Source organism: Eulemur rufifrons, chromosome 6 (genome assembly GCF_041146395.1).
Source record: "Eulemur rufifrons isolate Redbay chromosome 6, OSU_ERuf_1, whole genome shotgun sequence".
In the NCBI taxonomy this organism is placed as follows: Eukaryota; Metazoa; Chordata; class Mammalia; order Primates; family Lemuridae; genus Eulemur; species Eulemur rufifrons.
In genome coordinates, this window is record NC_090988.1 from 92,522,882 (window position 1) to 92,583,829 (window position 60,948).

Genomic DNA, 60,948 nt, shown 5'->3' on the forward strand with positions numbered 1-60,948 from the left:
GAGAAGACTTTCTATAACCATATAGGGAAAAGAATCACATTAGAGAAGACATTGTCAATGATTTTGAGAACTTTTTAAATGCCCGCAATCTGTTTAACTTCACGCTTTTTGTTTTCTACCATTCCGTTTTGGTTCCTCCAAAGATCTAAGATACTGTTTAAATGCAAGAGGTCCACTAAGTGAAAATACAGGGCCAACATCAGCTCCATGAGGGAACAGCCTACATCTATCTTCCTGGAGGCTGTAAGCCCACCATTAGGCCAAGTACCCAACACATGGTGAATGCTCAATAAGTATTTATTAAAACAAAGAAATAATCCAGCTCTTTGACCAAACCATCTGATAAAGCCAGTTTTAAAAATGCAGGGCAGCTAGAGACTTGTTCGATGGACCAGCAAGAAAAAGAGGTGTTGCAAAAAGTTCACCCTTATCTGAAGTCATTCTAAGAGTGTGGAGGGAACAGGAGGGTTGGACAGATGGGGACAGGACAACAGACAGAGTCCCAAGATCCTGGAAAAAGAAGAAAGGAACACAGGCTTCCACTCCCCTAGATCCAGATCCAAGTGTCTGGAGAGCCTGAGGCACTCCCACCTGGCAAGGCAGTTGGCCCTTTGGATCCCAAAGGCTCTCAGATTCCAAGCCAAGGGAAAATTGATCCACTCCAGCCAAGCTTCCTAGTCCCAAGAGCTCATGTGGTGAGGACTTAAGGACAATCAAGGAACAGAAAAAAGGAGACACCTCCTATAATTGTCCCTAACAAGCCCTGAGCCAGTCACCTGGTACCTGGAGCACAAAATACATTCAGACCCAAGGAAACAGATGTCATACAGCAACTGAATGGATTTATCACATCAAATGAGCAAACTTGGATGTGGAATCAACCTAAGTGCCCATCAGTTGATGAGAAGAACATGTACTCAGCAGACACACACACACACACACACACACACACACACCATGGAGTACTACTCAGCCATGAAAAGGAACGAAATAATGTTATTTGTAGCAACTTGGATGGAACTGGAGAACACTATCCTAAGTGAAGTATCCCAGGAATGGAAAAACAAACACCACATGTTCTCACTAATAAGTAGGAGCTAAACACTGGGTACACAAAGTCATGTAGTGGTATAAAGGACTCTGGGGGCTGGGCACGGTGGCTCACGCCTGTAATCCTAGCACTCTGGGAGGCCAGGTGAGGCAGGAGGATCGCTCAAGGTCAGGAGTTCAAGACCAGCCTGAGCAAGAGTGAGACCCCCATCTCTACTAAAACTAGAAAGAAATTAGCTGGACAACTAAAAATGTATAGAAAAAATTAGCCAGGCATGGTGGGCACTCTAGCCCAGGCAATAGAATGAGACTCTGTCTCCAAAAAAAAAAAAAAGCACTTTGGAAACTAAGAAGGGGGGAGGGAGGGGAGAGATAAAAACTTACCTATCGGGTATAATGTACACTATTCTGGTGACAGGCACACTAAAAGCCCTGGCTGCATCGTTATACAATTCATCCTTTTAACAAAAACACTTGTACCCCCTAAATTATTTTTTAAAAAATAATAAAAATAAAGTGTCTCTAATAAAAAAAAAAGTGAGCAAACTTGTCACATGTACTCCCTTTTTTCTTTCCATCCTTATTCATGCCTTCAATGCCCCCCATTTTGCCCCCAGATCCCCACCCCGCAACTAAGTCCCCTTCCCATTCCAAGCCCTCTCATTTCCCCTTTCTGAGTCTGATGCCCTTAACCTCTCCCTCCTCCATCTACAATTCCAGATCCACACCTCTCGACCCTACTCCAAGCTCCCTGCTGGGCCCTTTTTCTCTGTCTGCCCGTCTGCTCCTCTGCCCCTGGCCCTGTCCAGGCTGGCCTACCCTCCTCTCCCTCTCCTCCCTCTGCCCTATCCCCAGGATCCTGCTGGTGGCCATGAATACTGCCGAGTGCATCCTTCCCTCCGCTCCCGTGGTGGTGGGGTCCATAGCCAGTTCTCCTGTTGCTCAGAGATGTGGAGGCAGTTGCTAAGAGACAGTGAAACGTCAGTACCTGGCCCTCGAGGAAAAAAAGGGGAGCGAAAAAGGCAGAGAGGAGGGAGAGGGATGAAGGGAGGGGGAGAGAGGGAGGGAAGGGGGGAGGGAGGGGAAGACCTGGCTCTGGCGGAAGCCACATATCTCTGCAGCCTCAGCACCGGCTGAGTTTCAGAAAGAAGCATTCATTCGGATCCTGTGAACTTTCTTCCAAGCATCTTCTCTCTCTGATTCCCCTTTTGGGTAAAAGAAAGAGCGCAGGGACCACAGGACGGGAAAGCACAGAAGATGCTGGCCTGGGATCCAGGAGACATGGAGGAGAGGCCGGGGGAGGGGAAGAGCAGGGGAGGCAATCTGTTCTGAAGCCAGCAAGGAGCGAGCAGGGATTCCAGGACGAGGGAGGGAGACCCGCGTCTGCCGCAGATTGATGGCTGTGTCCTTGGAACCAAGTGAGTAGGCTCCTGAGGGCCTGTGGGAGTGCAGGGGGCACCTGGGGGCTCAAGAAAATGAGTCTGAATGAAGGGGAGCTGGGGTGATTTCCCAGTGGGCGGGATTGAGGCTGGAAGTGGTGGGAAGAGAGGCAGTGGCAGACTGAGGGTGAGGGGAGGACAAGTGAGGACAGCAGGTGGGCAGGAGACAGGAGAGGGACCACGGAGGGCGAGGGTGCACGGTGGGATGGAGGCTCTGGGCGTGGCATTGCTCCTGTTCCTCTGCCTGACCAAGTCTGGGCGTGGGCTCAAGCTGGGGCAGCACAGGAGAGTGCAGTGTTTGTGGAAAGGGATGATGGGATTAGGATGTGGGCTGGGGGTGAGAGAGGGTGGGGCAGCCTGGGGAGGGGGCTCTGCAGGAGTGCGTGTGCAGAGGGAGCTGCAGAGAGAACTGGGGAGGTAGCCAGGGCAGGACAAAATATGGGGGAGTCACAGAAGAAGGGAGATGTGTGTGTGTGTGTGTGTGTGTGTGTGTGTGAGAGAGAGAGAGAGAGAGAGGAGTGCTGAGAGTGTTTGAAAGGGGTGTGCAAACGGCCAGAGTGTGGATGCAGGTTTTTCTTGGGGAGTTGTTCAAGGGGGTTCAGCTTTTTGGTGCTGATGGTGGGGCGGGGCTTTGTGGAGAAGAAGAAAATGCATCTAGCTTAGGACAGAAACCCGGAAGGAGGATGGCTGTAGCCCGGGCAGGGGAGGATTAGTGGGTGACAATATTGTGAGGCTGAGTTCTGAGCCCACCCTGGCTGGCCCACACCTGAGAGACAGCAAGCAGAGAGCTTTGTGGTTGGGGGCAAAGAAGAGAGGAGGGAGGGAGAGAGAAAGAGAGAGAGAAAGGTTGGACGGGGACCTGGGTGAGGGGGACCAGGGTGTAGCACCCGATTTCTCTGCCTGAGTGTTTTCCTTGTTGACAGAGTGAGCGGCCTCCACCTGCTGAATGCAGAGCTGTGCTGAAGGGGATGCTGGCTGGGAGAAGTAGCCAAAGCTCCTCCAGCTGCCCCCCAGCCTGCACCTCAGGACTCATGGCTGTTTCCAGCCTCGGAGGCCCAGACAGCAGGTGTCACTTGGGATCTTCCTCTCCCTGGAGAACCAAGAGTCCCCCTGGAGATTCCAGCAGCCACTGAAGCTGAAGATTCCCGGGCTTTTGGGAGGCCCATGGAAAACCACTTCCTCCTGGGCTGCCTTCCCAAAACACCCACTCCTGGACCCCCTTGGACTCAGGCCCACTGGGCCACCAGGAGAAATGGCCTCTGAGACCTTGAACACTGGAGACCCAGGTGCAGCCCTGGCTTCCTAATCAGTCACAGACTTGGGGCAGGGCTTATGTTTTCTCAGAAGAAGTGCCAGGACCTTTAAAGGGCACCTTTCATCTCCTTCAGCACCTCCCTCCCACCTCTCAGACACAGCACCAAGAGGAAGCACCCAGCAGGCATGGATGAGAGGGACACAAAAGATCTGCAGGAACCCTTCCAGGGCCTGCCGGCAGTTGGTCCAGCCCCATCCTTGTCCCCTTCCTTTCTCAAGTTTTGATCATCATTTCAGACCCTGGGGGACCTCAACTGGGTTTCTAGCCCCCTAGACTCCAGAGGGGGACTTCCTGTGGATCTCAGGAAGCCCTTTGGTGCTTAGAGACTCCAGGAAAGGTTTGAGCCATGACACCACGTGCTTGGAAGCCCCACCTTCAAGGGCTCTGGCCCCTGATGTAGCTGCCTTCCTGTGTCACTGGCTCTTGATTCCATAAACACAGGCCCCATGGGCTCCCTTCAGCACTGCTGCTGCCAGCTGCCTAAGATGGGTGACACCTGGGCACAGCTTCCCTGGCCCGGGCCTCCCCACCCAGCCATGCTGCTGATCTCCCTCCTCTTGGCGGCTGGGGTGATGCCATCGGATGCCGGCACCAGCTGCCCCGTCCTTTGCACGTGCCGTAACCAGGTGGTGGACTGCAGCAGCCAGCGGCTGTTCTCTGTGCCCCCAGACCTACCGATGGACACCCGTAACCTCAGCCTGGCCCACAACCGCATCGCGGCCGTGCCACCCGGCTACCTCACATGCTACATGGAGCTCCGGGTGCTGGATTTGCGCAACAACTCCCTGATGGAGCTGCCCCCGGGCCTCTTCCTCCATGCCAAGCGCTTGGCACACCTGGATCTGAGCTACAACAACCTCAGCCACGTGCCGGCCGACATGTTCCAGGAGGCCCACGGGCTCGTGCACATCGACCTGAGCCACAACCCGTGGCTGCGGAGGGTGCACCCCCAGGCCTTTCAGGGCCTCGTGCAGCTCCGAGACCTGGACCTCAGCTTCGGGGGCCTGGCCTTCCTCAGCCTCGAGGCCCTTGAGGGCCTGCCAGGGCTGGTGACCCTGCAGATCGGCGGCAACCCCTGGGTATGTGGCTGCACCATGGAGCCCCTGCTGAAGTGGCTGCGGAACCGGATCCAGCGCTGCACAGCGGGTAAGGGAGGGGCAGGAGGGGGCAGCGGTGGGGGTCTCCAAAGAACTTGGGGGGACTTAGCAGCTTGCCTCTTTGTACACCAGCTTTTTCGGCCAGCAAGTATTTGTCGAATCCTTGCGATGCTTGCTGGGCTCTGGGGGCCCATTCGTTCATGAAACAGAAGTCCCTTGCCTCTGCGGTGCTTGTAACTGAATGAGGCAGACAGATAGTTAACAAGTGAGAATACGAATCGTACATGGAGTTCATGGCACTTTCACCACGACCTAAGAACTTGCCACACATTATTTAAGATCCCCCGTTTTTATTATCCCCATTTTACAGGTGAGGAAACTGAGATTAGAGCAATGCAAAGACTTGCCCGGAGTTACTCAGAAAGTGGCAGGGTCATGGATAAAACTCAGATTTATTTGACTTCTAAGCCCTGTGCTACTCTGCCAGATGGCTTTGTAGGTGTTCTAAGTGTTGGAAAACTCTCGTATACATAGTAATAGCTAACACTACATTAGTACTTACACTATGCCAGGCACTGTTCTACATTCCATATTTTATCTTACCCTCACGAGAATCCTAATGAGGTCTCCACTCTACAGAAGGGGAAACTGAGGCACAAAGAGGTTCAGTAGCTTGCCCAAAGTCACACAGCTGCTAAGCGATGAAGTCAGGGTTCGAGGCCCAGCCGTCTGCCTGTCCTCCGGCTGTATCCTGGACAGTCAGCTACTGGCTGAGTTCTGGGCCGGCCAAAGGGGTTCAGCAGAGTCCTGCGAAGTTTGGGTACATGGTGAGGAGCTGAGAGGAGGATGAAGATGCAGCAACTTGACCCGCCAATCCCTACTGGAGGATGGGTCGGGGCCTGAGGGAGCCCACATCACACAGGTCTGAGGGGCTCTGGCCCCGCCCAGTGGTGTCCCAGCCTGGCTCAGAGGCAGGCGATGCTCAGCCGTGGCCCTGGTTCCTGGGTCTCCTGGGTGAGAGCCCTGGACCTGGGCACTAGTGCCCAGGAGCGGCACAGCCGGGGCTGCCGCCCAAGGGCTTTCCCAGAGCCGGGACTCAGCCAACGCTGAGAAGGAGCAGTGCTGAGTGAGGCAGGAGGGAGCAGAGGGCTGAGTGGGGAGCCCAAGACCAGAATAGTTTGGGGGGGCTGTGGGTCACGATTCCCGTGTTTCCACAGTGCTGTGGGAGGAAGCTCTCTGGGACCAAAATAGCTGGGGACTGAGATGGGGCGCTGGGGGAGCCTGAGGGGGAGGCTGCCTGGAGCGATCTCTCTGCCTGCCCAACCTCTACGGGCCGCACCTTCCCTCTGTCTCCCGTGCACTCATGACGGAAAGGGCACTCCGGGCGCTGAGCTGCCATCGCACCGGGGACCTTTGAGGTCCCTGCTGCCCTGCAGAAGGAGCCCAGACTCCCAGTGAGCAGGAGAGGGGTCCAAGATCCTGTGAGTGCAACCTCCCACATCGGTACAGGTGGGACACCTGTCCAAAGAGGGACAGTGGCTGTCCACAGACCCACAGTGAGAGAGCGGGCAGGCCACAGCTGGATTCCAGGTCCCCTCTCCTCCACAGACACACCTGACACCATGCCTCACTCGCCAGGGTGTTTCCTGCTGCAGAGGAACCTGGCCAGAGCAGGCAGGACTAGGTCACGCTCTTCCCTTTAGGCCTTTTCCCTCTGCTTCCTCCCTTTTCCTTAGTGGGATTCTCACTATTACCCATGCTTTTTGGAAAAATTCAAACAAAGAGGGCCCTAAGCAAGCCCTTGGGATACAATATGGGTTCAAGACTGGTGCCAGGACTTCCCAGAGAGTTTTTTCAGCCCCGGTTCCGCTCTGGATCCTGTGCAGCCCCGCCGATTGCCCCCTGGGGCTGCTCCTGGGGGGTCCGTGTGAGTGTCCCCACACCCCCAGTTCCCCATGTCTCACTGCCGCACCACTATCCCTTCCACATGCACAATAGACTTTGGAGCTCAGCGTCTTCCAGTTCCCGGACGGGAGCTCAGGAGCGTCGGCCAGAGACCCCATCCCGGCCTGAGCAGGGTCTGGGGTCTTGTGCTCACAGCCTGCAGGGACCTCTCAGCCTGGCACTGGGGGAAGGTTGCACCCTCCCTCCCACACCGACTCCCCATTCCTAAGGATAATGGTGCTCAGCTGTTTCTCAAAAGGGTCAATCCAAACCCATCATTGGATTCTTTGCCCTCGAAAACCACAGAATGAATACGTGACATTTAAACACACCATAATTTAGAAAACTTCTTCACATTGACTCTCTTAGACAATTGGATTATCCCCTTCTTATAGAGGCAGAACGTGAAAGCCAGAAAGGCAGGGGAAAAAAAAAAAAAAAGACTTGCCCAACGTAAGAGCTTGATTAATATTTATCCACTGAGTGAAGGAAACACTCGGTGCTCAAAAGCCAGTGCCCAGCCCTGCATGGCAGAACTGCCACCTGCTGCTCTTCCTTCCAAGGCAGAGTGAGACGAGACCATTGGCAACCACCATGCATTTATGAAAGTGCCCCTGGAGAGATGCTGGGGAGGGCAGGAACCCCAGCAGGGGGTCAGCCCCCTCCTACAGAAGCCTGAGTACAGAACTGACCCCCAATGACCTGTCTAGGAAGCCAACGAACGATAATAATAAAAGCTCACACTTGCAGACTGCTTAATACGTACCAGGAACGTATAATTTGCATATGTTAACTCACTGAATTCTCACTACAGCCCTATGAGGTCGATACTATTACTATCCTCATTTGACAGATGAAGAAACCAAGACACGAAGGGGTTAGATAACGTCTCCATAATCACACAACTAGTGACAGGTGAAGAGGGGATGTGAGCGCAGGCCGATAGCTCCAGAACCCATACTCTGAGCCCTGTATTCCGTGTACCTGGAAAAGCCACACAGGTGGTAGAGAGACCCAACACTTCGGAGCTGGACAGCGTACCGCACTCATTTAACAAAGATTCACTGGGCGCTTACTATGGACAGGACGCTGTTCTGTTGCTAAGGATACCGCAGGAGGAGCTTATATTCAGGGGGGAGAAGACAGATAAAAAACAAACAGTCAAGCAATGATCAATACTGCATAGGTAAGATGGGAGCCAGAGGGGGAGGTGCGTGGGGTGCTATTCTATACAGAGTCAGGGAAGGCCTCACTCATAAGGTGGTGTCGAGCAGGGTCCCAAAGGAAGAGGGGGGCTGAGCTGTGCAGAGATTTGGGAGAGAAGGTCCCTCACAAGGGAACAAGTGCAAATGCACCCGTTGCCCAACTTGACACGGGACATGCTTGGGGTCGTGGAGGAATGACCGGGTGCACGTGTGGCTGGAGCAGGGTGGAGGAAATTGGAAAGCGTCTTTGGAGCTCACAGCAAGGACTTGGCTTTTGCTCTGTGCAAAGGTGTGAAGCCAGGGGAGGGTTTCAGGCACGGTGACATGATGTGACAGGACTTGAGGTTTGAAAGAATCGCTCAGCTGACTGTGTTGAAATGGTTTAAGGCAGAAGCTGGAGACCAGTAGGGAGACGACTGTAACGGCTTTCAGTGGTGTCCCATGAAAGCCCCAGATCTACCATTGGTAGTAGCTGTAGGACTTCTGGCAAATTGCTAAGCTCTTTAAGCAGTGATTTTCACATCTGCAAAAATAATTATAAAAATCCTTGCCTTCAGGGCTGCTAAGAGAACTAAAGAAGATAAGTAAAATTTTTGGCACATGGAAGAAGCTCGGAGAATGTCTTTCTTCCTTTTCCCAGGGAGGGGTGGGGAGCTCCCTGACCCCTTCCCTCTCCCCTGGGCGCCTCACCCTCCCTGGCTTCTGTGTTGCAGACTCTCAGCTGGCTGAGTGCCGGGGCCCCCCCGAAGTCGAGGGCGCCCCGCTCTTCTCGCTCACTGAGGAGAGCTTCAAGGCCTGCCACCTGACCCTGAGCCTGGATGATTACCTCTTCATCGCGTTCGTGGGCTTCGTGGTCTCCATCGCCTCCGTGGCCACCAACTTCCTCCTGGGCATCACAGCCAACTGCTGCCACCGTTGGAGCAAGGCCAGCGAAGAGGAAGAGATCTGACGTGGCTGCCTCCCGTCCCTCCGTGCTGCCCACCGCCGGACCCCTACCTGACCGCCCGCTCTGGTGCCCCGGCTGCCTCAGTCCCGGCCCAAGCAAGGTCCAGAAACTAACTTTGCGTGAACGTCTACTTTGACCCAGGCACCGTGAATGTCAGACAGCACTGGGAGTGTCAGAGGAGTCCACTTGTCCTGGCCTTCCAGGCACTCATCCCTGGTAGAGGAGAGAGATCCAGAAACTTTTCGCTTTAAGACGGTACGTCAGGACTCTGAGCACATAGCTGTGTAAGCCCACAGCTGTGTCTAGCAAAGTCCAAGAGAATTGCAGGAGAGGAGTGATTTGTGAGCTGGGTCATCAAAAAATGTCTACTTTGACAAGTAGACAAAGAAGGGTGTCCGCAAATGACAGAGGCAGAATATGCACTCTGTGTCAAGAACAGCGAACAATTCCTTGTCACTGAAGTACACAGAGGGAGTATGGCACGAACCAAAACTTGCCCTCTGACACCCAAACTGTCATCCGTCAACGCTGCCAGCCACTGCCTCCAGGGAGTGAAGTCGCCCCCATGCCAGCCCCCGGGGCTCCTTCCACCAGCAGCTACTGGGTGACACCACCTCCCCGTGGCTGCCCCCCCCCCGTGGCTTCCCCCCAACTGTGGCTGCCCCCCATACAGCATCACCAGCTGTGGCCTGCTGGTGAGGTCCCAGACAGCAGGCTGAGGACGGACACCTTCAGTGCCCTTTCTCCTGTCTCTCACCCAAGGCTTGGCTGCGGCAGAGAGAGGCAGGACCTAGCAACTGGCACAGCAAGAGTCCCGCCACCCTGGGACCCCCACCATGTGACTGTTCCTGCCACGGTGCTCACGCCAAAGGATCTCACCAGGAAAGTACACTGTGAGCCCCAGACCCACAGCCTGGCGGTGCCCAGGGCTGCGGGAGGACAAAGCCACCACAGTCATGACTGTAGGAGGGTTTGCATTTTCTTCTAAGCAACTCACCCATTTAAGCATAAGAATGAGAGAGCTGTTCATTCCTGAACACTCGCCGGCGTCAGGCACGGTGAGAAGCTCTCTGCACAGACAATTCCCTTTAACACACACAACAATCTTTCTAGGCGAACATGGTTCCCATTTTACAGATAAGGCAATTAAGGCTCGGAGAAGTTGAAGTCATGTGCCACTTAATGAGCAAGATAAAGTCTGTGCTCTTTCTACTGCCCCACGCAAGTTGGGGAGCATCACAGTTCCCTCTCAAGTTCCATAAATTCTGATTCGAGTAGTGCTGTAGGAGTTCCTCACAAGGGCCAGGCACTCCTCTGGGCGCTTTTATATCTATTGACTCATTTATTTCAATTCTCACAGCAACACTGCCTGGAGGTTTTTATTGTGCCCATTTTACAGGTGAAGTCATTGTAGAGAGCTGAGTGACGTACCCAAGGTTGTCTGGATAAACCCCAGAAGGAAGGGGATAGGTGGCTCCATTCAGGGAAACTGTGTCTGATCAGTCAGTCAAAACTCAAGTAACTTTATGTGCAAAGCACAATTACCACCACCGTTGTCATCATCTTCATCTTCATCGTCGGTGTCATTGGCGTTACGGTTATCTTCCCTGTATTTGTTCCCCATTGGATAGTTTGTGAAGCTCTTTTGCATCATTCGCCTTGACTTTTTACAACCCTATGTGGGAGGCAAACCCAACATCAGTAATCCCATCTTACAGATGGGAAAATGGAAGTTCAAGATCGGGTATTACCTGCCTGCGTGGCAAGGCTGGGACTCAACTCCAATATGGTTTTCTTTCCAGTGCTTTCCCAGGTGCCTGGGGAAGAAAAAGTCTTGGAGGGCTGGGTAGCAGGGCCCTAGAATTCAGCAGCCATGAACGTGCTGGGAGACCAGCTAAATACAGGGCAGTCAAACCCGGCTGCTGTACAGAGTTAGCTATGCTCGTGGCACGTAGGGCAAACCACAGCCTCTGAAGCAGAGGCCACACAGGTAACATCTGAATGGAAGACACCTGCTTTACAGTATGTAGATAAAGCATTACAACTGGTGGTCATCAGGCAATCATGCAAAAAAAAAAAAAAAGATTTTGGGGAAGTAGCAGAGGAAGCAGTGTTGACCACTCCTACTCTGTCCCTGCTGTGTTGTGTTGCAAGAGATACCAAGGGAGCAAGAAAGCTACAGGTGAGAACCCCTGCAGCCTAGCGGAGAACATCAAGGTGCAGTCCAGCACATTGCCAAGGCTGGCCAGAAGGAGGACTAAAGCAGGGGCTTTCTGCCATGGCCCAGCGCCAGCCGTATCCCAGCAGGCCTGAAAGGCATGGAGGAGGATAAAACGTCTGTCAGCTTCCAAGAAGTCCCCCCTCGCTCCTGCTTCCCTGAGCTAGTCAACCAAAAATGTCTTCAGAAGCGTGGCTAGAGCTGAGGTCTAGACTTGAACCTTGTGTCCCCTGAACCTTGCTTACAACATCTGGGCCAGAGCCCTGCCCCGTGACACCCAAAGCAGAGCTGTGCCCTGCTCTCTTCTGCCACAGCCCAGGATGGTGGACTCGAGCCGTTCTCCACCAGCCAAGCTGACAGCTGAGCTACTTGGAGAGGAACTTTTAGAATTAATAGTCCTGACAAAATAGGAAATAGGAATGCTTTCCATAGAGGGACACCATAGTCATCTATAATAATCTCCTAGAGACTACTGTTTACTGAAATATAGTTAATATATTTTAAGATACTTACTTTTTATTGCATAGGACTAGAACCAGATGAGACACCAAATGCCCCTTGAGATCAAATGTCCTTTCTAGTGGGACAGTTGGGTCTCCATTAATGGCAAATCTTTCTGAGCAGGATACATGGCTTTTAACAGATGGATGCTTCTCCAGCTCCTAGAAGGTCCTCGGTGAACTAGAGCACAATGAGGAAAATATTCAACCTCCCTACTGCCAAGGAATTCCCTGCTTCTCCCACCACCCCCACCGCCTTGTTCAGGCTATCAGAACCAAACATCTAGAAGTAGTCTAGCAATCCTGGTTGGAATTGCTCTCCATCCCTGGTGACCGCAAAGCCATTATGGTGTTCTCACAAGGCTGCATTTGGTTTGTGCTAGACTGGTTAACACATAGGTGATGCGGTATCTCTGCATCTATATATCTATGTGTGAGGGTCCTTTTATGTCAGTTGTCTGCCAACATGGGGAAGACCTCCCTGGAATGAGGGTTCAGTTCTCCGACACAGTGCACTCAGCCATTTGGCTCTTATACCGTTTGATAGACTAAGATGGGAACGCACCTTAGTTTGGGGTAGGGTTGGCCTCTCGGAGAATATAAAAAGAGAAAACTTAGTGGCAAAGGCATTCTGATGAGAACCTGACTTCTGCCTGCCCCCCTCTGTTCTCCCCTGCCCCTCAGAGACTTGTCCTGGCTGCAGAAGCTTCCTTTGCACTGGGCCTGAGGATATCAAAGTTTAGCTCACCAACAGGACTATAACGGTCAAGATTTGGGCCAAGAAAATCCTTCTATAGAAAAGCCCCATATCTGAACCACACCACTCTGGGCCAGTTGCCCCTAGTCACCCTCAGACAAACCCTAGTCTCTATTTCTCCACTCCTACGGGGATTCCCAGGGAAAGGTGCAGAAACAGGTACCCAGAGATGCTATGGAGGTTCATGGCTCCTTTCAAGGAGCTAGATGTATGGAACTTGAACAGATCAAGACAGGTGTTCCTCTTCAACTATCCGGAAAGACCCGTAGTCCCCATGTTTCCCCCACAGATGTCTTTGCTGACATCTTTTCCAGCGATAGAAGAATATAAGGGGATACCTTCATCCATTCCTCAAAAGGACATCTTTCCAAAGCTAGAGAAACTTGTCTGCTCCTCCCCACCCCAGGAGGAGGGAAAAGGGACATGAAGGAGGCACGTCGCAAGGTCCTTTGTAAGTCACTCTCGTGTTTGCCACAGCACCGGGTAGAGAGCTGGGTCCACAGAGATCTCAGCTGTCCCGAGAGCTGTCCTGCAGCGTGCTCATGTCTGGGGACAGGAGGGCTAGGGAGGGGCCGGGGTGAAAGGGAAGATGCCAACCTTTGTATGGAGATGATTTTATACCCATGCACTTTTATAACCATGAAAAATTTTTCATAAATGTACATGAATAATAAAGAGTGTATAGTTTAACAAATTCTCTAAAGAGTTGTGAAGAGGAGGTGGGGGGGGCAGAAAAATAAAGAGAGACAGAAAGGAACTAGACGGAACCAAAAGAATGTGTGCCAAAATAAACACACAAAAGGTCTATGGGGAGGGAGTGGATGGGAATAATTAGGAAATGTGCCAGCCATGGAGGGGCATGTGTGGGAGTAGAAGGAATGTCGCAGAAGCATATTTCTACCAGGCAAAAAAAGAATACGCGTGCGTCTGTATGCACATACCCCTGTGTGTAGGCATATTTTGGTGCCTGAAATTACACAAAGAAGAGAGCATATGTCTTATGTATGTTGATGTTTGCAGCTTGGGCCATCCATAAAACATGCCAAGGCAAGTGGGTGTGCCTGCCTCGTTAGCATCACTGAAGAGCGTGTGCCAGGGAGATGGCCAAAGCCCACAGCATGGGCAAAAGGACACTGACTCAGGCATGCAGATAACCAAGCACCAAAATGCTTGGTGTGGCGGACGGGTGACGCCATCGCAGGTATAAGTTCAGTCTCTGTTCTCACAGGTTAGTAAAGAAGGGCAAGCATTCTAAACCTCCTGGGTCTTGCGAGTGTTGCCTACACGCCATCGGAAGTGAGACGCTTGGGCCGTGTACCTGGGGCACAGGGACAAAAAGAGGAGGAAAGCGCACTTCTGTAAGCAAAATGGCAGCTGCTTTCATGCCAGCACTCTGAACAGGCAGTGGCTGTAAGCAGGAAGTTGTTCCTTCCACCAACAGGGATTTTAACCTCCCTCCACTCCTCCCACTGCAATTGCCACAGAACACAGACAGATACAGCACTCACTGAGCAAAGCCACCAAGGGAACACAGACACTGACTCAGAACACTCAGACAGAACATCCCCAGCTGTAGTCAGTGTTTCCTGGAGTAGATTGAAGGGAGGCAAAACCCTTCTCTTCAAATTAAGTATTTAATAAAGACCATACTGAACAAGGACAAAATCAAAAATAAGGCCCTTAAAATAAGCAGACATCTCACAGAAGACCAGACATTGCATATCTCATTCAATGCTGTCCCTGGTGCCAAGCATATACCTAGCGACTAATGATGATGATGATGGTGATGATTATATAACATTTATTGAGCACTTACTATGTGCCAGCTGCTGTGCTAAGCACTATATCTGGATTAATTTACTTAATTTTCACAAAAACTATTATTGTCCCCACGTTATAGATGAGGGAACTGAGGCACAGACAGTTTAATATGTGCCTAACGTCACATAGCTAGTAAGTATCAGATACTCAGTAATACTTGGTGACTGACAAACTTCAGGGAATAAGAACAACATGGAACATAAAAAAAAATCCACTCTCAATTGGAAGTAAGCTTTTAAACACAGAGGTTCTCTACAATTACTTGGTACAAGAAAATTGGAGGGTAATAGGTAAAACCAACACATGCCTTGTATATTTTAATGCACATAGCTTTGATGACTGCATTGGTCAAGGTTGGCTAATTGTGAGAATAGGTGATCCCAAAATCTAAACAGAGCAAAGATTTGTCTACTGGGTTATTTGACACAATAAAGACTCACTTCCTACTCATGTCACATCTCAATGCGTGTCAGAAGCTCTGCTCCACACAGTTACTCAGGGACCCAGGATCCTTCCATGGAGTGGCTCTCCCATCCCAAAGACCACAGAGCCCTCCACTGAGTTTTCTGCAGTATGGAGGATCTCAAGGGAGATTTGGAAGGGCCAAAGCGAGAAGTATTGTGCATCAAGTTCAGTCATATTTCATTTGCCAAAACTCAGTCCCATGAGTCCATTTAACACCAAGGGAGTCAACTAGCTCTGGACCTAGAAGGCAAAGGAAATAGTCTCTAACACAGTCTTCTCTACTAGTCACCAAATACCTGTTTCACTCTTCCTCCACCCTTATCTTACCCTGTCACCACATCCAGCTCAAAGCTCAAGATCACCAATGAATGATCCAGGACTCTCCATCAGGTCTCCTGGTGGTCCAGTGGCCGGTGAACTAACAAAGAAAGTTATCTGCCTCCCACCCACCCCCTACTCTACACACACGCAATATACAATGGTGGCACAGGGACAGAGTAACAGCAAATGAAAACCCTTGTTTGGAAAGCACGAAAACACACACAGCTGTCATGGTCCGTAGCAATTCTGAAATCCTGCTGAGAGAGCATTATGAGGGCCTCGCAAGTTCTTATATCAGACTCTGATGCTGCTTTCTGGGGAAAGCTCCTCTGGCACTGTTCTCTGTGGCCTCTGACCTTTCCCTGTGGAGGGTCTCCCTTTTCCATTATCCACCATGGCCATATCGACAGTAGGTTTTGGGAGTATGCGCTCTTTGGGGGTTACCCAGCTTCTACAGCCAACCTCCTATGGCTACAAGGATGCTAGCCTGAAATTAGTTTTAGTTCTTGATACTCAAAAGCTTTTCGATTCAAGTTCATAGTTTCTGAGCAATTTACCTCCCTTAAAAACTTACTAGAGTTCGGTTCTATTTGCTTCCACGAAGTTCCACGTTTCAGCACACATACAAAGTGCTTCCCAAAAAGCGTTTTGAAGCCTGCCTTGATGCTTTGTTTTCTCTTCCTCCAGGCCTCTTTCCCTTCACTGAGTGGCAACCTTGCAATTATCCAAACAACAGATGAGAAGGCCACATTCTTGTTCTTGTGTGTTTCCACTCGGCTAAGTTTCTTTAACTGAACATTTTTAGGGGGCCTTGTTGCTCAAAGCCTTTTCCAGTTTTCTCTCTTCTCATTTAGGTCTAGAAGCAGTCCGCTTTTCCAGTTTTCTAATGCCCCCAACTCTTTACTTTCTCTCTCTTCCTTTTCATTTCTACCTTCAAACTGCTTTAAAACTCATTAGGGCATTTTGAAACCCGATTTGGATCAATTGGGGCTGAGACCAAAAATGTCTGAAACACATAAACTAGTTAGGCAACATGAACTTTGTAACGGGAATGAACCTCCTTATGTGATGAGGGGTCAGGAAACTGAGAAAAAAAATACTACCAAGCTAAAGAGTTAGCCTACAGCACTCAGATTTCAGAAAATCAACCAGAAATTGCCACTGCAAGGATAGGTCTGCCAGACGGGTGGGAAAGAGCTACTGCTCACACGTGGTAGGTAAGAGGCTACCTGAGGAGACGATGCTGGCTGTGTTTACTGCTGGTCACTACCCCTAACCCCCTCGACGTGGAAGGCAGAGTTCATAGAGAAATAAAGACACCACTATGACAGGGTTGCAAGAAAAAGAACATTATCACGTGTCTCTCCCCACCCTCTGTCTCCAACTTTACATTTAGTTCATGGAATCATTCCGGAGTACACTGCATAAAGTTCTAGAAAATATATACTAATGTGGCTGATTTTTATAAAACTGAAGATTCCATTCCTGTAGCCAAGCCAGTATTCAAAAGAAGTCCCCATATATGTAAATTAAAAGCCAAAGCTATGGAAATGGTTGCTATAGGAAGACTACCTGGCAAAGAGTTAGAGTCCCACATAAAGAAGCAGTTTAGGCCTCCACTCATTCAAAAATATTGATCACACAGCTCCACGTGCTAGACACATACTTCAGGTGCTGGGTATATGGCAAAGAACAAGCTAAGCTTCCTTCCCCCAGGGCCTTTCTGTACAGGAGTGGCCGTGAGAGGGTGAGGCATGGCAGATCAGACGATAAATAAGGAAAATAAATAATTCCAGGTAGTGACAAGTGCTGCAAGGAAAATACAGCAGGAAGAGGGTTGGGCGGGGGGTGAGGTTAAAGAAGTGGCCCCAGACCAAGTAGGTCACTGTGAGTCCTGCTCAGACTTCACATTTGGTGTCAAAGCAACAGGAAACCGATGGAGGGGTTTCAGCAGGAGAATGACATGATCTGATGATATTTTTCCAAGAACGTTCTAGATGCTGCATGGAAAATGCTCAAAAGGTAGGAAAGAATATAAGCTGGGACAGCAGGGAGGGGCCTTCTGCATGAGCTCAAGAGCAAGACGTTCTAAAGGGATACCAGTGTTGATGGTGGGGGACAATCTGAGGATAAATTTTGAAGGCAGAGACATGGGACTTGCCGATGCGTTAGATATGGGAAGAGAAGACACAAGAAAAACCAAGGATAACTTCTATCTTTTTTTTTTTTTTTTTTTTTATTCTTCAGCTGTAGCTATGCTCAGCCAGACCCAAGCACCGGAAAGACTGTCTTAATTCTATAAAAAAAAAAAAAAAAAAAAAAGAATATGCACAGACAGTCAACAATCAGTAAGTCAGAAAACCCTGGTGAGTAAGTAGAGAGGGAGAGAGAGGAAGCAGATATACAAACAGATTCATAATGTCAGGAAACAGCCCAAACCCAAGGGCCCAGAGACAGGGGTAGAAAAATCTGAACATGCAGCGTTGGTTTATAGTCGGCAACGTCATTCTGAGTGTCCTGGTGGATCTCAAACAGAGCAATGGGGCCTTAGGAACTGGAGCCCAAGCGAAATAATCAGCAGCATTCTCAGTGGAGATAGATCTGTAGCCACAGTGATGTGCTGGAGCCGAGCTGCAGCCTGAAGTCGTCTCCCTGGAAGGCTAGTATTAGACTCCCTTGACTGTGCACAGGAAGCAAACCCAGGAAACAAATTATATTTGAGATGGGCCCAAATGTATTTGAAATGGGAGTATTTCATAGAATCGCATAAAGAAAAATGGGAACAAACAGCTTGTACTCATCTTAGCCAAGGAATGAAAAGGGATGGTGACGAGCGGGGCCTCTCAGGATGACGCTAAGACTGTGCGTATCCAAAACCACTGTAATCATTGTGCATTGACAACGCACCACACACTGCACCAAGTGCTTTACTTTCTTTTTTTTTTTTTTTTTTTTTTTTTTTTTTGAGACAGAGTCTCACTCTGTTGCCTGGGCTAGAGTGCCATGGCATCAGTCTAGCTCACAGCAACCTCAAACTCCTGGACTCAAGTGATCCTCCTGCCTCAGCCTCCCAAATGGCTGGGACCACAGGTATGTGCCACCATGCCTGGCTAATTTTTCTATTTTTAGTGGAGATGGCATCTCGCTCTTGCTCACCTGGTCTCAAACTCCTGAGCTCAAGCGATCCTTCCGCCTCAGCCTCCCAGATTGCTAGGATTACAGGCGTGAGCCACTGCACCCAGCCCCAGGCGTCTTACTTACAATATCACACTGATGTCTCACCACCTTCCTGGGAGGTAGCCCCCACTGAGAAACACAGAGTTTGATTAAAAGCATGGACTAGGGAGCCACACTGCCTGGCTTCAAATCCCAGCACTGCCATCTTGGGCAGCTGACATCATAGCTTTGTGTCTGAGTTTTCTCTGCCAAGGCCAAGTAAATCTCCGAGGATACTGGCAGCTACTTCACAGGGCCTTTGAGAAGATTAAATGAGTTCATGGGTATGAAGTGCTTAGAACAGTGCCTGGCACAGAGTGATATTCAGTTAGTGATAGCAACAGTTATACTACCATCCCTCCTTTACAGGGAAAGAACTAGAAGCTGGGAGATGTTTAAGTAACTTATCTAAAGTTCGAGTGGAAATATGACATAGCCAGGGTTTTAATCCACATCTTTCCTCTAGACCCAGTGTGCTAAACCACAATCAGATACCAGATAGATTACACTGGCAAGCGCCGAAGGCTGTCTCCAAACCTGGGAGTGAGTAAACCATGCCTCCAGTATTCATGTCCTTGAGCCGTCCACTCCCACGTTGAATCTGGGCTGGCTCTGGGACTTGATTTAACCAAAAAAGGATAGCAGAAGTGATGCAGTGCCAGTTCCAGACCTGATCCTTAAAAGGGCCTGGTAGCTTCTGCTTTCTAGCCCTGAGCTACCGTGGATTAAGTCCGATCATAGAGAGTGACAGAGAGCCCACACAGAGAGACCACGTGGAGAGAAAGAGGCCCAGCCCTTCCAGGACACCAGCTGAGCCATCTTTCCAGCCATCCCCTGAAGGCACCTGACATATTAATGGATACATCTTGGACATTCCAGCCCCAGCCACCTTCTGATTGCATCCCCCATGGGAGACCCCAAGCAAGACCAGCAAAACAACTGTCCGACTAGGCCACAGTGGTGACAATTCATTGTTTTCTGCCTATGGGTTTGGGGCTATTTGTTATGCAGCAATTGGTAACTGAAACACTAAACTATAAGAAAAGACTTACTGGGGACAAAAATGTGTCAGCAACATAATGCCAAAACCCAGAGTGACTATCCCATCCCAGAAGCAAGCTGCAGAGAAAGTAACCACCCATGCTCTGGAGTTTAACCAGCCAAGTTCAAGTTCAGCCATTACCACTTAACAGCTAAATAAGTCACTCAGTATCTCAGTATCCACAGGGATACTACCTACCTCATAGCATTGTATGAGTAATTCAGTGATACAATCCCTATTAATGAGCTTATGATAGTGCCTAGCACATTGTAAGAAATCAACCAAAAATTAGCTACTTTTTGTGTTAGTAAGAAGAATATACTTATTCTAGATGCAATTGAATTGGCCAATGAGAAAAATAGGTAAAATCCCTAGTTCTTCCTTCTAATTTTCCAAGAATAATGCCCCTGGAAATTAGTATCACTTTCCTTTGCTTTAGGAAATTCCAGTGCACAATATTGTAAAGATGTGATTATTAAAAGATTTGACAAGGACCATAAAAATTAACAAAGAGGAGAAGATCACAACCCATCTCTTACCGGTCTTACTAGTGACATCCCAAGTTACTGCTGCAAAATAGCATTGCTATAGAGAAACGTATCACAGTGGGCATTTTTTCCCCCAAAAGGAAAAGTCGTTCTCAATTCAGACACAAAGTAGTGGTGACTTCTTCCATGCAAAGAGGTTTAAAACTCCCACCATAGTGGAAGAATATTGAGCTCCCAGAAATAACATGGCAGCCAAGGGAAGCCCAGACACAGACACGGAGCGTGAATGACAGAGAGGAACACAGCAGCGCTGCCCTCACCATTCTGATGAGTAGATAAGGGAGAAGATAAGCTTTCCTTAGAAATAAAAGCAGTTTCTAAAGATTACTTAAAGCTAATGTTGAATCAAGCATAAATCTCTTCAAGGAAAAAAGAGACAATCTAACAGAGATCTCAGGGGACAAGAGCAACATGGAACACCCAGGAGGCAGTGCAGCAGAACAGAACACTCGTCCACAGAGACGAGAACTATCACTAGACCTTCGGCAAGGGGAGCAGAGCACTGGTCTTTAGACCTGTTACATACCCTGTATCGCGTCCTCAAAGATGTATGGTCCATTGGAAAGTATTCCTCGTTTCGGTAGAGACCCTCCCCTTCTATCATTCGTGCGTAACATAGGGGTTCCTGGATTGCATAAGCTCCACCTCATTGTTAGAGTCTTGGGATTCTGCTGCCCAGAGCTGGCAAAACCAAGGATACAGCCCACTCTCTAAATTCCTCCTCAAAGAACTTATTTATTTCTGTCTGAAAGTGCTACGAGTTACCCAAGGAGGCTGGTGATTATAGAAGGCAGCTGGAGTAACGTGGAAGAAGCCCTAGGCTGGAATTCAAGAGATGTACTCCCTCAACGAACACATGCTGACGCCCTGGCGTGAGGCAAGGCAAGGTGTAGGTACCTGAAGAATCGATGAAGACCAAAGAGACCACAGGTCCCTGCTTCACAGTTCATCCACAGTGCCTGGCACAGGGCTGGGTGGATAGCAGGTCTCCAACAAATGTTTGTTAAGCCAAATTAATCTTACCCCTAGTTAACAAATCAACAACTCTCCGAAGTTCATATTACATCTCTTATTTAAAAAAAAAATTTTTTTAATGAGTTAGAGCAGCACTTCTCAAACTTTTAACATGCGTAACAATTCCATGGGAACCTTGTTAAGGTGCAGATTCTGAATCAGTAGGCTGGGAAGGCCTGGAAGTTGCATTTCTAACAAGCCTCCAGCATTGCTGGTCCGTGGACCACACTGAGTAGCAAAGGCTCAGATGATCTCTCGGGGTGATTCTGGATACGACTGAGGGGTCCTCCAAGTCCACTTTTGTTGAGCATGGAAAACAATAGAGACTGTAAGTATGGAAGGGGGCTGGGCGCTGTGCCTGGGATGGATCCAGGAGGTTGGTAGAGGCTTCTCCGGGGGCCAGCAGGAAAAGCCCGCTCTTTGTCACAACGCACAAACAAAGCTTTTGGTGTCTGTAAAAAGAATCAGTAGTAATTTTGCTGGCTCGGAAGGCTCTGCCTCTTAATGATTCTTCCTGTTTTTCCCAGCCCGATCCAAGAGAATGAGAAAACAGCTCTGGTGAAGGTCAGGAGAGGTCAGAGAAGTCCCTGAAGAGGGCTGCTTTCAGCCCACACTGTGGGGAGGGGAGGCAGGTAGAGACCCACCACTCACCTCAGCCTAGTTCTGGCCCTACTCCTTGACTAACCCAGCCCAATACCAGTGTGTTGGTACTCTGCCCCGAGCCAGTTCCACTCAACTCATTGCAACCGTTGTGTGTGCCAGTGTGCTGGATGCCCCAGATGATGCCAGGATGAAACAGGGTCAGGGCTCTCTAGTTGCTCACGATCTATTAGGGAAGGAATCGTGCAGTCACAGGAAGGCATGTTACAGGGACTGCAAACTGGTACAACCTCTATGGCAAGTAGTGCAGAGATACCTCAACGAACTAAAAGTAGAACTACGATTTGATCCAGCAATCCCATTATTGGGTATTTACTCAAAAGAACAAAAGACATTCTGTAACAAAGACATCTGCACCCAAATGTTTATAGCAGCACAATTCGCAATTGCAAAGATGTGGAAACTACTCAAGTGCCCATCCATCCATGAGTGGATTAATAAAATGTGCTATATGTATACCATGGAGTTCTACTCAGCCACAAAAAAAAACAAGGGTGATCTAGCACGTCTTGTATTATCCTGGGTGGAACTGGAGCCCATTCTCCTAAGTGACGTATCACAAGAATGGAAAAACAAGCACCAGATGTACTTACTATCAAATTGGTACTAATTGATCAACACTTAAGTGCACATATAGTAGTAACATTCAACGGGTGTCAGGCCGGTGGCGAGGAGGACGGGATGGGTATATTCACACCTAATGGGTGCGGTGTACATTGTCTGGAGGATGGACATGCTTGTAGCTCTGACTCGGGCCATGCAAAGGCAATACATGTAACCTAAATGTTTGTACCCCCATAATATGCTGAAATTAAAAAAAAAAAAAGTATGTTACAATGCAGAATGGCAGAATGCAAGCAAAGACATAAGAAAGAGATCCACAAGTACAAGAAAAATTTAGAGAAGGGAGAGATCAAATTCCCTCAAAGGCATCAGGGAAAGCTTCGTGGAGAAGGGGATATCTGAAACTTGAAGATGGTCATGGGCTCCTTGAAACAGAGGCACTTTAGGTGGGGTAGGGGGGAAATGGGAGAGAAGGCACGGGGGGGAAGGAAGAGTGGACGTCCACAGAGGACCCCAGCATGACTGGAACAAAGAGTACTTTTGGCAGAATGGTCTGCAGTGGAGGGGCCGGGATGTCCAGTGGGGATTTTCATCTTCAGGGTCTGAGGCCTCCCTTTCCCACATTTAGAGTCTGATAGAAGTGCCCCACCCCCACCCCATAACACACGCACCTCCCTGGCTGGTCTTCAGGATCCTACCTGCAACAATGGTGTCAGGATTATCCACAGCAATGCATTTATTCAAGAATTTTTTACTGAACCTGTAATGCGTGTGAGGCACTGGAAACACAGCAGGCAAGTTCCTGGGAACTGGACAAACTAGAAGTACAGTGAGATGACAGAAAGAACGTAGGAACGGGGAAGCCCTGGGTGCAAATGCTAGCTGTGTGTCCTGGGACCTGAATTCCACCTCCCCGATGGAGAAAACTGTGCTCATTCCGCAGGGTTGTTGTAGAAATGAACCCAGAGGGGAAGAACTGCACACTGCGCTGGGCACGCTGTAGGCATTCATTACCCATTTGTTCTCTATTCAGCCCCAGAGAGAAGGGACTGGAATACCTAATCTCCAGGGTCCCTTTCCCCTCTGGCGTGCAGCTTGGGCAGTTCTAAGACTCCGCGGCACCTGTAACTGTGCCCACTGCCCAGGATCCTGGCATGTCCCAGGGAGTGAGGCTCCGTCCCTTCTTAGACAAGACGCTTCGCCCAGGGTGGCCTGAGATGAGGCCAGTGGGATCTGCCAGCTATTAATCAGACAGCCACCCTCGCTGCTTGTGGCGCCAGCAGGCCAGGCAGCGTTCTGGCTGCTCGGCCTCCCCAGACCAGCTTCCACACCACTCTTCCGACCCGTTGCCATGACAGTGAACCCCAAGAGGCACCCAGGACTGTCCAGAGCCGAAGAGGAAGGTTCCATTGATTAGAATCAATCTGACTCAGTCTAGGTTGATTTCAGGGTCCCGGAGCAAGAAATAACAACACTTTAAATTTCCTGAACCCTTTTTTTAAATGCTAGGCAGTATGTTAAGTGCTTTTCTTCAAGTATCTCGTTTCAGACTCACTATGACATTGTGAAATAGGGATCCTCATTCCCCCTTAACAAAACAAGAAACTGAGGCTCAGAGAGGTGAACACCTGTGTCAATGTCACACAGGCAGTCAGTGGGAGAGCCAGGACACAGCTGCACCTCCCCAAGCCCACCCCAGGGATGTATGATTCCAAAGACTGGGCTTTTCCACATGCCACAGTCTTCCCAACCCCCTGAGCCTCCACGAAAGCTGGTGTCATTTTCCCCCTTCCCTGGATGTTCCTGCGGGCTCCAGGGGGCAGCTCCAGAGAACGAGGTCTCTATAGGATCCCCCAGGGACAAGGTCAGGTCACCCTGACAATGGGCTTCTCAGACAGCTGCCGAAAAAACGTGTTCTGGAATTTCCTAACTCAATCCCAATTTCAAATATTCTGCCTGTTTTTCTCAAAAAATGAAAATTGCAAGATTTTGGCCTGCACACAAACACATCTCCCAAATGACCTCTTACATCTGGAAGCAGCACAGTATCTGATAACATCTGTCGGATCCTGTCACAACATTTGCTTGTACAGAGCGCAGTCCCTGCGTTTAGGCACAAGGTAGTGTCTGGTAAGCTCTGGCTTTAGCTGCAGGGCTCTGCCCACCTGGAAGGGGGACCTTCAGGCCACCAAAGGAAATCAGCCCTTTCCCTAAACTCAGCTGCTGGGGAACTTGCCGAAAGAACAGCTTAGCATTCCTTCTCTGCCTTCTCACCCACCCCTCCCGTGACTGCTGATGTATTGAGCCCAAACACTGGGAACCCATGACATGGGAAAATCCATCTGGCTTCTGTGGTCCCAGACATCTGGATTCCCTAACCCCAGGCAGCCAGCTCAGAGAGAAGCCAGCGGGCGCAAGGATGCTGGGAAAGCATTTGGAGGGACCTCTGCCAAGTTATCTCCCTCCTGAACAAACACATGTCCCACTCTCTAGGGGTCAACAGAGCCATGTTTATGTATGCTTAGGACATTCGACTGATTAATTAATTAACTCTTTGGGTGGCCTTTGGCCGCTAAAGCCTTGGGGGCTTCAGTTTCCTTATCTATAATATGTAAGAATCAGAAAATTTGATTTCTAAGGGTACCTCCTGTCCTGACACTTTATGACTCCAGGATTCTACTATAAAAGAACAGGATGAACATGGACAGGATTTGGCTCTAATACCTGCCCTGCCCTGCCAGTGTGGGAAAGTCCCTCCCTATTTCCGAGCCTCAGTTTCCTTGTATAGTTAGGTGAGGGGGTGGACTAGGTCATCTCTCAGTCCTCCACAGCTCTGTCATCCCAGAAAAGAAGGGACCCTTGACACATCCTCTGCCTGATCACCCGGATGCACTCGATAACCAAATCCTGTCACTTTCAAAACTGACCCCATCTCAGCATCTCCACTGTCACGGGCCGATTCAGGCCACCCTGGTCTCCCACCCGGACCTCTGCAGTAGCCTCCTGACTGGCCCAAACACCCGCCCCCTCCTCCCCTATCCATTCTCCAGGGTGATGTCACTTTTCAAAACATACATCCGATCTTCTTAGCCCCCTGCTGGTGTGGGTCCCCATTGCTTTTAGGGCAAAGAGCAAAACCCTTGGTGCAGCCTGCAGGACTCACAGGGCTAACGCCATATCACACAACCCACACACCAGCCACCTGGCATTCTTTCACCTCTTTCGTGGACAAGGCTCCTAGCCCCAGTCTTTGCTCTTTGTCTAGAATGCTGATCTATCTCCATCCCTCTCTATCTCACCCCATTCTCTAACTAGTCAATTTCTTCCCTTCAAGCCTCTCTGCTCAGGAATCCTCCCGGGAACTCACCAGGCTAGCTCAGGTTCCCTGGTTAGACTCTCCCATAAGACCATCACCTTTCCTGCAGAGCATTCCTATCAGTTTCTAAGCGGTGTGCAGCGATGACATTGCTTTCTCTCATTCCTACTCACCTCCATAATCTACATTCAATAAATATTCCCGAGATGGGCAGAGCTGGAGCTGGATGTTCTGCCCTTAGGAAGCCCCTGAGGAGAGGATGGCATCTCTTCCAACAAACCCTGGCGGAGACCAAGGCTAATCTAAGTCTGATCTCAGTCTTTGAGGCTCCCAGGGAGACATCCTGCTGACTGCTGGAAAACTCTGCCCAAGGCAAGCTTGTGACATAAAGTCAACTGTGGGCTGTGCTCAGAGTTCATTCCGGCAGAAGGTGCTCAGAAGTCCACCCCAGAGACCTCGCGAGCTGGCCGCCCTCCCAGTGAGCGGGTAGCACAGAGGAATGGCTCCAGAGCACCAGACTGGGAGGGGAGCCAGAGTTCGTGCCATGGAAAGTCAAGATGACTAGATGGATTCTTCTCTGCGAATGTCTAAAGTGCCCTTTCCCCTACCCTCTCACCAACTGACTTGCACTGATCACGTAAGTGTGAATATAGCCTCCTCCTCCATGAAGTCTTCCTGCACCTCCTTTTCTGGACTAAGGGCCCTATGTCTGGCCATCCTTTTAGCATTCTCTACACTGAGAGAATTTATTTCCACATCTGTCTCCTCCACCAACCTGAAGGCTGCCCGTGGGAAGTGACCTAGTGTTTTTCATTTCTTATCACCATCACCCAGTGCCTAGAACCCAACTATCACTTGGGGAAACTCTGTGAGTTTATAGTTGAGGAAATTAAATCCCAGGAGGAAGAATGACATGACCCCCGAGGTCACACAACATGTCCCTCACTGGCAGAGCCAAGAGCATAACTTAAGTCTCCTACTTCAAGTTGACATCCTTCTCCATTGCCTCTATGACTATGACTCTATGGACCAGGGCCTCCAATGACTCTCTGGCGATGGCTAATCATCCCTTTATAAGGAGGTTCCCCAGAGTAAGATCCCTGGACTCTCCCATGGGGAGAGCAGCTGTGGTCTGTTGTAGTCCCTGCCCACCAGCTGGAGAGGCTGACCCTACTCAGTACCGCCATCAATGAAGAATCCAGCCTCGGTTCCAGCGGGAGGTGAGTGCATGGTAGCACCCCTCCCTTCTCTGCACACGGAAAATCCCACTTCCAGGATATGGAGAGTTATGGTCCCTGCCACACTCCTTACCTCCAATAAATGCTTTCTAAGAATCAACCAGCATTTACTAAGCGTGCTATCTCATTTGATCACAACCCCAGACCATAGCTTTTGAGGGCAGGGAAATATCTTAAGTTTGGATCATAAAATATAGTATTTAGCCAGAGTCTGCACCCTGGCTCTCCTGGGTCCCACACAGATCTCTCCGCTCCATTTCACCGGACTCTGGCCCTGGCAAGAAGCTCCTGGGATCTCTTCCAAGAGCGGGTCCCTGAGAAGGCTTGTCCACTCATGGGAAGGAGCATGTCAAGATTCAGACCACAAATGGGATCACCTCACTTCCCTGCTTGAAAGGCTTCAGTGGTTCGCACTACCCTTCAGACGAGGTCCATCCTTCGTGGCCTTCACGCCCCTGGTGCCCGGCTTTCTCTCCAGCTGCAGCCCCGCACTCAGCACTCCCTGGGCACGATCTGACCTTGCCATCCCACCACTGAGGGCTGCCCCCACCTCTTCACCTGGCCAAATCCTGCTCATTCTTCAGCTGAATGTCTGTCTTCCCCCTCCACCCCGAACGCAACCTCTGAAGCACCCTGGACCTCAGGATTTCCATGCAGCTCTCTGTGTTTGCTATCACCTCTCCACCCCTCTCCACCACCATGAACTGCCCTACAGCTGAGACAGTCTCTCTCTCCACCACCGTGGTTATTTCCACAGGCAAGCTCTGTCATCAGCACTCAGACGATGGTAAACAAATAGTATGGGATATTTTTGATTGACAGGTGGGGACCCACTCCCCTCCACATGTCCTGCTCCTTGACTCAGTGGAACCACAGAAGCCACTGAGCTGGACCCAGCAGGCAGCAGGTGCCATGCTGGAGTGGGAGCAGCCCGTGGAGAAGGTGCTAACACTCTGCCCCACAGGAGTGTCTGTCCAGGAGAGCCGGTATTCCAGTCTCCGTATCAGTCCAGGATGCATGTGGACGGGGAAGTCTTCATCTCCCTCTGATCACCGGCTGCGACTTCCTGTGCCTCCTCAGGGCTAAGGGCCCAGCGGGCAGACGGGCGGACAGTGGGGCTGCCACACGCTCCCACCCCAGCACGTATCCTGTCGCTGCCCCTTCTGGCAGGATGTTATTGCAGAGCGCAGAGCTGTTATTGTCAGGAGATGGGCTTTCCTGAGCTCATTAAAGGGCCTCTGTCCTTTCTCCAGGACCAACCCCCCTTTTCCTCCATCCTGCTATCCTGCCGGGAGAAATGGGCCTTGGGGCAACTCCAGGTGGCGCACGACAGATCCCCTTCCTCCCTCTGCTTCTCTACCTGGCTGGCTGCTTCTGATCACAGATGGCAACGGTTCCCATCTGAGTGCCTTTGTGCATCTGGGCATTGATGGCCACTGGCGAACTCAACCCTCATAGCACTTACGTAAGATAACTGTTATTGTTAGTCTCCATTTTACAGTAGAGCAGGCTGGGGCTCAGAGAGGTTAAATGATGTGCCCAAGGTCACACAGCAAGAAGGAAACAGAACAGCAATTCCAATACACAAATCCCCTTTCACCACCTCCCTGCTGCCATGGGCTAGTTTTCCTTCTGTGCAAGTGGAGCACTGCAGTGAACCAAGGGGAAAAGGCCTTCCCAGGAGCCAGCGTTTCCCTAAAGGGAATCCAGAGGTCACGGGATCTTCCCTCATCCCTGGGAAAGAACTGAAACAAAAACGGAACAGCGACATAACTCCCATCTTGTGTTTGCTCAGACCTTAACCAAATCCAAGCGCTTCTACCCCTGAAGGAGAGAAGTGGTGGGCTCCCCGTCCTTCACGGGACTAGGCAGAGGAAGGGTGAATATAATCAAAAACTGGAAATAATAACAAGTTGAATTTCTCTTGGGTGATGTTTTATTGAACAGAGCAGAAATGCAGCAGCCAAACCACCATGGTTTCTTGGAAGGCCAGCTCGGTTACTACCAGCGGGGTAATCCTGGTGTATCACCCCTTCTAGGGACCTCGTTTTCCTAATCTGTGAGTCAGGGGTTTCTAACCCCACCACACAGGGTGTATCATGCTAATCTGATGACTCTATTTGCATGAAAGTGCCTCATAAAATGAAACACCATCTCTGCCTCATAGGTTTGCTGAAACGATTAAACACATTGATATATATATAAAGCGCTTAGCCTAGAGCCTGGCATTCAAGTCCTCAGTAACTAAATGGCCGCTGCTACTTTGTTACAAAGTATCGTTGTTATCTTCTCTATTATTGCTTTTATCGTTCAGCTGAAGTTGTGTTTGCAGTCCTGTGGCTCGGCAGACCAGGTGAGGGGGCAGACTGGGCTGACCCAGTCAGTGGCAAGAACCTTCCCGACCCTCACGACCAGCAGCAACTAGAGCCACACCCATGAAGGAGCAGAACCAACACCTCCCACCACAGAGTAAAATGGAGAGACAGACCAAAGATGCTCTTGGAATAAAGATGGGGCGGGAAGAACAGATCTGCCCACAGTGGCATTCTTTTTGTTACCACCAGAGCTAAGTTTTCTGAACCACTTGTCTGATGCCTGTGAAGCCGTGGAAAGCCCTTTACCCACATTATCTCAGTCGGTCACTACCGCATCCCCCCAAGGAAGGGACTGTTACGATTCCCACTTTACACAGAAGGAGATCAACTTGGAGAGGTTTAGTGACCTGCCCAAGCTCACACGCTTAGTGGTCTGATTTGAACCCCAAAACGACTCCACAGCCTACTTTCTTAACTACTCAGACCAGGTCCACCGAGTGGCTTGGGGCAAGGGCTTCACCTTTCTTCGATTTCCATTCTCCTTACCTGTGACATAAGTACACATAAAACTCGCCTTGTAAGACTGCGGTGGCCGTTAGAGCCTGTGGCCACAGCCCCAGCACAATGCCTGGCCAAACAGGGGCCTGGTTCTTCCTGCCTCCATTCTGCGTCAATTCTTCCCAAGTTTGCTCGACCATAAGAATTATTTGACATGCTTAATAAAAACAGATTCCTGAGACCTGCCCCAGACCTGCCAAATCAGAATCCTTAGGGAAGGTTCCTAGGAATCTGTATTTTTTTAGTTACTTCACATGCTGTGATTCTTATACTGAGATAAGTTTGGGACTTGGTGGACCAGTGCTGGCTACATATTAGAATCACATGGGGGAACTTTTGAAAAATCCCAATGCCAGACCCCAACCCAGACCCATGGATTTAGATTCTGGAGGGTGAGCCCGGCCAGGCATCGGGACTTTCATAAGCTTCCAGGCGATGCCAACGCACAGCCGGGGTGGAGAACCACTGCTCTTAGGCCAGTGCTGTCTAAAAGAACTTTGCACGATGGTGGAAATGCCCTGTATCTGCACTGGACCTGAAAGCGCATCCTGCCCCTCTGGATAACAGGCAGGGACTGACAGATGAAAATAAAAGGGGCCCTCCCCACTTCGTAAAAGGGTTGGGGGGCTCTCTGAGACATTTCCTTGGAAATGAAAATGTTTTCATAGGCTCCAAAACAGCAGTTGGTCCCGGTGGTCTTTCCATTTGGTAAATTTCCCACCTGGCCCCTTTCTTGGCTCAACTAAAAAAGGAAAACACCCATCTCCAGGCTTCCAACAAGAGCCTTGAAGTTGCAGGAAAAGCCAGGGGGCAGGCTGAGGAGGCTGGCTTCTATTTTAAAGATGTTTTCCTCTTTGGAATAAGCTCCATCCTCCAGACAGGGCAAAGGTTGTGACTGACATTGTGTTGCTGGACATTAAATGGCCCCTGAGGTCACCCAGCAGCTGGTGGGCATGTCCTGACAGGCGGCTCTTAATCAGACTCACCCCTGCCCCTGGAAACCTTGAGGCCCTGGGGGAGGACCCCAGAGAGGCCAGCTGTGGGTGATTGCCAATTGACTTTCCCCTCCCCCTCCACGTTCCGTGCCCCTCGATGTCACCCGACCTGCGATGCCCTGTGATGATGGATGTTTGTGAGTTCAGTGGACAGACAGGCAGGCAGGAGTGCAGGGAACAGACCACCCGGGCAACAACACAGGAAGCTCTGTTGGGTTTCTTCTCCCTGGTGCAAGCTCACTCCTGATGACAAGCTGTGATTTCCAACCAAATGTTTTCTTACAGTCACCACACCTATTGGTTTTCTCTCCTCTCTAATGCTCAGCAGGGCTTTCAAAGGGTTGTCTTACTTTAGCTCCATTAGGGTGATGGGACCTCACGACCTGGGTCCAGGGTCAGGGAGGTAATGCAGAGCTGCGGAGGAAGTCCCAGGTCAGGACAAGGCCAGCCTCTGAGCCTAGTCACTTCACCCCTAACAGGGGGATAGTAACACCCACTTGACGAGGTGGTTGTGAAAACAAAGCCAGATGATAATAATGATTAATAAACGAAAGTGGCTGGCAGGCAGCAGGTTCCCAAGTACAATTTACTCTTGAACAGCATGGGTTTGAACATCATGAGTCCACTAACACATGGATGTTTTTCAATAAAAGTTACATTGAGTGTGCCTGCCTCTCCTTCCACCCCCTCCCCCTCTGCCACCTCTGACAGCAAGACCAACCTCTCCTCCTCCTCAGCCTACTCAAAGTGAAGACAGCCAGGATGAAGTGATCTGATGATCCATTTCTACTTAATAAATACTAAATATATTTTCTTTCCTTATGATTTCCTTAATACGATTTTCTTTTCTCTAGCTTACTTTATTGTAATACAGTAAGTGATACACATAACATACAAAATATGCGTTGATTGCCTATGTATGTCATCAGTAAGGCTTCTGATCAACAGTAGGCTATTAGTAGTTAAGTTTGGGGATGAGTCAAAAGTTATACGTGGATTTTTGACTATGCAGGGAGTTAGCATCTCTAACGCTTGCATTGTTCAAGGGCCAACTATAGCTTAAAGTCTGAGCTTCCCTAACCCTATTTCCTAGGATTTCTTAATCTTTACCTTGCCCTTTCCCCTAAATTTCCTCTTAACAGTTGCAGTTTCCTAGGCCATGGTCTCTGACCCTGTGGATTTGTTACCCTAAGATAATCCCCCCAATACTCTAACAATCCCCAAGTCCCAGTGAGCCACACACTACGGACTGGAGTCCCCACCTGGACTCAGCCAACCCTCCCAGCACCATTTTCTCTACCAATTTTTAGTCCAACTCAATGAACATTTGATGTGTGTTTTTGGTTTGGTGGCTGAGCACTGGTATGTGGGGTAGGACAGAGAGAAGGCCATAAAACCAGTAAGATATGTTCCCTGCACTCAGAGAATTCCTAACAGTGACAACGACTCACATCACCAGGACATCTTCCAGGTTTCAGAACACAGCTCTGATTACTAGCTCTTATGATCTTCAAAACAACGCAAGGAAGAGAGTATGGAGATTATTGCTATAATTCCCATTTTCCAGATGAGGAAATTTAGGTTCAGAGTGTTGAAATGTCTTGCTCAAGTTCACAAGTGTTAGATGCAGAGCCAAGCCTCCAAGTCAGATTATGCAAAGCACTCATAATAGGAACTGAATTATTGATGAGCATTATTGTTTATCCAAATTCCACGCCCTTTCCAACAAGAGGAAAAGAGCTTGCATTTTAAAAACAAACAGGCTGTGATTAAATACAGACACAGGTGTTCAAAGGAATCAGATATGGATGTGCACTTGCAACCCAAGGAACTATATTCATCTTTTGAAGACCTTGGTAATGAACGTGGGCTGGGAAAACTTCTTGAGACTTGAGCTGACAGTTGGAAAATGACAGGACTTGTTTGGGGAAAGAGAAGAATCAGGGCCTTGCAGGAAGGGGTCCTAGAGTTAGCAGCACATTTTACCAATTTATACAGCTCAGCTACGGGGCCAAGCACTGCAGATGCAGAAATAAATAAGACGAGGTGCCACCGGGGAGGAAATCACAGCACAAGGCCGACGCTGCTCTGCGGGAGGAAATCCAGGAAAGTGGAGGACGCTGGTGGAGTCAGATACTGAAAGAGCCTTGAATGGCAGTCCAGGGAGGAGTTTGCAGTTCATTCTGCAGGCAGTGGGGTGGGGAGAGGGCTCTTCCTCCAGGCCCTTTGTCCTGGTCTTGGAATCATACTCAGGCCCCAACACACAGCCTCACAGTCCCCCTTCAGCTTTCTCCCCCAGGCCCTGAGGCTCCATTATTCCATAATCAATTCGGAGAGCCACAAGACAGGGCCAATAAATCTTGTCTGTGGTGACATCCCTGCCCCCTCCCCCAAGCCTTTGTTCCTCCCCTTTGTCTGGAGCTGGAGTGTCCCACCCACCCACTGGCTGGGGCTTCCAGGCTCTCTCCCTCCCCCACTCCTCCCTCTCAACCCCCTCTTCATGTGGGCTTTATGGTTTCCATGGAAACCAGAGGGGCCTCGCAGCTGGGGGTCTCACAAAATCACTGTTTGTGCCACCATTTGGGACAGAGGGGACAGTGCGAAAGTGAGAAAATAGCTTATAAATGCCTTGCCCTTCATGCTCCCCTCTGGTTTAGGGGAAGGAGGGACTGAGCTTTCTGATTTCCACTTCAAAGGGGCTTTGCTGGGCTAAGTCCAAACCCTGCCTGGCAGCCCTAAAGGAACACACACACCCCTACACACACATACCCTCGCATCCACACTCACACAGCCACACACATACACTCACAAGCACTCGCACGTACACATTCACATACTCACAAATACACTGTCGCACATACACACAAACACACATATACATTCACATACAGACACACTCTCACACATACACACAAACGCTCACTCACACAAGCACACACTCTCCGGCCCCACCTTCCCCAGCACAGCTGGGCTTAGGCCACTAAGAAAACAAAGCTCCCATAAGATGGCCCTGCACTTAGAACAACCTCTGTCCATTCCCAGGAGGTAAAATAAAAGGCCTTCTAATGCCCTCCCAGAGCTGCCACGCCCTCAGGAACCCCCAGCCCCCGGCACCTTGCGCCTCAAGCCCCTCTGGCCTAAAGACTCACAGATTGAAAACTTGCTTCTTGCCTCTTAACTGCCTGGTGACAGGAGAATTACAGATGCTGTAGGCTGGAAGCCCCACACCCTCTGCAGGCTTTCCCATGTGACCCCAGCAGAAGCCATCAATCCTGCTCAGAAGGACAAAGGACAGTGGGCAAATGATAAATGGCAATGGGAGAAAAACACTTCATTTCCCACTTTGATGGGTCCCAGCTTAGAGATCTGGACCCCTAAGAGTTTATTCAGGTTAGAAAGGGGTTCTCCAAGTACTAGTAATATTTCAAACAGTTCTGTGGCTGCTGGACAAGCCAAAACAGCACAGGTGAAAGAAAGCATGCAGCCTCCATCTCTGGAATGGGTAAGAGCATTCCAGATTGTTCTCATCAACCAGTACAAGGCTGTCTGGAATTCTGGTGGCTGATCTGTTATTTCAACTTAATGTTTTAGTAAATGAGGTCATCAGTTCTCACCCAGCAAGTCTGCTTGGGAGACCACATATTTCTGAGCATAAGGGGGTGCTTGGTGTGTAAACACAGAGGCTCATTGGCCCAAGCCCCTATCCATGAAAAGTTGTAGAGCAGGAAGGAAAACAGGAGTAACTCCATGACAGACTGGACCTCTTAGGAAAGGCCTAAGTTTTGGTTTCCCCAACGCAGGCCCTCCCCCCCCCAGGAATGCCGCTGGTAACAACTGAGGGCCCTGGCTTGGAAACTGGCCAATTAGGAGCCAAAGCTCTGGCTTGGAAACTGGCCAATCAGGAGCCAAAGCTATCGGCCACTTTTGAGGGAACAAATGAACTAAAAGGGGGGTGGGGGGGGGTGTGCCCGATACATGTAACCTATCGATAAGTATAAAAGCTTTGTTTCCACCCCAGGGCGAGGTCCGGGCTTGTGGAGAGACCACTGCGCTGGTGCTCTGAGCCTTGGACCCTAGCCTAGGCTAGAAAATAAACTCCTTTGTCTGTTGCAGCCTTGGTGACTCTGCCTATCTGTTCCTGGGACTGAGGGTAACCGGTTCTTACAAAGTAATTTTGAACCAGTCAATTTTGAGTGCCTAATGTGTATTCTCTGAACCAAGACCCAAGTAAAACTGTAAAATAAAAAAAAATGTTTTCATCATCATGTAAAAAAAAAATTTACTAAGCAATTTGATTGCTATACACCATGTCTTGCAGATGACAAGGAGGTAAGTAAAACACAGCCATCCCCTACCAACAGTAGAATATTGTCGTGGAGAAATCCTCAGGCCCTGGATCCCATTCACCCACGTTCAAATCCCAGCTATCCTTTGTTGGCTGTCATTTCATGTTTGGTAGGTCATTTGTTCCTCCTGGGCCTCAGTTTCCTCATCTGTAAAATGAGGCTGATCACAACAGCACCTACACCTCCCAGAATTTAATGAAGTAAAGCCCATGAAATACTCGCGCTCAGGAAGCGTCTAGCTTAGAAAGTGCTCAATTGACTCCGCTGCTGTTGTTATTATTATCAGCAATGCCACCCAAGCCTAGGATAATTAGGTCACAAAATAGCACCGTAGAGCAGTGTGGGGTGGTGAAGAGTCCAGCTGGCCCTGGGAACCTCACTTGCCCTCTTTGAGTCTTTGTTACATAAAACAAAATGGGAAGATGAGACACAAGGATCCTTCATCACTCAATGACTTCAAGATGTACTCAAGAATTAAGGGTCACAAACAAACAACACAAACAAAAATTACCAAAGAACCCATAAGGCTTACAGTTCAGCTGGGGTCCTCCCATTGACTGCCAATTTTTTTCCGGAAACAGTCCAATTGCTCCTCCCCTTAGGGAAGCAGAAGTTCCTGAAGGCCAGAGAGAAAGGTCAGAGATCTCCAGCGTCCTGGCCAAGAGCCACCAGGGCTGCTTCCTTCCAGGGGCCTTCAAGTGAGCTGCCGCCCACCCCAGGGAAACCCAAATAAAGTCACCTCTCCAGCCAAGAGCATTTCGCCCTTTAAGGAAAGGTTGTGTTTGGAGCCCAGAACATATTTATGGCTTGATGAAGAATTCATCCTACCTTTTACGGACACAGGCAGCGTCAAAGGGACCCATTCGGGTCTATCTGCTACCACATTCATGGGCATTCATGAGCCTGGATCCTGAATAAATTATGAAGCCACTGAACTTGGCTTCTGATAAGCCCTTTTTTGTTCTTTCTTCCCTTCTTCTACCCCTAATCCCACCGAAGTCTTCTCTGCCATGGCCAGGTACCCTTACAATCTAACCCCATTCGGTTTTTTCAAAGACAAGGCTCAGGGTAGTTATGCAAAATCTAATACGGCTTAATACATTTCCACCCCAGGAAAGAAAAGTTTAAAGAAGAGGCCTAATAAGCATTTGTGTTGCCCAGAATTTTACAGACATCTCAATTTATCCTCATAACAACCTGTAAGTAAGTATAATTACCATTCCTACCTGGCCCACATGTAGAACTGAGGCTCACAGGTGTTCTGTAACTCACTCAAGGCCTCAACTGCTGATGTGGACAGACTCGATATTTCAGCTGAGATCTCTATGAATCCAAAGCTGTATGCATCTCACCACACCACACCACAACAGACCAAAAGACAGAAGGATTTCTGGCAGTGCTGAGTGATTGAAGGGATCTTCAGGGAGAGACCAAAGTTTGAGGAATCTCTATCAAAACCTTTAAGTCAGCTCCCAAAACTTCCTTCTCATGGGAGCAGCTCTGGGTCTGTGTAGGATTAAGATGGCAGGCAGGACACCCTCGCTCTAAGACACTTCCGACCATGGTTAACCACATTTAGGCTTCCCATCCAGAAAGGGGAATGCACTTGACTTCACAGAGTTTGGAGGGGGCAAGGTGCGGGGAAGGCAAGAGATTTTGAGATGGTAGGTAAATTTCTGCCATCCCGTTAGATAGATGGATGGATAGACAGTCAGAGAGAGAGAGATGATGGATATATAGATACAATATGAATATAGATAGTTTTTGTGTCACAAGTATCATGTCAGTTAGAAATAATCCAGTGGGACTCAGGATTATGGCATGGCGGAACCAGCACAGATTTTACAATCAGGCAAACCTGGCTTTGAATCCTGGCACAGCCATGTACTGATTACATGACCTCAAGCATATTGTCTAATATTTTCTGAGCTTCAGTTTCATCTTCAGCAAAATGGAGACGATAATATCTCCCTTTATAGAATCATTCAAAGGATTTACTATTATTTATGTAAAACACCTAACAGTGCATTGAGAGGGTAAATGTTCAACAGCCATACATATCCCCAGACCAAATGGAGGCCAAGAAACAGCCCACCCATTCCAACCTTATCTCTCAAAGCAGAGATATGGAGAACTCCAAAGTCCAGGGCAATTACAAATAAAAGACAGATACTTTCACCAGCCAAAGCAGATGCTGCAGCCTTCCTGGAACAGCCCTCCGACCGTGACCACCCATGCTTACAGGAGAACATTCAGACCCTTCTGGTGGCTCAGGGAGCCCTTAACTCCCCCTCCAGCCTCAGGCCCTGCCAGTCCCCTCTCCCACTCACACACCTCCAACCAGACACTCTGCGCACCACTTGCCAAGCAGTGTTCAATGGCTTTGATCACACTGTTCCCACTGTCTGAAGTGTCTTCCTCATCCTCTGCCTAAAAAACCCCCTGCCATCATTAGGAGTCCATTATGAATCCAGCGAGCAGAAGTAACCACCCCCTTCTCTGTGGTCCCATCACACTTCACATGCAGTGGAGAAGAGGTAGGGGGTGGAGGTTGTCGGCACAACTTGCTGAGTGCCTATGATGTGCCAGGCCCCGGCTACTCCACAGACTATGCTACTTACTCCTTCGAACCACCACATGAGCTGAGTCTTACTGTCCGCACTTTGCAGGTGAGAAAACTAGTTCACAAGGTCCTGGATATGATCCCAGGATCAAAAGGCTACAAGGCACTTTTCCCCTCCTCCCCAAAACTCACTGACACACAGACATGGCCTGTCTGTGTCCCACAGTAGATTAAGTTTTCTACAGAGTCCGTATTTTTGTCATCTCTGAAACCTCCCAGCCCCCTTGGCTCAGACTTAAATGCAGCCCCTGACACCTAGTAGCCCTCAATAAACGTCATATGAATCTTTCTCAGCATGTACAGGGAGCCACTGGGTCATCGCTCTGTGTGTTCTAGAGACTAGAGGGTAGAGACTCCAGATCCTTGAGGAATAGCATTTTCAGATAGAATGTCTCAGCTTTCTTCATGGACATGGGCTCACTGGCTTTGACCTTGACAACCTCCCATTTTCAGGGGCTTGAAGAAACAACTTCCTGTTTCTTTTTTAACTACATTTGTTTTAAAGGGAACTCTACATTTTTCGTACAAGAAGCCTAATTGTGCCCTGATCTCTGAGCTGGCCATCACGCTTTGTGAAGATAGGCCCCATGGACCAAGAAGGACCATGGCTCAGCCACAACGGCGCACCGCAGGGCTGCTTTCCCAAATTCCAGACACAAGGGTCTAAGGAAGCCAACAGACACATGGCCAGCCTTTGCCACGTCTGTGGCACCCACCCTTTTTTTTAAGCAGCTCACTATATTTGGGGATCTTCCCACCATCTAATTACCACCTTCCAAGTCAGAAGCTGGAATTCACTTTCCCAGATTCCTCTGCCACTAGTGTCAGCTCACGATTCCGGGTCTATCCTCCATTGTGCATAAGAATTCACTTTCAAGGAGAACCGCCTGGGGATCCAGGAACTGCCGCCGGTTTTCTAGCTGAGGAGGGAGAGTAGCAGAGAATCTTCAAGGTCTCAGAGGCAGCAGCAGTGGAAATTCTAGGGGTCCAGTCCCAGGCAGAACTTCTTGGTGCAAGCAGAGACCTCCCTACTAAGGCCAGATATTTGACGATAACTCCTTCCTGAAGCCCAATTCTCCAGAGATTCTGTGAGCTCCCTAATATCTTTAACAAATTCATTTTCTGCATAAGTAGCTGGGCGAGGTTCTGTTGTTTGCATCTAAGATATTCAAAGAATGCAAATCTCATGCTTGTCAGCCTAGCAAAACCAAACCTGGTCAGACTAACATTCCTCACAGCAATATCTGATCACCCCCCTACACACACACACAGCTAGACTGGGTCTCATGGGCTAGGAACACGCTCAGTAGAAAATAAATATGCGCTGAAATAAAATGAAGAGAGGCCATGAGAGTCCTTGTTCCCAGGTTGCATCTTGAGGTCTGAGACCCACCACTAAGGAAGGAAAAGGACGGCTCCCACCCCAGATGCCAAATCAGTCTCTGCAGTGCAGTGGGCTGTCTTTGTGACTCAGAGCTGGCTCTGAAGATCGTTTCTGTGAAGGAGTTTCCAGAATTGGTTGGAACAATGGCAGGATCATTAGAAAGAAGTCTGTCACCTCCCACAGAAGCGACTTTGAAGGACATATTTTTGAATTTGCGATTTTGGCGTGTTTGCTAAAACATCACTTCCATAATGTGGTGTCACAGAAAGTGCTGAGAGTCAGGAGAGCAGGTTAGCTCCAACTCTGCCACCAAGTTCCCATGCGTTTATCTCCCTTCTCCGGGCCTCAGTTTCCCTGTCTATAAAATCAGAAGGTTGATCTTCACTCTCCATTGCCTCTTTAAGGCTCTTTTTCCTACAAAAAGCTGATGCCTTTGACTCCTAGGCCATTCAGACAGGGTGCCTGGGCGTGGGGATGGCTGTACAGGTTGTGCACGTAGGTTAACGCCCACCTGAGAGGTGAGTAAAATCCAGCCCACGTCCCCCCACAAGCTGTGCATTCTGGGGGGACCTGCTTCTGCCAGGGGAAGGATATTTTCTCCTAATTTGCACAAAGGTATCATGTGGGTTTCGTATCCTTGCCCTCCTCTTCCTGAGGTCATTCTACCCCTCTTAATCACCCTCCCTCCTTCACTGCCGACCTTACCTCCTGGTCACCATCATGTTCACTGCTCTCTTCGTACAAATGTCAATATCTGTATGTGCAACTCAACCAGCAACTTGGTCTCATTCTTTGATGTCCTCCACCCCAACAATCCTTTTCCTCACTCCACTGCAGCCACCCACTCAGCAGCCACCCCCTAGACCATGACCTTGCCAGAAATCTCCGTTTTTAAATCCTTCCCTTTGACTTCCACTTCCGATCCTTCCAGCCCCTCCACTCCCACATTTCTTGCCCTATATCTTGACCTCTACCCCATTGATCCCACCACACGTCCACCCTCCAGAAGCCACCTCCTGTCTTTGCTTCCTTCCTCACATCAATTAGATTTCATCATCCTTCTTTATAATTACTCCAGCAAACAACCCCAGTGCCCTGGCATCTCTCTCCTCTGTCGCAATGACCTTGCAAAACTCCAGCATCTCTGCCAAGCACCTTCCCTGCACCTGTGCTATGGCAGCTAAGTGCTTCCAGGGACAATCACACAACCCACCTAAGTGATTTCACTTTAAATTCATGGGCCCAAATCTCAAGTGAAGAATCGGCCCTGGAGGCTTCCCTAGGAACTTTGCTTTTTCATTGCCCAGGATAAAACTTGATTCCTTCAAAACTTTCTAGACTTCTTTCCCTACCTCCTGCTCAGCAGATGACCTCATCTTATCATTCACTTAGAAATCGGAAGTCACAAAGCCAGCACTCCCTTGTCATCCCACCACCAAAGTCTACCGACCCATCTGCTTCTTAACCCCCACACTCCTGTGTCCTTCCTAATGCACAGAGAGATTGTTCTCTCTTCCTAACAAAGGCTGATCCTCCACGTGTGCTGTGGCTCCCACCCTCTCTGTACTGCTTGAAGGCTGTTCTCCTCCAATTGCCTCTTCTCCATGGAAGCATTATCCTCTTCGTAGCCTGCTTCTGCTCCCAACCCTCACTCATAGTTTCAGTCTTTCTTGGAGCATCACTAGCACACACACGTGCCCTCGCATCTCCGGTTTGTTAAAGGCTTCCTCTTTCCCCCACATCCTTCTCTAGCTATTGCCCATTTCTCTGCTTATCTTCCCAGCAAAACTTTCTCCAATCCTCCTGTCCACTCTTCAATGTCCTACAGTCTGTCTTCTGCCAACAAAACCCATTGTAACTATCCCAGCCCATGTCACCGAGGACCTCTGCGTCACCAAATCCAGTGGATGGTTTTCTGGTTTCCTCTTGTCTGACCTCTCAGTGGCATTCTTCATAGACCGACTCTCTGATGCTCAGATTCCTACCCCTAGTCCAGACCTGTCTTCAGAATGCGTGTTACACCGCTTTCCTGATGTCTTTGCTGGGATGTCTCATTAACATCTCAGTTATGATGTGGTGGGAACAGAATTCTTCATTTCTCTCTCTCTCTCTCTCTCTCTCACTCACACACACACACACACCCCTAAGCTACTCTTCCTCCAGCCTTTCCTATCTCACTAATTGCCACCACCCTCTTCCAAGTTACTCAAGTCAGAAACTTTGGATAATTCTCTCTCTCTCACCCCCTCACCCGCCCACTCACCCTCACCCAGGCCATCAGAAGTCCTATTCACTTGATATCAAAAATAATAGCTCAAATCTGCCTCTCCTCTCAGTTTCTATGGACACCACCCTAACGTGACACACCTTCATTCCTCATCTTGGCCTCTGAAGTCGCCTCCAAACTGGTCTCTGTGGGTTCCCCCCACTCACCTTCGGTTCATTCTCTATGCAGCAGCCTGAGGGATAATCTTAAGTGCAAACCAGATCATGTCACTCTTCTGATGGCCTCTCATTGCACGTAGAATAAAGTCACACTTCTTCCACGGCCTTCAGAGTCCTACGTGACCTGGTCCCTGCCTGTCTTTCTGTGTCTCGGGCCACCCTCTCCCTGGCCTCCCGTGCACCAGGCTTCTAGTTGCACTGACAGTGGTTCCGAGAACCCACTTCGATCTTTCCTGCTACACAGTCTCGCATTTGCTGCTCCCTGTGTCTGGGACTGTCCTAGCCAGAAACAGGGCAGACTCACTCTCCTCCTCCGTCAGGTGTCAATAGAAACGTCACCTTCCAAGACAGCCCTCACTCAGCACCTTGTCTGAAGTTGTCATTAATATTATTTTCTATCTTACATGTTATTTCCTTCACAGTATTTTCCACAACTGGCCACTTAATGTTTGTTTTGGCACCAGAGTATTGTCTATCTCCCCCCACTAAGATGCTAAGTTACACAGGGGAAGGACCAGGTCTAGCTCATCTTCTGTTGTAATCCCAGTGCCCGGCTGAGAGACTGGCACACAGTAAATGCTCATAAACATTTGTTGAATGAATGAATGAATGAGTCATCACAATCTGTCCCCAGCCTAATCCTCCCTCCTTTATCCCACACTCCGTTATACACACATCCTACACACAAGCTACTCAGACCTGTCCTCACCCTCTTGCCCTTGCTCATGCTGTCTCCTCAGTCTGGGGGCTCCTACCACCCTCATTCCATAGTCAAGTTGCTAAAATCCTAGTTATCCTTCAAGGCCCATCTTCAACTCTAATGCCTGCGATTCCACCATTAGTAGCTCACAATTGCATTTGCCATTTCAATTGCCCAGAGTGCAGCATTGAGAGGGATTCAGGGGTCCAGGGCCATAATCCAATGAGAAAGGCCACCCATGACAATAGGAAAGGGGTGTCTGTCCTGGTCTTGTCAATGTCCTCATGGTACAGACAGAGAAACTGAGGTTCAGGCAAGTGGCAAGACTTTCCAGGGTTCACCCTAAGTTGGAGACAGTGCTGAGAACAGAACTTGCATCTCTGGATCACTAGTGTGGAATTATAATTCATCAGGCTGCCTTTTCTACATCCCCGGACGGAGAAGCTGAGGCTCACACAGACTCGAAAGACTACTAAGATCATGAATTTTAAATTTAAAAAATGTATATGCAGTATATTATTTTTTATCTTTCTTTTCCAACAAACTTCTAACCAGATTAATTTTATATGCAAACTTCTGTCAAATTTTTCTAGTTTTGTTTTGTTGTTACCACCAAGTTAAAAATATTTTAAATACAAGAAGAATTACCAGCCACCACATTCCCAGAGTTGAGCATTCCCTGCTTCCTTGTGCCATCTTCTTAAATGCCAAGATGCTCCAAGCCTGCTGTCATGGAAAGGAGTTCCTCCAGTCAATTTTCTTTGTAACAGAAGAGGCAAAAAGGGAGGAATGGGAGAAAATTAAAATAAATCGATTATTTCTTATGTGCCAGAGACCTTTGCAAATGTTACCCCATGTAACCTTAAAAACAGTCCTCTGGGAAAACTGCTTTTGTTATTCCATTTGACAGATGAGAAAATGCCCATTTATGAGTATTATGCCCCCAGATCTTTGCTCTTCTGAATGTGGTCCTTGGACAAACACCACCCGCCATTGCTGGAGATCTTTCTAAAACAAGATGCTAAGAACACTCCCTGGATCTATTGAACTAGAGTGTATATTTTAACAGCATCCTCTGGTGATTCTTCCGCACACAAAACTCTGGGAAGCAATGGTCTCACTGACACAGCCAACTGAGAGCAAATTAGAATTGAAATTAGATCTGTCTGACTGTACGCTTTCTGGAATGGACAGCCGAGACACCTTCGAGCATCACGGTTTTGAAGAAGGCAAGTTAAGTCGTCGCTAACACAAGTTGTACACATCAACACCACATTTGATTGCCTGTCTTCTCCGACAAGCATCCCCTCCACAGCCACTGACAATACAGAAAGGAGGCAACTTGGTAACATGAAAAGCAAACAGGCCTGGAAATCAAGAGAACCAAACCAAGCAACTCAGCCACTGCTTAGCAATAGCCCAGTGTCCCAGGGCCTCGCCTTCTTCACTAGTGAAGTGGGACGGGTAGTAGGAACAATCTTCCCAGGTCAATTATACCATGTGTCTCATGCTGGCCTGTTGGGCTGCCCACACTCCTGATGCAGTCAGTGTAGAAACCACTTCCTTCTCCAGCCTGCCATGTCTACCTTCAGCCAATCCCTTTGGCAATTGCTGTGTTGTTTTACCAAACATAAAAACAGCTTGGTATTAGCACAGCCAATGACCACCCCCATCCAGGGGCCCTGAAATCCACCCACCCCCTGTACAAAGCTAGCAGCAGCTGGATCCTGAGGATACTCTGGGGCTTCTTCCAGGCTTCTGGAAACCAACTAACAGCCATAATGGTGGGTCCCTTTTCCCAAGGGCAAACGTTGCATCCATTCTCTTCAATGTTAGCATGTTGGGATGACAGGTCTCAGGCTCTGGGTCGCTGCTGTCCCTACTACCAAAGTCCTTTCTCTGCCCAAGGGAACAGGCCCAGTCCACCTAGAGGAAAGCCTGAGCCCCTCTTACCATCAGAGGCTGCTACATCCCCATGGTACAGGAAGACCTCTTGACCTTATGGACATATTCCAGACCCGGAAGAAAGACTGCCAAATCCTCTTGCATGCCCTTAAACCTGGCCCAGATTTTCTCAGGGACAGGAAGAGAAGTTTTCCCTGAGTATTTTTATAAAGGGGGAAGTCCAAAATTTTATTTTCTATTCAATCAGTACATCTCCACCATCACGAGAGTCCTTCCTCCATGAACAGTGGATGCCCCCAGAAACTGTTTGACTCAGTGCCGGCTCCAGTTGGCTCAGCGAGAACTTCCCCAGGAAGCCAACCAGCCCTGCACACCATCATCCAGCCAGAGACTTGAAGACATCGTTTCTTACATGAACGCTGAACGGGTCACTGCAAAGTCATATTTTGAGAAATTCTACTTAGAAGACTATCAGAATTCCCCCCAGAACATGGTCCAGCTTGGCCTTTGTTCTGGCTCTGTGTTCCTAAGGGGCAGCTCTTAGAGGTTTACACTACTTGGTTTAATTGGGTCAGTGGTTAGTAATCTTAGTACTTCTCAATCCCAGTGCCTCTCTTCTGACAACAGTCTTTACATCATCTTTCTGGGCTCTTCAAAAAGCCATTGACTTGTTTGCTGTAAACACAGACCAGTTTTTCTCACCTTTCTTCCTGCACTTTCTTTATCCAGTTGTTCAATTATTTAAGCAAACATCGTTTGAGCACCTGCCACATTCCAGGCACAGGGAATACAAAGATGCATAAACACAGCACTCTAGAGGAGCTGCCCATGGAGCAGGAGAGATGGGTGAGAACACAAAGCTGTAACAGAGCTGCCGAATGGCATCAGGGCTCTTCCAGAGACCTGCTCCCACTGCTCAGGGGACACAGGGCTGGGAAGTACCTGGGTGCTGGCTGGGTGGGGCACTTCAAGCAGGCTTGGGGAATCCATTTCTGATTATCCACCATCCACGTAAGAAGCAGCTTCAAGTAGACAAGAGACGTGCCACACAAATAATGAAGTACAGAACAATATTGGGTGAGATGCCCGTTGAGCACAGACATTCCTTTGTCTCATGTCCCTAGATTTCCACTTATTCAGGCAAGAAAATGTGCCCTAGGTTGGCTTTGGAGGCGGGAGACGGCAAACATCCAAGCCCTGGTGGAGCTGAGGGTGAATCCGTGCTTTCAGCCGGTGCATCAGTGCTGTCTTGGGAGCCCTCTGCGGTGCAGGCCGGAAGATGAGCATTTGCCTCCACGGCGCCCTGTACTTTCCCTGCAACAAAGCTTATTGCACTTCATTATTGATCGTTAAACTCCAAAAGAGTAGTAATGACTTGCATATTATGTATTGCTCTCTTCTCACCTAGCATGTGCCTGCTATTTGGAAATAAAAAAGATATTTATGTAAAAAGTACATGGAACAAAATACCAGACCAGACTTCAGTTGTGTAAGGTATCAGTGCGGTTCATTCGTTGTGACAACGGTGTCTTGCTAATTATGTAAGGTGCTCATAACGAAGGAAACTGGCTGTGGAAAATATGAAGAGACTCTGTACTGTAACAGCAATCTTTCTGTAAATCTAAAATTCTTCTGAAATAAAAGATTTATTAACAAAGATTTGGATGACATCAGCACCTTTGTGCCCGCCCCCCTGTAGCTGGGGGGTTCATCATTGATCTCTCTCCACTGGTTCTGTGGATCCTCTTGGTGAGGGACCTTCTCTCCTTTCTCAGCCTGGGGCAGTGGATACGCTCTTGCCTGGCAGCGGGAAGCCTGAATTCTAGCCCCACCTCTGCCGCCATCCACTGTGTGACCATGTGTAACTCATTCCCCCTTCCCCATGGGCCTCAGTTTACCCATCCAATCAATCAGAAAAGTAAGACTAGAAGGCTCTTCAAGTTGCTCCATGAAAGCCCAGCTGGTGTCTGGTTCACAGCAGTTTCCCCAGCTGCTAGGACAGTCCCAGGCATATGGTAGACACTGAATAAAAGTTTGTTGAATGAATAAATAAGTGGACATTGCTCTAATATTCTAACACTCTAACTATAAATTGAAATTTCTAGAGTCAGCCCAATGTCCCAGAGTGTCCTCTTTTGTGCACTTGATTTTAAGCTCCCTGAGTCACGTCTTTGTGTCTGTCTCCAGTATTGCTCATGGTGACTTTATAAGCATCTGGGCAACGGTTGAGAAGAGCTGCACCTGCCGGATCAGGTCCTGCAAGCTTCCAACTCCCTGGAGTGCAGGCAGAGTGGTACCTGCTGAGACGGTGGGTGTGTCACATCTAGAGCCTGTCAGTCATGCTGGGTGTCATCCTGGCTTCTGGGAGCTTGGGGGTCTTGCCAAAGGATCCATCTGCCCCTTCTTAGCATCCTTCTCCAAGCCAGGACTCCCAGCCCCTAGTTAGGAAACCCTGGCAGATAACTTGGAGGAAGAGAGCTGAAGCTCAGGAGAGGAGAAACTGGAAGTCACCTAGAACAAAAGCTCTGCCCCCTCAACTGTCTAGAGACCAGATTTCAGGCCCAGCCCCCAATCTTCCCGGCATCCATGCTGTGAGACCTGGGCAAGTTTTCCTCTGTGCCTCTGGCTGCCCACCTCTCAGAGTGGGGGCGAGGACAGATAACAACAAGGATCAGTGCTCTTTCCAGCTCCTCAGAGGGGCTGTGCTCTCTGGGCACTTCCTCTGCCCAGAGCATCCTCCCCACTAACGCTCACGTGCCACACTTCAGAGCGCAGGCTCCTGGCAGGCAGCAGGCTGCAGGGTGTCCCCAACGCCCACCCAGACTCAGGCCACTGTCTGTGCGACAGGCCCTCGGAACACCTGGCACACCCCTATCAGAACTCGCCACCCTCGGCTGGGATCGCTCATGTGACTGTGTCTCGCTCACGACTTGGTCCCACATCCAGCATGGTGCTTGGCACATAAGTAGTAAATAAGGTCTGTGGCACAGACAAAGGAGTGAATAATTGAAGAAATGTGTGAGCAAGGGAGATATTAAGTGCTCTACAATCTTATAATATTTGAATAGCTTACCTCAAACTTCCCAGAAGAAGTGGTGAGTTCTTTTTAAAGCAGCTGTAAAAATAATAAAAATAATAGTAATAGCCCCAATCGCTTGTTGTTATAGTCGTAAATTCCCGAAGGGCTTTCCCTGGTATGTTGCAAAAGAGGGAAAACAGGAGCAGAGTCCCTGTCCTCAGTCTGCCTTCCAGCCCCCGTTCCTTCTTCCCACCTGTGTCCTCACTCTCGCTGTCCCTCTGTCTCTAGGTCTCTCTCCCCCTGTCTCTCTGTCTCTGTCTCTGTTTCTCTCCTCACTCTGTGTCTTCATTACTGTCTCTCTCTTTTGCTGCCTCTCCCTTTCACAGTCTCTGTCTCTTTGTCTCTGTTTCTTCCTCTACAATCTGTCAGTCTCTGTCTCTATGTCTCTCACTATCTCTGCCTCTCTTTCTCTCTCTCTCTCTCGTGTATTTTCCACCATCCTCTCCAATCCCTCTCCGACCCCGTCCCCCCTCACAGAGCACTGTCCTCGTGTGCCAACACATGAGATCTCACGTTCCTTGCCAGCCACCTGTGGTCAAGAGCGTGGGCTCTGGGCTTTGGAGTGGGACAGATTTGTCTGGTTCCAAGCCCGGCTCCTCCGCCTGCTGGCTCAGTGATCTTGGTCAAGGGGCCTGACTAATTTCTCTGGGCCTCAGCATCCTTATCAGAAAAATGAGGGGAAAATAGCTCTTTCAGAGGCTGGCTGCAAGGATTAAATGAGATGATGTTTGGGAAATGCTTAGCACGGCGGTAAAACGCCACAGATATGAGCTCTCTCGTTCTGCTATGCTGATTGCCCCTTGTGTCATCTGCAAACAGTATGGATACCCGGGGGTCTTCATGGAAGATGGCGAGTACCTCTGCACTAAACGTTGCCACTGAGGCTCGTGCCCTTTGCTCCCCCAAACAGATGAGCACCCAGAGCCCAGCTGTCTCTGGCTCTGACTCGTCTTGTGCGCCCACTTTAATTTGGGCAGAATCCATCTGGATGGAGATTCTTTAAGCCTGGCCTTCCCCAGAAACCATCTGAGGAACTCTGAGTAATTGTGAACATCTGGGTGAGTCCAGGAGATTCTGATCCCACAGGTCTGGGGAGACACCAAGTAATGGGAATTTCTAGAGCATCCAGAGGGGCTCTGATTGGAGAACAGGGATTCAAACTTCTGGGCTGAAGTGGTGGATTCTCAGTGATACTAACGGAATAAATCAATGAATGAATGAGTCGATCAGAGATGGTAAATGAATGAAGGGATAAATGAATGAAGTGAGTGAATGACAGGTCTCCGTCCAGGGGAAGAAGTGCTGACGTTTTTCCCCAGACCTGTGCTCTGGACTCCAAAACATGCGCCCACGTGTTCTGTGGCTCTTCAGAGCACGACACGTAGCCGTCCTGTTCCTTTATTTCCTTTTCCTCTCTGCACCTAACTCCCATCCTTCCCTTTCCCTTCCCTGGTGCCTATTTTCGGCATCTTCTCACCCCCCTTGGTTTGCAGGTTCCCTTCACACCCTCCTTCCAGCTCCTGCATCCCCCACGGCCCCCCACTCCCCCGCTCGCCCTGCTCTCCCCACCTCCTAGTGAAACATTTGCAAACTGAAGAATCTTTCCTTATCCCAAGACACTTTTGTGAGAAGAGACTTTGGACACAACAGTCACACACAACAGTTTTATTTGATGAACCACAGTGACTGACAGGGTCGGAAAATAGCGCAGACATCCCGCAGAAGGGGCTGGGGGGCTGAGGAGGGTCACAGCTGGCAGTGTCCTCTGCCTTCTGTCCCGGACCACCCATGAGTTCCAGGCAGGAGGTCTCTGCGGGTCACACAGAGACCCTCTTCCCTTCTAGAAGCCTCCTCCGACCTTGACTGGAGGCTTGGAGGACAGCCCTGAGCGGACGAAGTGACTGGGGAAGATGCTGGCCTGAGACGGAGACTGGGCTGAGAGCTGCCCTTTCCCCTCTCCTCTTCCCCCTGCCCCCAAGCTGGCTCCAACCCAGGAAGACAAAGATGTCTATTTACATCAAGCTGGGCTCTTCCTGACTCCATCACTCACGCCTTGTCCTTCATCTCCAGAGTCCTCCAAGAACAAAACCCGGAATACACGCCCCCGCCCCAGCTCACAAAGGCCCCCCTGTGGATGTCATCCTCAAGGTCTCTCTGGCGGTGTGGACGGTGTGGACGTCATGCTGTCATGCTGTCAGCCCCTCCGTGGCTGCTCCAATCTCTGTTCCCAGCCCCCCAACCCAGCAGAAGCCAAAAGGTCCAATCCTGAGGGTGAGGAGAGAAAAAACCCACCCGGCGCCTTTCACCCCCTGGCAAGCAGGTGGTCTCCATAGGAAGAGGGCCATTGACCGCGGAACAACAGACGGTGATGAGAAAACGCCCACAAACTCTAAGCAAAGTGGGGAGGCGTGGGAAAGGGGTCTAGAGGGTCCTTAGCCAGCCTCTTCCCTCGTGGAGCTAAAGGAGGAACAGGGAGCCAGCTCGGTAGGACAGCCCCAATCGTGGGTGCCAACTGCTTTGGGGAGCGATCTCCCTGCAGGCAGCCCCGCGCAAACACAGACGTCTCTCTTAAGGCACGGACCAGCCGTCGGAGCCCCCAAATCCAGTGGGGGTGGATTCTGTATTGCTTCAGCGCATCCCATCTCCCCAAAGCATCCCGTCTCCCCGCAAGGGTGATCCGTGCAGAGCAGACACGGTGCAGACAGGAGAGGGAGGGGTTCATCCGCGTGACCTGGCCCCCTGCTCGTCCGTCTAGATACACTTACATACGCACAGACAAGAAACAGGCATCCCACCCCAACCACAGCGACTCCCGGCACTGAGCCCACCAGTGCCTAAGAAGACAGCGGGGACGGTGGGGTGAGACCGGAGACAGGAAAGACCTACCTACGGCTCGTGGTTCTGCAGGGGCTCGGAGGGACGGTGTGGGCAGGGGAGGCAAGCCACCTCCAGACTAAGTGCAGACACCTTCATGTCCCCTTTTTCTCTCACGTCCCTTCCCAGCTCCCCATTCACATAATAAAACCCAGGAGCCCCGTTGCCTTCCAATTCCCACAGCAAGTAGGGGAAGAATGAAATGATCTGAGGATGAGGAAATTTGGAGACAGCACATCTAGCTGGCATCACAGAGGGGCTGCAGGAAGGGGCACTGTCTTCGGGGATCATGCCAGCCCCAGTGCTTGAAATGACAGGGAACTGATCCAATTTTAGGGAAAGTTCTGGAGCTCAGGGCCCCAGGGACTAGAGCGCTAATTCTCTGCTGACGCCAGCTCACCCCCGCGCCAGCCCTTCTCTGCCTCCCGCTCAGTAAACAGGATGAAGAACAGGGTTAGTCTCTGCAAGCGTCAGGATCTTTAACCCTCAGGGGCCCCTCAGAATAGGGGGACAGAGAGGGAGGGGGAGCCACGAGAGGGGCCGCCCTGAGAGGGCTCCGGAGCCAGAAGGTCGGATCAGGAGCAACAGTGGCAGGGAGATCAGGAAACTAAAAGGGAAGGACAGAGAAAAGAGGGCTGGAGATCTAAGAAAGGGGCGGAGGGGAACAAACTTTTATTGAGTCAGGGCTCACACCTCAACATTTTAGGGTCAATATGACTTTCCCCCATTTTATACCAATGGAGAAACCGAGGCTCAGAGAGATTAAGAGACTTGTGCAAGCTCAGTTCTGCGGGGCTCAGTCTCTTTCCACTAAACCACAATCCTCTGAGAAAGAATAAAGGACGAAGAGGAGGACGGGGCTGGCGGGAGGCGGGGGCAGGGAAGGGGTGACGAGCAGGGCAGAAGGTGCAGCCACACTACCTGATCTCCAGAGCAAGGGCCAAGGCTGGGAGGGCCCAGGGCACCAGGCTTCTCCCCGATGCCAGCCCTAGTCGACCACCAGGGTCTCCTGGCTGTAGGGGATGGATTTCTCGTGCGCCTGCTCCCCGCCCTTTCCCATGTTGGGGCCGGGCCCCCCCTGGCTGTGCCCCGAAGAGTAGCTGGCCGACTTCTCCCCGCTGCTGCTGTGGGAGGAGCCCCCGCACCTGGTCTGGCCCCAGCAGAGCACGGAGGTGCAGGCCTGGCGGAAGCGGGGGTCGAAGAAGGCGTAGAGGAAGGGGTTGAGGCAGCTGTTGACGTAGCTGATGCAGGTGCAGTAGGGGAAGACGTTCATGAGGAAGAGGTCGAAGTCGCAGGGCCAGTGCAGCAGGCTGCCCAGCATGTAGAGCGTCTTCACCAGGTGGTAGGGCAGCCAGCACAGCGCGAAGGTCACCACCAGCACCACGATGATGCTGAGCAGCCGGCGCCGCTTCCGCAGGCCCTCGATGCGCTCCTTGCGGAAGTGGCCGGCGATGGTCTGGGCGATGAAGAAGTAACAGGTCAGCATGATGGTGAAGGGCACCACGAAGCCCACGGCGGTGGACGACACCCCCAGGCCCACCTCCCAGGCCCACTCTGAGCTCGAGGTCGCCACCATGGAGTAGTCCATGTAGCACTGCACCTTAGTGCTGTTCTCCAGGTCCCCGGTGGAGCGGAACACCATGACCGGCATGGCCAGGAGGGCGGCCAGCACCCACAGCACCGCGGTGGCCACGGCCCCGCTGACCCGCAGCCTCAGCCGAGCGTTGGCCACCGGCCTCACGATGGCCAGGTAGCGGTCGAAGCTGAGGCCGGTGAGGCAGAAGACGCTGGCGTACATGTTGACAAAGATGAGATAGCTGCTGAGCTTGCATGAGAAGGTCCCAAAGGGCCAGTCGTAGTCCCGGTAGGTGTAGGTGGCCCACAGGGGCAGGGTCACCACGAAGGTCAGGTCGGCCACCGCCAGGCTGGCGATGAAGATGTCAGCCGAGCGCCTCTTCTCCCGGCTGCTCCGAAACACAGTCCAGAGCACCAGGCCGTTGCCTGTGGTACCCAGGAGGAAGACCAAGATGTAGATGGCAGGGATGAGGGCCCCCGAGGACTTCCAGTCTGTGTACTCACACTCAGACTGGTTGTCCGCCCCATAGTAGTTGTCGAAATCGCCACCTTCCTCCATGCTGGGGAGCGGAGAGAAGACGGGCAGGGGGCCCCCGAGGGTACCAGCTCCGTGGCTCTGTTGCCAAGTCAGCAAGCACCTTGAGCTTCTGGCTGGAGCCTCGGAGGGTGAGAAGGGCTGACGGTGCCCAGAGCCCTTCCCAGCACACAGGAGGGGCTGCCTCTGGGTCCTCCGGTCAGGAGATTCCTCTCTCCTGCAGACTCTGCTCCTGCCTCGCCCGGTCTGTTAAGACACTTCCTCGCACCCTCCTGAGTCCCCGTCTCCTCCTTGGCTAGTCACTCCCTCCTCCCACCTCCAGACCAGCCCCTCTCTGGTGAGTCTTAAGATCTTTAAGTCACAGCCCACTTTTTTTTTTTCTTGTCACTGGGCAAGTGGACCAAATTGACCCCTGCCGTGCTGGGCAGAACGTTATCTGAGGTTTGCAAGCCTGCTCTCCTCTCGCCCCACCTCCTGTCCCTGGCTGCCACCCACCTTCACCCCAACCTCTGTCCCTCGGCTTCCTCTGGCCACCACCTCATGCCTGCCCTTTGGGACACCCCCTCCCCAGCCCTCCCCACCCTCCTGCTCTCACCCCCTCTCATCCCGTCTAAATGGGACACATTAAGCAGATTGAAATCCAGCCTGAGCTGGAGCCAGGGCTGGTAGGGAGCAAGAAGGGTGTGAGATTTCACAGGGTGGTCTGAGCATCTGGCAGACCCTCCTGGCCCCTCCACCCCTGCACTCCCAGCCCCCACCCAGACCAGGCTGCACACTGGGACACTCTCTCCACTCTCCGTCTCCCTTTATCTTCCTCTCCCCAGCTGCGACTCTCCCTCTGACAGAAGTAGAAGGCGATTTCTCTAGAATTCATAAGCCGTTGGCAGATTGCAATTTGCAGGTGGCATAGCAAGTTTTAAAAGGCTGAAGACAGTCACGGGATAAAAGAAACCCAGGACAAAATGATCTCTGATCAAGTCCTTAAATCTGCCGGGAGACTGAAGCCCAACAAGGTAAATGTCTTGCCTACCGCCATAGGGTGAATTTGGTTATGGTTGATTGTTTGCTATTTTTTTTCTCCAAGCATGCAAGTAACACAGTGCCCAGCATGTCCTAGATGATCACTTAAGGGCTGTTGAGTGAGTAAGTGCAAGGATGAATTAGGGAGTGAGTGAGATGAAAAGTCCATGTATAGAGGAATGAGTGTATGAATTACACAGTGGTGAGAACGCAGACACACTGCTGTCCTCAGGTCCTCACTGTCCTCCATGGACCGGGAGGTCCCTGTGAGACCACATGGGCCAGGAAGTTGAGACAGAGAAGGAGGCTGCCGTGGGTACAGTCCCATAGAAGCTCCTTTTGTTCCATCTGCTCACTCCTCCAAGACCTCTAGGCAGGAAGAGAAGGATGCACAAGATAAAACAAATAAACAAAAGAAATGTGCACCCTTTCCACCACCCCCAATGGTGAGGAGGCCACCTAAAGCTGGGCAAGAGTGAGCTGGGGCAAAGGCAGGAGACGAGTCCCGGCCACACCCAGGAAAAGGAGGTCCCATGCTGGAGTCCACCATCTGGAGGGAGAGTTGGTCAGAAAATCTTCTGCAGGGATCTAAAAGCAGGGGCCCCAAACCCAAATGCCTGCAAAAACCAGGCCAAGAGTGCACATGAGTAAAACAGCCAGTGTGAGACCAGGAGAAGCAGATTTTTGTGCCACCTGGGGTGAGCACATTGCGTCCAAAGGATGTGTGCTCAGCTCCGGTCTCTGCCTGCCCTGCAGAAACGTGGCCCCAGCATTACCGTGCTGTGGGCTTTCTCCAAAATAACTTTAAATTCTGGATTTTTATTTTTAAAAATTTCAGATTTATAGATTTGGGAAATTAATTTCGCTTTCAAAAAAAAAAAAACACATAGAAGAGAACAAGTAAAACATGTCCTTGGGCCCCCAGTGAGTGCTCTTTGAATAGGAGCTTGGCAAGAATAGAATGTGGGAGAAGAGAGGGGTTAGACCAGAAGGAAGGAACATAAAATATAAGCTGGAGAAAGCCTTGGGATGCAGCTGGGAGATGCAGGGGAGAAGGCTGGGGAGACAGATTGGAAAGATCCTAAGAGCCTTTGGTGACCTTTCCCTAAAGGCAACATGGAACGTGTCCGTGTTTCTCATGAGGATTACATATCGCCACTCACTACATGCCGGACTTTCTTCTAAACATTTACACATTTTACATATATTTATGTTCTCTTTTAATCATCAAACAACATGAGGAGGTAGGTACAGATCAGGAAACCAAAGCACAGGGAGGTGAAGTAACCTGGCTAAGATCACCCAGCTAATCATTGTCAGAGCCAGAAATTGAACCCAAGCTGTCTTGAGCCCATGGACTAAACTGCTATGCCCCCAAAGACAAAACCCCAACACTTTTTAGATTGGGGAGTTTGTCATCTGTTAAGAATTATAGAAATGTAGAACAATGTTAGGATACCTGTAATTTACTTTAACATGAGCTCTCTTGGGTGAGATTTTAAAAGTAGATTGACAATTTGGAGACACTCCTCACTCTTGATTAGATAGGATGTAAGTAAGAATCCTGCCAGGCAGTAGCAGAGTAGCTAACTTAGGGTTAGCACCATAGACTTGATCCAGAAACTGCCTTGGGTCTGGCCATTGCCAAAGAGAATTCCTGGTTGCCTGGTGCCAGCTGGAAAGTCAAAAGGACCCAGCCTCTGGAATGTCAGCAGGCTGAGAAATGGTGGTCAGGACACTCAGCAGGACCCGGATCTGGGGCTTCATCGACCCCACAGTCTACAGGGTAGGAACTGCCTGGGGCCTGCTTGCCCCTGCGTGTCTGTCTAACAGAAGTTCTGTGCAGGTGGCAGAACAGCTTTCGTTATAAGCAGATGGAAATGGTTAACCTTCAGCCATGTCAGACTTCTTCAGGGTAGGCTACCTTTACCTACCAAAAGGGCCTAAGAGTTGTGCAGGGACCAGTCTGGCCCAGGGCAGGTCATAGTAGATGGCTCTGTCATGAGTAAGCATTACTGCTTGGGGCACTCCGGGATAAAGACCAGATTTGAGATCCCCTAGTGAGCCCAGTTCTTCTCTGGTTCTCCCAGAAAGATGCAGGTGCCCCATGCCCTTTGTGGCTAGAAATACAGAGGAAGGGGAGCAAGTGAGCTTGGAATGCCCCTAAATTCAGGTCCCCATCTCCCTCTCACCAGCTGTTCCCACTTGGATCCAGACAGGAGCCTGGAGACCCTGTGGGAGAGGGTATGGATCCACGTCTGTAATCCTCTGGCCTCCAGCTCTCTGCCCCAGAGGGGCGTTAACCTCGCCAGAGGAACCAGACTCACTGAAAGAGGATGGAATTGGGGGTCTGGGCTGGGAGGCCACTGGGAAGGCCAGGGTGGGTGGAGTGTTGATAAGGTCAGACCTCCAGTCAAGAGCCAGCTGGAGCCAGATGGGCTGAGTGCCCCCCAGCAATGCAGCCCAAAATGAGCAGAATCGCAGTCTTCACTCCTCACCCCCCCATCTGATCTGTACACAGAAGATGAAAGATGAGTAAGTAAGACCAGCAGCCGAAGGCTGACCTCATGCGACTGAAGGCCCAGAAGTTACCCATGTACCAGACATAGAAGAGACCTGGGACAGATACCTGCTTTTCACTTCTGTACCCCTCACCTGGGCGCCTGGCAAATGTCTATTGAATCAAAGCAACAGAAATGCCCTCAGGAGAAGGAAGGCAAAGACTTGGGTCCTTCCCCTAAGACTGCGCTAGGGCATTAACAAGGGCACCTTTTTTCTAAATTGATCCAGAATGATCTGCACTGAGCCATCTGGCAAACTGGCAGCTGAGGCAGGTCTGTTGGCCAGGGTCCCCGGAGCTGGCCTGCCCTGGAGAGGCCTGAGCAGTTTTCCCGGCGAACTTCTCTCTCTCCTGGGTGATTTCTTCAGAGTATTGTGGTGAGACTCAGATGAATGGCTCCTGGCAGAAAAGCACCCCAGACCTGACACAGCATCCTTTGAGGAGAGCCCAGACTGCTGGGAGACCTCTGGAGTCAGTGGTTCAATAGCCCTCACCCACCCCACCCCCAGGTTTATTCCTGGCTGAAGAAGCAAAAACTGGCTTGGCCCTGTGCTTGTGGATGAGTGTGGCTGTGTGCATGTCCTGAGTGCAAGTTTTGTGCATGTCGTGAGGCCACTCGGGCGTGAAGCTTGAACATGTTTCTGAGCAAACTGAACTCGTGTGTGCACAGGGATATGAGTGTGCATTGGGTGCACACATACATGTAGAAGAATGAGCCTGCTTGTGTACAGTAGGGTAAGAATATGTGTTGGGTGCAAGCATTCACCCAACGAGCATATATTGGGTGAATAGAACAGTGTCCTTGCTTGTGTGTAGTGGGGTCTAAATGTGCACTGGGTGCATGCATTCGTGCATGTAGAAGAGTGTGCTTGCTTGTGTATAGTGGGGTCTAAATGTGCACTGGGTGCATGCATTCATGCATGTAGAAGAGTGTGCTTGCTTGTGTGTAGTGGGGTCTAAATGTGCATTGGGTGCATGCATTTGTGCATGTAGAAGAGTGTGCTTGCTGTGTGTAGTGGGGTCTAAATGTGCATTGGGTGCATGCATTTGTGCATGTAGAAGAGTGTGCTTGCTGTGTGTAGTGGGGTCTAAATGTGCATTGGGTGCATGCATTTGTGCATGTAGAAGAGTGTGCTTGCTTGTGTGTAGTGGGGTCTAAATGTGCATTGGGTGCATGCATTCATGCATGTAGAAGAGTGTGCTTGCTGTGTGTAGTGGGGTCTAAATGTGCATTGGGTGCATGCATTTGTGCATGTAGAAGAGTGTGCTTGCTTGTGTGTAGTGGGGTCTAAATGTGCATTGGGTGCATGCATTTGTGCATGTAGAAGAGTGTGCTTGCTGTGTGTAGTGGGGTCTAAATGTGCATTGGGTGCATGCATTTGTGCATGTAGAAGAGTGTGCTTGCTGTGTGTAGTGGGGTCTAAATGTGCATTGGGTGCATGCATTTGTGCATGTAGAAGAGTGTGCTTGCTTGTGTGTAGTGGGGTCTAAATGTGCATTGGGTGCATGCATTCATGCATGTAGAAGAGTGTGCTTGCTGTGTGTAGTGGGGTCTAAATGTGCATTGGGTGCATGCATTTGTGCATGTAGAAGAGTGTGCTTGCTTGTGTGTAGTGGGGTCTAAATGTGCATTGGGTGCATGCATTTGTGCATGTAGAAGAGTGTGCTTGCTGTGTGTAGTGGGGTCTAAATGTGCATTGGGTGCATGCATTTGTGCATGTAGAAGAGTGTGCTTGCTGTGTGTAGTGGGGTCTAAATGTGCATTGGGTGCATGTATTCGTGCATGTAGAAGAGTGTGCTTGTCTATGTGTAGTAGGGTATAAATGTGCATTGGGTGTGTGCATTCGTGCATGTAGAAGAGTGTGTTCACTTGAGTGTAGTGGGATATGAGTGTGCACTGGGTGAAAACATTCACCCAACAAGCGTATGTTGGGTGTGTAGAAGATTGTGCTTGCTTGTGTCTAGTGGGATCAGGGACCTGGATAAACATCCTGCTTGGCGGACGGGAAGGTATGGTTAATTGGATCTCTCTAAGAGTTTGGGATGAGGGGAGAAAAGCTGAACCCCTCTGCTGGGTCCTCACCCAGACTCTGCCCAGAGCTCTGGGCTGGGGACATCAAAGTGGAACTGCTGTCTATCCCTGCCCTTCCTGACTTCTCACCTCCTCCCTCCCAGCCCTCTGCTCCAGCCCCCTCACTTCACAGGTCTGCTTTGAACTCCACAGCTTGGGAACTCACCCAGGGCAACAGGGCCGTTTTTCTCTCCTTCCCAAGAGGCCGCCACAGCTGTGTCCCTAACAGCTGGAGGTGTTATCTGAGGGAAAGGGGAGGGGAGGACAGGGAAACAGTCGGGATGCAACTGGGCCGCCCAGGCGACTCTGGAGCTCTGCACCCCCCACCACCCCACCCCAGGCCCACGTGAGCGTGCACACACACACACACACACACACACACCCTACTTCAGCAGCTTATCTGACCAAAAACAAATGGCCAGCGGCCTTCTGGCAATTAAGACCAACTCCCCTCCCCCACCCCCAGCAACTCCTCCCCGCCCCACCATTTGGCTCCATTTCAAACTCCCAGAACTCCCTGGGTCCTGGGGACAGCAAATGCAGGAAACCCCACTCACCAGCCTGGGACCTGGGAATATGAGTTCCAATCCCATTTTGGCTACTAATCTATTCACTCAGCAAATATTTATTGAGCAGCTACTATGTGCCAGACTCTATTTGAGGCACTGGGCGTACAGTGTGAACAATTTAGGACATGTCCCCAGTCTCCTGCACTCACACTCTCAAAGTGGGACAGAGACAGGACATGAATGATAAATAAGTGCAATGAGCTCACAGAGTAATAAGCAAAGAAAGATACGTTGGGTAATAATGCAGAGAGTAAGTGGAAAGTGGCGTTTGTAGACAGTGTAGACTGGGGAGGCCTCTTGGGGGTCACTGGCATTCTGGCTGAAGCCGAAGGACTAGCTTGCTGTACCTGGGGAAGCTTTGTCCCCTCTCTGAGCCTCAGTTTTCCTGCCTGTACATGAGGACATTGGACCAGCCAGATCTGGCTTTCTGTGATTCTCAGAATTGTGGCAGAAGTGGTTGGAGAAGTGGGTTCCTGGCTAACGAGGTCAAAAGGGGAGAAAAGTTGACCCTGTCAGCGATGGGTGGTGGGATCCAATGAGAGTCCGTTCTCCCTGCCACGGCACCGTGCCCGTCTGACGGGTTATGTGTTAGACTGTGGGCAACAGCGGTCTGGAGGCCTTTCCTTATCCCCCACCCCCTTCCCTACATTACCCGCCCACCCCCATCACTGAGCCCAGCCCCCCATACAGAGTGGCCTCTAGAAAATGCACAGGGTCCATAGGACCCCACTTTCTACAACCTCAGGAGCAATCAGGACTTTCTTGGGACAGCCCAAAAGGGGGAATGGGTGCCTGTGACTTAGAACAGGACAGACTCCTAAAGTCCCTTAGCCCGTTGACTCCCAAGCTGAGGTCGGAGGCCCTAGAAGACAGCAATGGGGGAGAGGCAGTAGCTTGGGGCCAGCATCAGCATTTCATAAAATCTTTTGGAAATGCACGTTCCCCTCCCCCATAACAAGATAACCCTCTCCAGGTGTCAAGCGCCAGCATCTCGGACTCAGACTTTAACAAGTCGACATGGGGACTCTGGCTGCTCCATGTTGCTCGGCACACCTTCGATGAGTAAAAACTGAGAAGATGAATTCATTGCGATTTAATCAACGGGGTGGGTAAGATTAACAGAATCTTTCCCCAAAAAATAAGACTTACAGTGGGGAGAGGACAGGGAAGCGAACAGGGTGGCCTTTGGTGGTGAAATGTCGCTGCTGATCTACTCTGCACATTTGACCTTCCTGCCTAGGAAAGTGCAGGACAGCGAGCGAAAGGGCTCCGTGCAGGTGTCCCTGTGTGGCCCCATCTTCCCCGCCCATCCCAAAGAGCTGGAGCAGAGGAAGCCTTTGTGCGCTTGTGGGAAGGGGCTTGGGCAGGAGGCAGCACGGACAGGAAGCCCAGCAGAGGCAGGAAGGAGGTCAGGAAGAGGCTGACGGGACTGTCCCAGCTCACACTCAGCCCTGCCAACCTTCAGGAGAGCAAGGCGGAGTTTCTAAAAATATTTACAGTGAGTCTAAATTAACGAGGTACTATATCAGCGCTGACAATGGGAGGATGTCGGGCCAGGCCCTCCAGGGGAGAAGCCCAACGCAATCAGCAGAGGGGCTGCACAGGGGCAGTGGGGGCTTGGGGGAGGCCGGCCTTGCACAGCTGAAGGAGGAAACCAAGCCCTCCACCCTGGGGCCAGAGCAGGCACTGGGCACCACGGTGCCCCATCACCCTGCCTGGAGAAGGAAAAACATCCTGGACTCCTGAATCTGCAATGAGCATCTTCAACCCACCTCTCCAACCCCATCCAGTGCAGAAATCTCCTCTACTGCCCCCAGTCTGAGAACCATCCAGGGGCCTCTTGAATACCTCTGTTCACGGGACACTCATTGCTGTGCCAAGCAGCCCATCTTCATTCCAGTCTGGGCATCTCTGGTCACTCAGTAGTGTTACCTTCAGTAGAGCAGAGTGGTTCAGAGCAGAGGGGCTGGAGCCAGGTGGCCACTTACAAATCACATGGCCAGGGGCAAGGAGCCCAGTCATTCTGAGCCTCAGTTTTCTCATCTGTAAAATGGAAGTCATTACAGTATCTACCTCCCAGAGCTGGTGTTAGTATTTGACAATAAAGTATAGGTAAAGGACTCAACATGTAAAGAATGTCACGCAGGCAGAGATGTGGGCCAATATGCAGAGATGCAAAGGAAAGAGCTTAAAATGTCCCAGGTGGGTGGAGGTGAGCTGCAGGGTGAAATAGACACTTGGCTTCAAAGACTCAGTGTGAAAAAGAAGGTAATATATCTCATTGGTAATTTTATATTGATTACATGTTGAAGTCATAGTATTTTGGATATATTGGGGTAAATACATTATTAAAGTGAAGTTTACGTCTTTGCTTCTTTTAATTTTTTAATGTGGCTACTAGGAAAATTAAAATCATGTATGTGGCTTATGTTCCTACTAGATGGTGCTGAGCTGAAGAATCAGATCTAAGCTTTAGGACACTCGCTCTGGAGGCATCTTTGAAGGTGGGTTGCGATGGGTAGGTTCATTAGAAAACAGATACGGTTTTCCAGACCAAAGGCTTGTATCAAGGAGAGGACTCAGATTTAAATCTTCCAATCGCAGTGAGTTTGCCACAAGGCAAAATCGGAGAGAGATGGGATTTGTGTCCTCCCTAAGCTAGAGCCCCACAGAAACAAAACTACTAGTAATACGTAAAGCTTACAGTATCCTAATAGG

The 60,948-nt window shown here is 50.2% G+C and overlaps 2 protein-coding genes across 2 annotated transcripts; one reads left to right on the forward strand and one right to left on the reverse strand.

Moving 5' to 3' along the window:
- The first annotated feature begins 4,166 nt into the window (after positions 1–4,166).
- LRRC55 (leucine rich repeat containing 55) lies at positions 4,167–8,999 on the forward strand. The gene is made up of 2 exons (XM_069470014.1): positions 4,167–4,950; positions 8,764–8,999. The coding sequence occupies exons 1-2, from the start codon at positions 4,251–4,253 to the stop codon at positions 8,997–8,999; spliced, it is 936 nt and encodes a 311-aa protein (XP_069326115.1). The 5' UTR covers positions 4,167–4,250.
- A 41,889-nt stretch (positions 9,000–50,888) lies between these two features.
- Positions 50,889–52,034, reverse strand: APLNR (apelin receptor). Its single transcript, XM_069470015.1, has one exon. It carries the CDS (start codon positions 52,032–52,034, stop codon positions 50,889–50,891), a length of 1,146 nt encoding a protein of 381 aa, XP_069326116.1.
- Positions 52,035–60,948: the final 8,914 nt, after the last annotated feature.

Excerpts from the sequence above, each read along its gene's own strand:
- APLNR (XM_069470015.1), bottom strand. The coding sequence starts at position 52,034 with ATGGAGGAAGGTGGCGATTTCGACAACTACTATGGGGCGGACAACCAG.
- LRRC55 (XM_069470014.1), top strand. The coding sequence starts at position 4,251 with ATGGGCTCCCTTCAGCACTGCTGCTGCCAGCTGCCTAAGATGGGTGAC. Across the intron at positions 4,951-8,763 it reads GATCCAGCGCTGCACAGCGG|ACTCTCAGCTGGCTGAGTGC; the intron begins GTAAGGGAGGGG and ends TCTGTGTTGCAG.